The sequence below is a fragment of the Delphinapterus leucas genome, chromosome 11 (assembly GCF_059928025.1).
Source record: "Delphinapterus leucas isolate spDelLeu-1000000601 "Yukka" chromosome 11, BTC_Dleu_Yukka2, whole genome shotgun sequence".
NCBI lineage: Eukaryota > Metazoa > Chordata > Mammalia > Artiodactyla > Monodontidae > Delphinapterus > Delphinapterus leucas.
In genome coordinates this window covers 37,480,605-37,552,693 of record NC_143139.1, presented here as the reverse complement: position 1 = coordinate 37,552,693, position 72,089 = coordinate 37,480,605, and the positions used below count along the sequence as shown (strand labels likewise).

Below are 72,089 nucleotides of genomic sequence, written 5' to 3'. Positions count from 1 at the left end.
AATAAATTTGTAAACATAGAACAGATTTTTGATAAGACTTGCTCTGTATGCCAAGCTCTTACAAAGGGACAAGATAAACTTGTAAATCATTGATCCAAGCACCAAGGATTGCAAGCATCTCCAGGTTCTCATTTTCCAGATCTGAGGGACTTAACTATAGGCTACAGAGAAGCTGCTTAATGCCTTGAGGACAATGTTCATTTTCTAAAAAAGAAGGGCAGACATTGAGAGCAGAGGTTGCCAGGAGAGAGGCACCATCAATCTAGTTTTCTATACTATATACCTTAACTAAAAGATTAAGATGCAAGATGTTTAATGACTTTCTATTACTGAGGACATAAGGAAAGCATTTGTATCTCATACTTAACAAAATATGGTTTGAGCAACTATGATGTAAGTCACAGCCCGACAAAGTGAAATACCAAGTTCTGGAACCAAGTACGCGTGGTTGGCTTTCTGCCCATCTTCAGGGAAACATTATGTTGGCTCCAATTACAAATGAAGCACATTTTCTGTGGTGTAAACACTTAAGTCAGTGGCAAATCGGCCATGGTGCTTTTAAAAAAAAAAAAAAAGTGCTTTAAAAAAAAAAAGGTGCTTTAAAAAAAAAAAAAAAAGTGGCTGAAAAGAGGGCCAGTGTGAATCACTAGATTATACGTCGTCCTCCAATAGGATGCTTATTAGGCCAAGTGATGAATGCCTAATTAAAAATAATAATGATGAGAAACATTTAAACTGATTACTATATGCAAGGTGTACTCATTTTATTATTCCAATTAATTATAACATCAGTGAAGACTGAACTGTAATCATACCCGTTTTACAGATCAAGAAAGGGAAGTTGAGAGCATCTTTTCACAGCTTGTTTTGACAGACCCAAGACAGATGCCTAAGTCCACAGTGCTCTTAACCACCTCTCTATCGCCCCCAATCAGAAGGAACTTCCTGAGGCAGCCTAGCCAACTTATCTAAAATATTCTCTTTGGACATTTAATTAGACTAAATTATTGTATTAGAAATTGTATTAAAACATGTTAAACATGCATTTTTGTACTTGCAGATTAAGTAAAAATTACAAAGGAAGGTTTCTTAAAAAAAATCTCCAAAATTTTGCAGTAATTAAAAAACTCAAATTACTATATGGGCTTCAGCTTTATATATATATATACTTTTTCAGATTCTCTTCCATTGTAGGTTATTATAAGGTATTGAGTATAGTTCCCTGTGCTATACAGTAGGCCCCTGTTGTTTACATATTTTATATTGAATATATAGCAGCGTGCATATGTTAATCCCAAACTCCTAAGTTACCCCAACCCCCGGCCATTTGATGGTGTCCTCTGATGCACAAAAGTTTTTTTTTTTTTTGCGGTACGCGGGCCTCTCACAGTTGTGGCCTCTCCTGTCGCGGAGCACAGGCTCCGTACACGCAGGCTCAGTGACCATGGCTCACGGGCCCAGCCGCTCCGCGGCATGTGGGATCTTCCCGGCCGGGGCACGAACCCACGTCCCCTGCATTGGCAGGCGGACTCTCAACCACTGCACCACCAGGGAAGCCCAAGTTTTTGGTTTTGATGAAGTTCGAGCTAGCTATTTTTTATTTTGTGGCTTGTGCTTTTGGTGCTGTATCTAAGAATCCATTGCCAGATATGAGGTCGTAAAAATTTAACCCTATGTTTTCTTCTAAGAGTTTTATAGTTTTACCTTTTTAATTTATGTCTTTGATCAATTTTGAATTAATTTTTTTGTACATGGTGAGAGGTGAGGGTCCAACTTCATTCTTTTTCATGTGGCTATCCAGGTGTTCCAGTACCATTGGCTGAAAAGATTATTCTTTCTTCTTGAATGGTTTTGGCACACTTGTCAAAAATAAGTTGATGATAGACGCATTGGTTTATTTCTCAACTCTCAATTCTATTCCATTGACCTATATGTCTGTCCTTATGCCAGTGCCAGTACTGTTGTTTTTCAAAGAATGAGGCTTTACAAACATTCATGGTTGACACAGTCCAGGACCTCACAACTCCAATATTTTTAATAAATGATTACCTAGCCTTGAGATTGGCAAATAATTTGGCTCAAATAATCCAATTACCTATTAAAACTTATCAGTAGTGAACTGTTATAAAGTCACCTGCTATCTACTATGTTTAGGATGAAATTTATATGACAAAAATGTCACATTTTCTTATCTGACTGTGCTTTTTGAAAACCAAACTCTCAAAATAAAGTACAGTATACAATTTTGGAATTGAAAAAACTTAGACATCAGCTAGGCCAATCTATTTGTTTTTGTTTTACAGATTAAAAAATAAACCTTGGCGCTTTTCATAATAAAGATGTCACCTCTCCCAAACTGTGACCTAAAAAGCATCTCCTCCATTAAATTCATTTGCAGACTAGAAATAATTCAGGTGTTTTGACAGACTGTGTACTTCTCTATAGGGAACAAACAATTATTGGTGTGCACAGAACTTATCAACACCTCTTTAGTAGTCAAGGCCCATCATACAGAGGTTGTGTCAGTAAATATTTAGATGATAGAATTCTGTATTTGCTGTTTGGACACTTGGCACCATGTAGACCCAAGAAAAAAATCTTATTAGTAAAGATTATTTTAACACAGAAACACACTGAGAAAATAATGTCATATTTTGAAACAAAATGCTAAAGAAATAAACTAATAAATCGTGGCGTGATTGATTCAGAAATATTTTTTGTGTTCTATATATCTTATATATTTAAATTTTTGTTAATCTAATTAATATAGATTTATAGTGTGTTACTTTACAGGAATATGGCTTTACTGATGTTTAACAAAAGCTCAAGCGCTCTGTTATGGGCTGAATTGTGTCTCCCCCAAATTCACATATTGAAGCCCTAAACCCCAATGTGACTATATTTGATGATAGGGCCTGTGAGGAGGCGATAAAGGTTAAATGAGGTGGAGCCCTAATCCAGTAAGGCTGGTGTCCTTATAAGAAAAAGGACAGACGCCAAAGCTCTCTCTTTCCACCACATGAGGACACAGCAAGAGGGCAGCCATCAGCAAGCCAGGAAGAGAGTCCTCACCAGAAACCAAGTCAGCCAGCAACAAGATAGGTACTTCTCTGCCTCCAGATTGGGAGAAATACATTTCTGTTGTTTAAGCCGTTCAGTCTATTGCACTTTTCTATGTCAGTCCAAGCTGACTAACACATGCTTTTACATGCTGAAAACCAATCTATACCATTTCTTAGGATCAGAACCTAGCACAGCATTCACACTGTGTATACAATTGTTTTTCATTGTAGTTGCACATAAAAGGATTATATGAGGATGTAAGAGGTATCAGTCTGAAAGGGGTCCTCCAATCTGCTGTAGATAATCATCACATCACTTAGACAATAAATGCTTGCACATTAGATGAATACCAAACTTGATCTCTAAGATGAATAAGGAGATTCAATCCATACCACATTTTTAACAGCAAAGAAACAGACTATTCCCTAATTGAAATCTTTCTGGAAGAAGGAGAGGAATAAAAATATGACAGAAAAAGAAGAAGAAGAAAAATAAGAATAGGAAGAAGAAGAAGGTGAGGAGACCAAGAAGAGAAAGGAGAGAAAACAAAGAAGGCAAATAACTTTTTTTCTTATTTGTTTGTTTGTAAGCCTCAGATGGCTACACCTTGGAAAAAGTTAAAAAGTGCCTTATAATATTTAAGTAGAAATACAGGAAAGCTGATTCAATAATACAAATGCTATGTATACACTTTGGCTGAGAACTTAAATGTTTCACATGAGCACATGCACGGTTGAAATAAAAGAGCTCCAAGATTGAATATTTTAAAAGAAGTTTAATCAAGACTAAGGAAAAGAATTTTAATCTTAAAAAAGGATGCTATTTCTGGAACTACAACAATGTACTTGAATTAATGCAAACCAAGGAAGAATCTTAATAATCAAAACTCTGGGAGCTAAAAGCCATTTAAAAATTCTTTAAAATATTAAAGATTTAAAATTCCCAGCCAAGTTGTCAAAGGAGTGTAAGACTATGCAGGCCAGATGAATAAAGCCATCCTTTATACCTTCCTTAAATGCTTAATTCATTCACCTGTCAATCCATTCATTTGCCAATTGTTCTGGAAGACTTCAGTTAAATTCCCCGTTATAGACCTGACTCCCCTAATACCCAATGAGTGATTATCTTTCCTTTAATGAGAAACAACCAGGATTAACAAATGGGACCTTGTAATTGCATCAAAGTTTCATTAGCACACTTCCAGAGGACATTAAAATTTTTTTTTTTTTTTTTTTTGACATTAAAATTTAACTGCTGCTTGTGATAGAATGTGTGGTGCCTTTAAAATTCCCATGAAAACTCTTTTAGTGTCCAAGAGAGGGGCTTGCTCACTGAGCTCGTCTCCAGTGAGGTAAGAGAATTCTGACTGGTTGACTTAGAGCTCATCATTCTGCCCAAGAGGAGGTAATCAGTGTTGACAATACCTTCCTTTTTCGAAGCAGTTTCTAGTCGCTCCACATGAGCACAATTATGGCTTTAAGACAAACCCTTCTGTTCGCTCCCTGAAAATTACAAAACGGAAGGTACAAAAAGTCACAGACATTGAAGGGGGGGGCGGTGGCCAGGGTGGTGGAAGAAACCACACCAAAAGAGGCCAGAATCCAGAGCAGATATCACCGGAAGGTGGTTTAATACTGGTTTTGGCAGAGAATAAAGGAGCACTAAAAGGTGATTTTAACTGCTCTCTGATTCTTGTGCCTGAAATTTCCTCCATCATTGTTATACAGCTTCCAAACTGGGCCTAATCCAGAGAAGTTTGCCCCCGTTGGTTTGCACAAGGTCCTAAAACCACCATCCATTTGTTCATTTATACAAACGCATATTGATAACCTATGTGCCAGGCTTTACTATATACCCCTTCAGATACTTAGATAAACTGGTAACATCACATTATATTCAGATCACAGGGATTGAGACTTGAATTGACTTATTTTGCAATATTTCTTCTTTATTATTTTTGAAGAAGATATCAACTTTGGAGTAATTTAAAGTTAGTTAGTTTTTTTTTTTTCTTAAAGAATCAATTTTATTTATTTATTTATTTTTCAGTGTGTTGGGTCTTCGTTGCTGTGCCTTGGCTTTTCTAGTTGTGTTGAGTGGGGCTACTCTTCGTTGTGGTGCACGGGCTTCTCACCATGGCGGCTTCTCTTGTTGCGGAGCACAGGCTCTAGGCGTGTGGGCTTCAGTAGTTGCAGCATGTGGGCTCAGTAGTTGTGGCTCACGGGCTTAGTTGTTCTGTGGCATGTGGGATCTTCCCAGACCAGGGATCGAACCCATGGTCCCTGCATTGGCAGGAGGATTCTTAACCACTGCGCCACCAGGAAAGTCCCCAAAGTTACAGTTTTCACCTGCACATAGTCTAACTTCCCAAACCTTCTTCCCACCTGTATCTCCAGACTAGGCTGTTAAACTTTGCTTAATGAACTTTAGGAAACATGAAAGAAGATTCTCTTAGAAACTTGCTTGTCTTGGAGTAAGATGCTCAAAATGGAAAGTCAGATGCTGGCATGACTGAGCTCTTAAAGGCTTACCCTCAGGCCTGTCACTTGGTGGCAGTCCCTGGTAACAGGAGACTCCATTCCTGCTCTAGCTGGAGGGCTTGGTGGCAGCAACCTTAAGCCTTCTGAGATAAGGACAAGTGCTTTTTCTTGAGAAACTTCTACAGGTCAAGTGACAGCAGGAGTTGCAGAGAGGCAGCCATTGCTAACCTAGGGCAATGTAATTTTGAGCTAGAATCGAGGTGTGTGCATATATCTTATGAGTCTGACACAGATCTGTTCCCGGGGCAATATTCTCTGTCTCTAGACAAACCAGAGTCTGGAGAAAGCTGCATTTCCAGCTTTTCTGGCCACATTGTAATTAGCTGAAAAGCTTCTGCCTAGATCTCTGCTTCTAAGTCAGAGGCCGCATGTGGAGACAGAGGGCCCGAGTGTGAATCTAAGTTCCTCACTTACTATTTATGTGGGCCTCAGTTTTGTCATGTGTCTACTGGAGGAGATTAGCATCCACCTCCCGGATTTGCTATGAAGAAAAATGGTAGAAGACAAGCCTCAACTGTAATGGTGCATGGTGGACGCTCAGGGAGGTGTTCTGAATCTGAATTTTGATAGCTGCTCTCTCTACAGAAGTGTGCCTCTCTCTTTATTATGGCTTTGTGTCTCTTCCTACACCCAACAAATCTTCAGTAAATTACCAAAGACCCAAACTTAGTTTTTTCCCTTGTAATTGGAATCACAGGAGAAGAGAGAATTATGCAAACAGACAAAGGGATTTCTCAGTGTGTTTCTCAATGGTCTCTTCAATAAGTGGTGCTGGGAAAACTGGACAGCCACATGTAAAAGAATGAAGTTAGAACACTCCCTAACACCATACACAAAAATAAACTCCAAATGGATTAAAGACCTAAATGTAAAACTCTTAGAGGAAAACAGGCAGAACACCCTTTGACATAAATCACAGCAAGATCCTTTTTGATTCACCTCCTAGAGTAATGAAAATAAAAACAAAAATAAACAAATGGGATTTAATTAAACTTAAAAGCTTTTGCACAGCAAAGGAAACCGGAAACAAAACAAAAAGACAACCCTCAGAATGGGAGAAAATATTTGCAAATGAAGAAACCGACAAGGGATTAATCTCCAAAATATACGAACAGCTCATGCCGTTCAGTATCAAAAAAACAAATAACCCAATCAAAAAACGGGCAGAAGATCTAAACAGACATTTCTCCAAAGAAGACATACATGTGGCCAAAAATCACATGAAAAGATGCTCAACACCACTAATTTTTAGAGAAATGGAAATCAAAACTACAATGAGGTATCACCTCCCACCAGTCAGAATAGCCATCATCAAAAAATCTATAAACAATAAGTGCTGGAGAAGGTGTGGAGAAAAGGGAACCTTCCTAACACTGTTGGTGGAAATGTAAATTAGTACAACCATTATGGAGAACAGAATGGCGGTTTCTTAAAAAATTAAAAATAGAGCTACCATACGATCCTTTGGTCCCACTCCTGGGCATATATCCAGAGAAAACCATAATTCGAAAAGATACATGCACCCCAATGTTCATGCAGCACTATTTACAACAGCCAGGACATAGACGCAACTTAAATGTCCATTGACAGAGGAATGGATAAATAAGATGTGGTACATATATACAACGGAATATTACTAGGTCATAAAAAGAACAAAATTATGCCATTTGCCACAACATGGATGGACCTAGAGATTGTCATACTGAGTGAAGTAAGTCAGACACAGAAAGACAAATATCATAGGATATCGCTTATATGTGGAATCTAAAAGGATGGTACAAATGAACTTATGTACAAAACAGAAGTAGAGTCACAGATGTAGAAAACAAACTTATGGTTATCAGGGGATAAGATCGGGGGAGGGATAAATTGGGGCATTGGGATTGACATATACACACTACTATATATAAAATAGATAACTAATAAGAACCAGTTGTATAGCACAGGGAACTCTACTCGGTACTCTGTATTGGCCTATAGGGGAAAAGAATCTAAAAAAAAAAGAGCGGATATATGATCATGTATAACTGATTCACTTTGTGGTACACCTGAAACTAACACAACATTGTAAATCAACTATACTCCAATAAAAATTTAGATAAATAAATAAATAAATAAAGCCCTTCTCTATAGACTTATCTTTTAAAACACACTTTAAATAAAGGAAACAAATAGTCCTGTAAAAATAAAGTAATACTTCTTTTCTTAAAAAAAATAAAATATATGACTCTCAAAACCACATTCTTAAAAAAAAATTCCATTTTTGGCACTCCTTTGAGCACACGCATTCCTCTGTCTATATGTCCCACAAATTTCTGATGCCAACGAGAAGGCCATTCAAATCCGATAAAAGTTGACTGTCTGAAGCCTTCCAATATTTCTTCTTCTTTTTTGGGAGTGGGATCAGGGTCAGGGCAGGACATGAAGCAGGAAGTGTCACCAGCATGGATTAGTGTGATGAAAAGTATAAAAGCTGAGCAAACAATCATACTTGGACAAGTCTTGGTGTCCTCACTTCTAAATTGGAGGTAAAAATGCCTAATCATACAAGGGGTGTGCGGATTGAACTAGATAATTTATGGAAGCTGCCTGACACAGTGCCTGCTACATAGTTCAAGTCGGTTATTTTCATTTCTCATCCGTGGATCCTAAATTCAGAGATATTCCCATCTTATGACTTCCCACAGCCTTCTCTTTTCCACGTATTATGTCCTGACTTGCATTATAATAATGGAATAGACATCCTCTCCCCACTCCTTCAGGACAAGGACTCTGTCTGATTCCTCTTAGTACATTCCAGAGACCTAAACCGGTCATAAAAACATTCACTTATGGAATGAATAAGACATCCCATATAATTAGGAGGGGACTGTGTGTGGTTTTAAAGAAAGCTAGTTCTATTTGCCAGTTTTCGGTAAAAGACTGTAAAGACAAACGTACCAAGAGTGGGGGATTATTAGTTAAGAGAAAGAGAAAGGAATTTCCACCTGGTTTTGTACCCAGCAGGGCAGGAGGATGTGCCAGGGGCAGATCAATGACTATCTCTTGCCCAAGAAGCTCACTGAAGATTGAGGTTCTCTACCGTAGAAATGAAACTTTAGTCTCCCAGTTGAAGGGAGCAAGCACTTGAATATTCCAGTACTCCCTGGAGCCCAGAGAATGGGGAATCTTTTAAAGGGCATAAGAGAAAAGCAAGCATTATGCCTGTTCTAAACACTTGCAAATAATGGGACCGCACAAAGTTTTGGCTAAAGGATTACAACATTGGAAGGTATTCTGGTAAAGTAATGTACCCCGGAAGCAGCTCTCCTATGAAGAAAACACAAATTTCTATTTGCTAAAGCCTGATACATAGATTGTGATCAAAATCACAAATAAACCTTCAGCCAAAATGAACTGTTTTGTTAAATAGAAACCACAAGGGATATAGTGGGCAGAAACAGTTGCTGCATTTTCTGTACTAACACCATGGAATATGGAGGGATACATTTTCCTGCAAGACAGAGAGCTAATGAACTATAGTGAAATGTGCCTCGAGACTCTTACTGAAATAGCACTTAAAAAAAATTCTGTTTGGAATTTAAACAATCAAGACTGTATTCGAAAGGCGTTAGGAAATGAGGTTACTATTCAGTGGATTGGAGGAATCGATCCCCTGTAGCAGAAGTGCCCCTTGTATAACAGACAGAGACTATCGAATAAACCCAGGTTTATGCTGGGCTTGGTGCAGTGTTGGCCACCTAACAAGTGTTAAATAAAATAATAGCACCATGTGACATAGGAGCCTGATTCTCTCATTCTTAATGCTAAACCTACATACCAGATGGTTATAACACACCCATAATCAAGCACAGAGCCGTGTGGGCTGGGGTCTGGCTGTGGCAGCTCTGAGTCAGGCGGCTGCCTTCCCCGCCCCGTCTTGTGGAAGAGCTTCACGACCTCCGCAAACAGTTATTAGGGGGCAGTGCTGGGGCTTTTGAGAGCTCACAGAGCCTTGGATGGGTTCAGACAATTCCTGAGTGACGCCGGTTTCCTTCAACTACGCGTGGAATGACACCTTATCAGTTCCCTTTACCGCTGAGAGAAGCAGCTTTCTAATAAGATCTGTAGATACACTGGGGCACCTCAGCTAGAACAAGTACAGTTGAGTGTTTGTGAGACTTGAAAGTATTAGCTCTCTAAAAAAAAAACTCGACCTTGAGGACACCACACTGAGTGAAATAAATCAGTCAGGAAAGGACAAATATTGAGTGATTCCACTAATATGAGGTTCCCAGAGGAGTCAGATTCATAGAGACAGAAAGTAGGATGGTGGCTGCCGGAAGCTGAGGAAGGGGGAGTGGGGAGTTATTGCTGAATGGATGCAGAGTTTCAGTGTTGCACAATGAAAAGAGTTACGTGGATGGATGGTGGTGGTGGCTACACAACAATATGAATGTCCTTAATACCACTAAACTGTACACTGAAAAATGGTTAGAATGATAAATTTTATGTTATGTGTATCTTACCATAATTTAAAAATTTATAAATATGCATATTAATAAAAACAGAAATAGATTCACTGACATAGAAAACAAACTTACAGTTACCAAAAGGGAAAGGGTAGAAGGGAGGGAAAATTAGGAATTTGGGATTAACAGACACACACTACTATGTATAAAGTGGATAAGCAATGAGGACCTACTGTATAGCACAGGGAACTATATTCAATGTCTTGTAATAACCAATAATGAAAAAGAATATATATATGTATAACTGAACCACTTTGCTGTTTAACTGAAATATTGTAAGTCAACTATACTTAAATTTAAAAAATTTGAAAAAAATATATAAATAGACACATAAATAAAAATCTAATAAACACTTATTTCTTCTGAGGGTCAGTGAAAACCCTAATGATGTTCCTCCTATCATAAAAAGAGAGCAGACGCGTGTTGAAGCATTTGAGAGGCGGTCCTCCACAACGCTCTTTCTTGTGGGAGTTGGTTCTCCCTAGAGCATGAGCCCTTCCAGGACAGTGTGATACCATCTTCATCTTTGTGTCCTTGTGGCTCAAAATAGGAGGTCCACAGTGTCCCTGGATTTATATTACTAAGATAACCCAAATGTTAAATGGACTCTTCAGTTTTACCAAAATTTAATTATCAAAAAAACCAAAAAAATCAGACTACTTCTAAAGCAACTGAATTCAGTGGGAAGAAAAACGTATTTCTCTTTGAAATTTGAAGTTATATAAGTCAAACTTCAAAGAACTCCAGCACATTCTTTCATGCTGCATATGTTTTTTGGAGCTGAAGAGCTCAAACCTTTGGTGCTCTGATCCAATGTTTCCCTGAAACTGTAGCCTGGGAAATCAAACTTCACATTGGACCAACCTCTGCTATGTGTTGGTTATTGACTCGGCAGAGAACAACCTGATCAATAATTACCTGAAAGAAAATGCTCGTTTGATCTAAAAATGAAGCTCGTGTTTTCATGATCAAAGCAGCTTCTCAAGGAGAATCATACCCTTGCATTGATTATGCTCCCACATCCTGACGCAGAGGCCTCCTGAAACCTTTCTCACTTGACTTTCAACGTGAGGCTCCTTCTCTTACGTTTATATTCTCTACCAGGCAATAAGAGTGTGATGGAGTATCTTTGTGTCTTAAGGGTCTTGTCTCCCTAGTCATACTCAAAGTTCCTTGTGTAGAGAGATACCATATTTTGTTAGTAAAGTTGGGTCAGATCCTATGCCGGACACGTTGTCCTTGTCAACTACAAACTGTTACCCAATACTTCCTGAGTGAAATGTGCTTGCAATTCATAATTAAGTGATTGGTTGAATGTCTATTGACTGAATGAAAAATTGTTCATTGAAGTCAGTCTCAACGCAACCACTGGACTTCCCTCTTCACTGACAACCATGCCTGCAAAACTCGCATTACACACTCTAAACTCAACCAAGTGGGGACAGAAGTGATTGTTGGCTGTCCTCTGAATCAGTAATTTACATGACAGATTGTTCATTCTTTTCTCTCTCTTTGTTCATCTACTTAAAAAATGTTTTTTATTGTGGTAAAATACACATGTACATAACAGTTACCATCTTAAGCATTTTTAAGTGTGCAGTTGAGAGGCGTTAAACACATCCATCATGTTGTGCAACCAACAGTACCATCCACCCACAGAACTCTTTTCATCTTGCAAAACTGAAACTCTGTACCCATTAAACAGTATGTCCTCCCGCCCCCAACACCACTAGCCCCTGGCAACCACGATGTTACTTTCTGCCTCTATGATTTTAATTATTCTAAGTACTTCATATCAGTGGAATCATACAGTACTTTTCTTTTCATGACTGACATTTCATACGGTGTATGTCAAGGTTCATCCATACTGTAACATATGTCAGAATTTCCTTCCTTTGGGGCTTCCCTGGTGGCGCAGTGGTTGAGAGTCTGCCTGCCAATGTAGGGGACACGGGTTCGAGCCCTGGTCTGGGAGGATCGCACATGCCGCGGAGTGACTGGGCTCGTGAGCCACAACTTCTGAGCCTGCGCGTCTGGAGCCTGTGCCCCGCAACGGGAGAGGCCGCGACAGTGAGGGGCCCGTACACTGCGATGAAGAGTGGCCCCTGCTTGCCACAACTAGAGAAAGCCCTTGCAGAGAAACGAGGACCCAACACAGCCAAAAATAAATAAATTAATAAATTAAAAAAAATAGGACAGGAAAGGAGGATAGATGGGAAATATATATAAAAAAGAATTTCCTTCAATTATAAGGCTGAATAATATTCCATTATATGTATATTCCACATTTTGCTTATCCATTCATCTCTTGATGGACATTTGGGTTGCTTCCATGTTTTAGCCATCATGAATAACATTGCTATGAACATGACTGCATGTTTACCTACTTTTTAGCTCAACAGAAGTCCAGAGTAATAATTCATTTAGAGACACGAACACCATAAGAGGACTGGGAAAAGAAAGAGGATTCATGAACAATTTCAGCCACTAGCAAATATCCTTCAAGCCATCTGTTTAAGCCAGTTCTAAACTCCATTGCATTATGTGGAAGAATAATGTAGAATCTCCATTTTACTAGGTTAAAAGTCACTCAAGGTGAAAAAAAAAAATCACTCAAGGGTTCCATACACTGATCAAATCTCAATATGTTTTAGGATCAGAGAAATGTTTGCTAGAAGGGATATGCGAGACCATCAAGTTTAGTGATTCCCATTCTTGGCTGCACATCAAAATCACCTGGGGCTCTTAATAAAAATACTGGTGCAAAGATCCCATTCCCAGAGATTCGATTTAACTGGCCTGGGGGTAGGCATCAATATTGTTCAAAGTTTTTCAGGTAACTAATGTATAGCCAGAGTTGAGAATCACTGATATAGCTCAACCCCTTCCTTGCCCCCATTTAGAGAGAGAAACGGAAATGATATGCTGAAAGTAACACAGAAATTGGTAGAATGATGCAAACAGGAATTTTAAAATCCCAAATCTAGTACTCTAAACCTTTTGAAACTTCTTTTTACAGTACTCTGCCTCCAATTCTGTTCTGTAGAAAGTGCAAAAATATAAAGTACTATCAAGTAGGTGATTTTTATTCAACCTAGAATAATTTAAATTGTCATTAAAGGCAAACTGGAGAGTTTATTTTAGTTGTTTTCATTTCAATGTCTGAATGGCAATGGATCCAAAAAATGAAAGAATTCCACCTATTATCAGAAATCTGCCCAAGGAAGAAAAAGTCTGTGTGTGCCTTGAAATATTATACACTACTAAAATTAAATAGATTAATCGGAGGCACAAAGTTTAAAGAAGAGAAGAAAACAGAGATGAAGTAACAGGACTGATTCTAAAGATGATTCCATTCTGTTGTAAAAGTCAAGTAATGGAAACCTAAGAGGAAACACAAATGGCCGATAAACATATGAAAAGAGCCTCAGTCTCACCAGTGGTGAGGAAAATGGAAATTAAACTACAGCTTGATTTACCAGATTAGGAAAAAGTAAAACATGGATAACATCCAGGCCTGGCGAAGACATGGGGAAAAGGGGAATCCAAGGCACATTTGGAACATGTGTCGCTTCCAAACAGTCTCTGAACAGGAATGTACAGAGTACCAAAGACCTTGGGAAAGATCTGCTGTTCTTCATTAACCCCGTTATTTTGCCTTCCACTCAGATTCTTGACAAAGAGAGTCCCAAAGTGGGAGTTTCTAGCTTTGGACCAGTCTTCTGCGGCTTTTTCCGTGGTTCAGATACAGGAGACTTTAAATTCCTACTTTCAGCTTGAGTGAGTTTGAGTCCATTTTGCCTCTTGCTATTGATAAGTCAACCTTACTACAGAAAGTAGGCACTTCATGCAAAAGTTTCTTAGGGTGGCCTGGCTGCTGGGGCATATGTTCCAATGAACCCACTGAAGTTCTGATTTTCTTCCTTAATCTCCTTGAAGCAAAATTTCTGTATGCAAAGGACCCTAATTCTTTGTCTTAGGTCCTTGTGTAGTGTGTATGGATCAGCTCCTGAGAAGCTCAGCAGTGTTTGGGCTACTCCCCCTCTCATGGGCCCTTGCTCCCATCCAGAGCCCACTCCAGCAGTGGATCTCAGTGTTCTCGACTGGAGAAAGCAATGCTCACCCACTCCTCCATCCCGGATTCCTCATCACCGTGCAAGTCCACGAGTTCTATACTCCTGGGTGGTAACCTTCTCAATAGCTCAGTTGCTGGCAGTGCATCTCCCACCATTTCCTGAGTGTTTGCTGGTATCAGGACAGTACTTCATTCTGCCATATTCTCATTTTGTCCTCCAACAATCCTATAAGGTAGTTATTATTTTTATTTCTATTTACGTATGAGAAAGCTGAGGTTTAGAGAGTTTAAGTGGTAGTGATTATTTTTATTTCTATTTACATATGAGAAAGCTGAAGTTTAGAGAGTTTCAATGCCTTTCATGAGGACGCCTAGCTTGTAATTGGCCCTCTTTTGCTGATCCAGGAGTGTCACCTGCATGTAAAATAGTTTTGAGGAGTGAAAATATACTCTTCCACCAATTTCCTCTTTTAGGGGACACTGTATCTGAACACAGCCCTGAGGAACCAGTTAATGCGTGGGATGCTAACCCCAGGCTGGTGACTCCAATGACTAATCCCTGAGCCACCTCCACTGAAGGAAGAAGCCTCTGCTACCATTGCTGCCACCTGCTGGAAACTGGTCTCTCTGCCCAAGCTGATGTCAGGGCCATGCCATGGCCCTCCCAGGTGCTTCAACTTCCATCCATTGCACCCTCTCCTTCTTCTGGGACAATGGTCAAAACCTCAACAAGTTTTCCCCCATATATCTTCTTAAATTGGGGCCCCAAGGGCTGCCACCTATCTGTTCCCACCTTTTCCTATTGGGAGAAGAGAGAACAGCCTCCTTCCTCCTAGAGCAGAGCATTTGCTATCCTGTCTCATAGAGCTGGCCGGGAAAAGCAGGACAGTGTTCTGTGGAGATGGGTGAGACTCTGATCCCAGCGAGATCCCCAGCCTCTTCATGTAATGCAATACGGTAACTCCTTTGACTTATGACACTTGGCACAGAGTTGTCCAGTCAGAACTTCAGGAATCTCTCATGAATATGAATCAACAATGAAGACTTGATTATCAAAACTGATGTCACCCCCTTCCTCCCACTGACTTCAAACAAAGAGTTTGGGTACTTTGTGTACAGGAAATTTGCTTCAAGGAGATTAAGGAAGAAAATCAGAACTTCAGTGGATTCATTGGAAGATGTGCCCCGGCAGTCCAACCACCCTAAGAAACTTTTACAACATGAAGTGCTTGCTTTCTGTATTAATGTGGACTCGTCATTAGCAAGTGGCAAAAATGGACTCAAATTCACTTAAGCTAGAAATAGGAGTTTTTATGTCTCCTGCATCCTAACCATGGAAAAAGCCACAGAAGATTGGTCCAAAGCCAGGAACCCCTCTCTGGGATTCTCTTTGTCTCTAATCTCTGCCTCTCTCCACAGGCTGGCTTCACTCTGTCTGAGTTCAGAGGTGCTAGTGGAGAGTTTGAAGGGAGAAGAGGATGGGCATGGAGAACAGCATCCCAAGCTCACATCCCCTCCCCTCCACAACCAAGGGGAAACCCTTCCCAGTGGCTCCACTTAGAAAAATCCTGGAGAAGGATTCAAATAGTCCTCTTTGGGATCATGTGACCATCTCTGAGAACTGGAATGGTCTTTGTTACCATAAGAAAGAGGAAGGAATACTGGGCAGAAAATGAAAAATGGCCATTACCGTTCTACATAATGAATAAGTGTTTGTAAGATTTACATTTATTTTAATTTTCATCATCAATTTTGTTTTTTAAAAAAAAGCAGTTGAAATAGATTTCCATGGAGAGAATCCCAAAGGATAAAATTATAACCAGTGGAAATTAGGTCTTAACTTATTATCCATATTTTTCCTTTATCCCATTTGTCACTATTTTAATTATATGCGTATTGTATGATCATTTGATCATTTGATAATTGCTTGTCTGCTCGACTGGAATGTAAACTCCATGAGGGCAGGGATATCTTTATTCACCATGATTTCCTCAGCACCTAGAACATTCCTGGCATACAGCTGGCATCCAACACATTCTGTGAATGACTGAATGAAGAATCAACTCAACCTTTTCTAGACAATGTAAGGCAGCACCAGGTGACTCCAAAGTTAGAGAATCATAAGAAACAGCAACAGAAAGAAAGAGGAAACGAGATGAGTGCCTGGAATTAGAAGATCCAACTAGAATTTCCCTGGTGGTGCAATGGTTAAGAATCCACCTGCCAATGCAGGGGACACGGGTTTGATCCCTGGTCTGGGAAGATCCCACATGCCGTGGAGCAACTAAGCCCGTGTGACACAACTACTGAACCTGCACTCTAGGGCCTGCGAGCCACAACTACTGAAGCCCGTGTGCCACAACTACTGAAGCCCGCGCGCCTGGAGCCTGTGCTCCACAACCAAGAGTAGCCCCCGCTCCATACAACTTGAGAAAGCCCGCACGCAGCAACAAAGACCCAACGTAGCCAAAAATAAATAAATAAATAAATTTACATAAAAAAAGAAGACCCAACTAGCCTCACCATTCATGGCCAGGAAATCCACAGAACAGAAATGGTAACACCAAAGAATAAGGGTCTAATGAGCTAAACGTCAAAAATTTAAGATGGACGTAAAAGAAAAAGGTTCAAAGTCCTAGCTAATTCTGAAAATTTTAAAGTTTACAGAAAAAGTTGACATTTATATTATGTGAAAAACAGAATTTGTTTAAAAAACCTACCACCTATCCCTATATTTCTATTTGACCCAGTTTTCAGATGGAAATCTCATCAAGCCAGACATCCAGAGAGATCTCCTCATCGGCCTGTGTTTAATGGAACTACACACTCATGAAAACACACTGCTTGGGTACTTCACTGGGTTGTGCTAAAAATTATGGCCTGCAAAGACTCTCGATTGCACATGCTTTTGCCCTATGCACACTTTAATAAAACACGACTCTTTGAGCTTCTGTTAATTAAGCTCGCAGTTTCCGGTGACCTGGACTTCCTGTGCCTGAGGCCAGGCCATGACACTGGCTCCCCAGCTTGGTTCTTAACACACAGAGAGAAGCAGATCTGGGGGAGAGGGTGCCATGCAGAGGAGGCTGTGGGCCTTGAAGTGCATTTGCCACGGTGGGGAAATGCCATTCCACCTGGATGAGGGCCAGGTCCCGAGACACAAAGAAAAGGGTTGGAGGAAGAAGAAAAAGAGCATGCTCTGACAGGAGGAATTTACTTTTTCTTTAAATTTCTTCTAAGAAAGGTGGACAATGAGAAATTTTGAGGCTGATGGGTGCCCTGTAGGAAACCAAGACTTCTGTGAGATCAGGGGAGGGGCCCTGTCATATTGCGATTTATAATAAGAAATATATGTTTGATCCCATACCTGACACAGGGATCCTCAAACCCTTGTAAATTCCTAAGTGAGTGACATGAGCTCTAGGAGTATCTTTATTTCTAATGTGGTGACTCTGGGTGGGCTCCTGGATGGCTCCTGGATGGGGGCTGGTCACCAGAAAGACCAAGCCATGAGCAGAAGCTTGGAATTTTTAGCCTGGCCCCCAGTTCTCTAGAGAGGGGAGAGGGGCTAGAAGTGGAGTTAATAATTGATCATGCTACATGAGGAAGCCTCCATAACATAAAAGCCTACTTATATAAAAATAGTAGTCGGGGGGTGGGGGGGGGAAGAGATGCCAGGTGGGTAAACATGCGGAGATTAGGGGAGAGTGGCAGCCTCGGGGAGGGCACGGAAAGTCTGTGCTCTTTCCCCACACCTTGCCCTATGCATCTCTTCCAGCTGGCTGTTCGTGAGGCTGGCTCTTCATGAGTTATATCCTTTTATAATAAACTGGTAATCTAGTAAGTAAAATGTTTCTCTGAGTTCCGTAAGCCACTTTAGCAAATTAATCGAACCCAAGGAGGGGGTAGTTGGAATCTCCAATCTACAGCCGGTGTGTCAGAAGCCCAGCTGACAACCTGGACCTGTGACTGGTGTCTGAAGAAGAGGAGGCAGTGGTGCGGGGAAGTCTTGTAGGATTGAACCCTTAGCCTGTGGGATCTGATGCTATCTCCAGGCAAATAGGGTCCGAAGTCAGAACTGAGATGAGTTGTAGGACCCCTAGATGGTGGCTGAGAATTGCTTGGTGCTGTGGGAAACCCCACCCCACGTTGGAATTGGTACTAGAATCATCTTATCCCCCTACCCCTCATGGAGAATGGTAATGAGATTCACACAGAGGGGAGGGGCAGCGAGTGACCCCTGTGACCCCACCAGCAGGAGGTTTCATGCCTCCCCTCAAGGAACTGGGATGACAGTCAGCATGGGCACAGGTGAGTACAGAGCCAGCGGTTTGCTGATGCTTTGTCTTTCCTCAAACACCCGTCGAGTGGACTGGCCAGAGCAGTTACCCATACGAACCCACTTTCCTTCCCACTATGCAACTCTCCCCCATAAGTTAAGGTATTTTCAACACAAGGAGTACCTAGCAGTTAGATGTAACTCCAAAAACAGGAAAAAATTGTGCAGTAAGGAGAAATGTGAGGAATTTATGCAATGAAACGGTTCTTGACTTTAGAAAGAGAAAATGGAAAGCACCAACTCTTCTACATCGGCAATAAAATGGTCTTTGGGGATTCATGCAGCAAAGCAGAAAGAGCTCATACCAGGCATCAAAGGAGTTACCTTGAGCAATGGGTCTGGCACACGCAGCTGGGTGGCTTTCTGTGGTAGGTTACCCTCTGGTCCTGTTTCCCCTTCTGTAAAAGGATACCTAAGTTCTCTTCCAGATTTAATTTTCTAACTTTCATAGAAGTTTTTCAATTAAAAATGATAAAACTTGCTAACTGCATCATTGTTAGGATATTTATCTACTCTTTATGGGAAGATATAGGGCGTATGTTCCAACATTGATGAGGGCATGAAATGGCTACGAGATTGTACTTGTCACGTTAAAGCATCAACTCAGGGCAAGTTCTTTCAAAAGACACCAGTACTTTGTCACTCTTTCAATCACCCATGCTCCACTCACTTTCCCCTTGTGACCTTTATTCTTCCAGAAGCAGTTTTAAAGCTGCTTCTTACTCGAACCTTTTTTAAAGGACCAAAATATTTTTCCTACAAAAATCCGAACAAGATTTGCTGAATGACAATTTTGGGTGAAGCATTGACAAAATAAAATTTTAAATTCAGTGTTGAGCAATGGTTTCCACCCCCTTTACAAATAATCATATAAGCATCCCAGGGCATCTTAACTTTCCTTTTTCATTCCCAGGTCTCCCTTACCTCAGGCCCTAGGCTCCTCCCACCGAGTCGAGCCCCACCCATTGCACATGCGCAGCTCGACACACTTTGCTTCCGCCCTCCCGTGTCTGTACTGACTGCAGGATAAAGTCTAAAGCCTTGACTCAGCCCAGGGACACTTCCTCACTGGTTCACGTCTATCTGAGCAGCCCAGCTATGGTTACTCCCTTAGATAGTCCATGGTCCTGTCTCTGGAAAGATTCCCAGTTCTTTTTTTTGTTTTTTGTTTTTTTGCGGTACGCGGGCCTCTCACTGTTGTGGCCTCTCCCGTTGCGGAGCACAGGCTCCGGCTGCGCAGGCTCAGCGGCCATGGCTCACGGGCCCAGCCACTCTGCGGCATGTGGGATCTTCCCGGGGCACGAAGCCGTGTCCCCTGCATCGGCAGGTGGACTGTCAACCACTGCGCCACCAGGGAAGCCCTCCCAATCTTTTTAGAGTAATTAGGGGATGAGTAAGAGTTGAATTCCTTAAGACCTCGTTTTTTTCTCCAGAGCCTAACACAATTTAACCTTAATCCTTGCCCCAGTGGGTCAAAGTTAATTTTTGATGTTTGGTGGAGGCCTGGTAACCAAAACATTCAGAAAGATGACTTGCCCAGGGTGATAATGAAAGTGATAACATAATTCATTTACACTGACTGAGCTCACTGACCATGTGCCAGGCCCTCTTGTTTGTACCTTTCATTCATGCATTTAATGCTCACAACAGTTCTCTAAGTTGGGTATTATTCTCTCCACTTTACAATGAGAAAATCTTTCATTTCCAAAGGTGAGTTGCCTTTTCCCCAAGTTATACAGCTAGTGAGTGGCAAAGCTGTTTTTGTGTAGGGGAAGAACCTTTGCTGAACCTGCTTTACCTTGAAACCAGAGGAGAGAAACTCACATGCTTGCTGGAAGTAGAGTCCTCAACACGTTCCAGACTTCTCATATGGTACATCTGGGATCTTAGGGCATCTCATTACCTGAAATATGAAAATGGTATAAGTTTAATTATTCATTTTCCATCACCCTTAATGAGGGGATTAACTGCCGTGTGAAACAAAAGGAAGTAGTCTGACCTTCAGGCTGTCAGGAAGTGATAATTAACTAAAACCTCCAGTCAGTGGAAATGGACAAATGAAAGTGTTTCACTGCTCTTGATGCAAATGAGCTGTCAGGGTCACAGATGGAAGTCACATAATGGAGCGGTGACAATGAAAAAATAAACATATGCCAAAAATAGACATCTTCTAAATTACAGTTTGTTTACAGATGCTCTTCAGGGGTTTCCAAAGCTCCCCTGACTCACTGCTGTCTTAGGGTTTTGAGTGTGTGGATTTTTTTTTTTTTTTTTTTTTTGCCGTATGCGGGCCTCTCATTGTTGTGGCCTCTCCCGTTGCGGAGCACAGGCTCCGGACGCACAGGCTCAGCGGCCATGGCTCACGGGCCCAGCCGCTCCGCGGCATGTGGGATCTTCCCGGATCGGGGCACGAACCCGTGTCCCCTGCATTGGCAGGTGGACTCTCAACCACTGCACCACCCGGGAAGCCCTGTGTGGGGTTTTGAGTGTGTGTGTGGGTACAGGTTGCAGCGCCCTGGCTTGCTAGGAGGACAGGGGAGGGGAGGCTGTGTGCATGAGGGTGGGAACTGTCAACAAAAATAATCAATACATAATCAGTGATAAGAACAGAAAGGAGTTTTATTTGAGCCAAACTGAGGACTAGCCCGGAAGCCCACTTCCCAGATTACTCTGAGAAACTGCTCTGGAGAAGGAGGGTTTTCAGCACAGGTTTATATCTTGTCAGCAAAAAGAACATTAAACAAGTCAGGATTACATTTCTACAGTGTTTCAAAAACAAAACAAAACAAAACCAGAACGTACACAGTGAGTCAGTATGGCCTTGGCACCTGGGAAAGGAGTCTTATCATCAAAGGAGTACCAGCATTGCATCCCAGGGAGAGGGGCGTTTAATCTTAAGTTTTAGCATGGACATTCTTTACTCCTGGTCAGTGTGCCGTTTTCTTTGGTAATTAAAGCAGATGTGCAATGTATGTTTGATAGGCCACAAACAGGCTGTTTTGGTTTAAAGTTTAAATTAAATGATGTATAAGCCAGAATGACTTCCCCATACCTCAATATGTGACCATTTCTTTTATCAGGGTCCATTCAGTCTCAGATTCGAGGAGCATCAGGCAAGTGGAGACCTGTTCATCTCAGCCCCAGGACCAACCGATTGGTTTTTCATTACTTGGTTGATTGGTTTGACCAAAAGTTACTGTGGGAATGATTCATGGAAGCATTCTGCTGTACAGCATGTAAACACAGCCTTCTAATCTAGACCTTCGCTATTAAAATGGTCACAGATAGCTGCGAATTACTACTGTTGTGAAACTCATGAGTTCATCACGGCTTCTGGCCTAGCAGATGGAGCCGCGTTCCACGCAGTGCTGCAGCGCCCGGCTTGTCCTCAGGCTTTAATGAGCACAGCCTGGTAGGTGCGACGCAGATGACAACATGGCATCCTCCTTGCCCCACTCTGTTCCAGAGTAACACATTTTTCAAAAGACCATCGAGCCTTGAAAGCCTCACACACGCAGCATGATATATAAATATATAACTGCCCCGAATATAGCAAAATGAGTCGCTATTAATAACTCAAAGAGTCATGGAGATTCAGGCAGTCCAGTTCCTCTGCCAAAAGTTAAGAATGTTTGCTCAGTGCTTTGATTTTTTTCTTTTTTTAAACTCTGTTCTCGATTTGCTACAGTACATTTCCTATTTAGATACTCCACTGCGTGTATGTCAGACTTTATCTGTGACCTTACTAGGACATACCAGAGCATACAGGACGGGAATGAAAAGCCTTTTAAAGCTACTGGGGCTTTCAATATCGTGCCTAACAAACATTTTCCATTTCTCTCTACCATAGCAACCGTCACCTTTGCCTTATATGCAGAAATTGCTAAGGGGCAAGTGAAAAAACTCCCTAAGTTACTTACTTGATTATAATATTGTACTATTAACTGTTTCTTGAACGTTTACTGTCTCCAGACACAGTGTTTCTATACACTGCTAAGCTTTGCATCAACCCTACAAAGTAGGTGTTATTCCTACTTCACAAACCAAGGCTCAGAAATTAATTAACTGCCCTGAGCTGACATGCAAGTGAGTCTCAGGGCTGGAATTCAAATTCAAGGCTCCTTGGCTTGAGCCATATGAAACTGCCCGTTGTCAATCATTTCTGCCCAACAATGGTGATTTTATGGTTCAACCTACTACTACAGGGTGTTGGCCCTGAAAGGAAACCTAGAATCTCCTTCTGACATCACCATTCATTTTATCAGAACATTTTCCAATGCAGTACTGGGGGGAAGAGGAGGGGAATTGGTCAAATGATCTGGTTTTTTTTTTTTCCACCAACTATTATTACCATCACAAATGAGACATAATATAAAACTGCACCCAAATAAAATGGCAAAGCCTGTCAAAATCTCTCTATTCTACTCACATTCCCTGATACATTCTATCTGAAAATCTCCACATGTAATCCTGCTCATCAGACTTTTCCAAGCACTGAAATGATTTCTAGTATTTAAAAGCTAATTATGTTGAGATATAATTTTGATGGACCACACGTTTTAGTGAGCAGGTAGGCTATGAGCCTATAACACATATACATCACAAAGATAACTTGGCAAGAGGAATTTAGTTTCTTGGGAATTACCTGAAAGTCAATAGCATAGTGGCTTAGATAGGAGCTATTGTCTATGACAAATTATGTCTCTGCATTCTCTTAAAAATGGTGCAAAACAAACCCAACTCTTCTTTTTAATTCACAGTTTTCTCCATTGATAGAGTTAGAATGGGAAATATTAAGGTGGCTAATAGTAATTATTGCACTTAATATGTGATGGCTACTGAAGAGTAAACTGTTAAATGCATAATTGGGACGGTTTAGTGTCACAAGTTTGGCTCAAAAGGTAAATAATAAGAAAAGGGTCAATGAGTCTTAGACTGAGATTTCAGTCAGGAGAAGAATCTCATTTTACTGAAGGGGAGACTGAGACAGAAGAAAGCCAAATAAATGACAGAGCCATTCAACTCATTGGTGACACGTCAATGACTAGCATTCAGTTCCCTTGACGTCTGAGTTAATGTGTTCCCTCCCTAAAATCATAGTCTGGCTCCACGTAATATTTCATTTCTCCTTATCTACATTTCTTTTCTCCTTATCTACATTTCTTTTCCTTGAAGACATCTGGAATGAAGAATAAGAGGTGTGCCTAACAAATTAATACATTAAAATGATCTCAATATCCTGGGTGATTATATTTTAAGATGGGATAAACTAGATGCTTTAGATTTGTTGAAACAAGATGATCAAATAACTTTAAGAGTAAATTCCTACGGATCTATTACCAGAATCCAAAGTCTGATTGGCCTTTCTCAGGGTCAGAAAAGATTTCCTTTCTATCTGACCCTTTCCGGACTCTCTGTTCACCTCTTGTATGGGAGGCATCCGATTTGAGATACTGGAGGATTTCACATGACTCAAGTTTCTGACTCAATATTATGAATAGAAATCTGAACCATTACAAAGTTTACGATAGCTTTACCATATTACTTGTGAACCAAATGACACAACCAAAGGGGAGAAGTACTCTAAATAAGAGAATACCTAATATCCTTTTAGTATAATGATAAACATACAGAGAAAAAAAGGAGAATAAGTATATTCATAGACGGATGGATGATTCAGCTGGTTTCTACATTAACAATGACTCATTCTGTAAAAATTGGCATGTTTATAAAATAAATCATATTATTGTACCAGAAAAGACAAGCACATAATATGCTAGAGAACCAAACATGCTTGCAAAATAGTTTTCTTTTATTTCTATATATGACTTTCTTGAGTGTTCTGAATATTACTCTGGCCTTTAATGACATAGAAAAGGGGAATAAAATGTTAATGATTGTTAGAAAAAGCAGTCTTTTATGCATGCAAATAATTTTTCTAAAAGAGTATTTATGAATAGTACTGGATTCAAGTGTTTCTATTAATAATCCTTCATTGGCCTTAGGTCAAGTCTGTGAGAATGGCCCCTTTTCCAAGGAAGGAGTGGAACATTGCACAGTGTAGCCCTTCCTTTGGAGCCCCTGGGTTTATGCACTGACACCTGCATTGATGAAAATGTGCTGAATGTCCGCAGGAAAGTCAGCTTTAAGACTGGCAGGTAATGGATGTGGGCTTGTGGATTTACAGGCCGATGTTAGGATTGCTCAGATGGAACAGGAGGTTGTGCTGGCTAAGAAAATCCCTTTCAAATGCCTAAATTGGCTCCTTTAATCACAACCTTGTAGGGCTTCCCTGATGGCGCAGTGGTTGAGAGTCTGCCTGACGATGCAGGGGACACGGGTTCGTTCCCTGGTCCGGGAAGATCCCACATGCCGCGGAGCGGCTGGGCCCGTGAGCCATGGCTGCTGAAGTGAGAGGCCCGCATACCGCAAAAAAAAAAAAAAAAAAAAAAAAAAAAAATCACGACCTTGTGACTATGACTGGGCCACCTCTAAGTTTTCTTTTCCTGGGCTAAGTAAAGGCTAATACTGCTTTCCTGTCTTTCTCATGCTCTTCAAATCTTTCTAGTAGGGCTCACAGAAGTCTAAGGACATGTGGAAATCCGGATGGAGTAGCAGAAGGGAAAAGCAAAGTTTCTGAAAGGGTAATATCTGAATATTAGTTCCAACATTCTAAAAACATTCGAGAGAGGTGGAGAAAGAATATTCGTTCAATTTATGTATATGACATGTATCCATCCAAATGAACGCTATAGTTGTCAGCCGGTGTCCTTAGGTGCTAAGTATGCAGATATGGTGGGGACGTAAGCCCTATTCTCAGGCACTTACAATTTGATAGAAGAGTTTTACGTGTGTGGGCGCGCGGCGCAGAGTGTGGGAGGATAGGGAAAGTTTTCTGTGTAATGATAAGTAGCCCTTTTAGGCAGACAGAATGGTTGGCTACTGAGATAATAGAAGGTGCTCTGGGAAGACTCCTAAAATATATTCCAACCAATGCCCAAAATGATATTGGGAATTGTTATTCCTTAGTGCCTACTGTTGCCTTCTCACTGCACTGCTCTTCTAAAATATTACTGGAAAAGTCAGACAATTGGATAGTGGGAAAGTTTTTCAGATCATGTTCTTTCCTCACAGGAGAGAGAGGGGCCACACCAAAGCAGGGTGCCTGGGGAGAAGGGATCCGTCAAGAGATTGCTGGTTGCTAGGAGTCCAATCTCACTCGAATTACTCAAATTAAAAAGAGGAGTTAACTGTAAAGATAAAACCAGCAACCTTACAGACATCTAGAGGCAGGAAACAAAGTCCAGCTGCACTTCATAGTGACCTAAGCTGGGAACTAGAATTTCACTGGGTCTCTATTCTCTGTCTCTCTCTGTCTCTCTCTCTCTCTCTCTTTTTTTTAAACTCTTTCTCTTTTGACTCTTCTCCTTGATTTTAAGCATATCTAATGTCTTCCCTCTAAAGACTTGGCTTCCTCTGATTATTCATAATTTGGCTTTCAAGCAACTTTGGTTGTACTTGACTCTGGCGTGCACTGGCGCCAACCTCAGCCCAGACTGGACGTGAGCTCTGAGCGGGAGTCCACAACCATCGACTGTCGATTCTGTCATTTGGCTCAAATTCTTGAGAGAGTCTGATCATGCTTGTCCATGAGTCTGTTCCTGGTCTATTCAGACGGGGCAAGGTGGACGTGGGGTGGGGTCAGGGCCACTTAGGCTTGTCCTTTATAGCACAGGCTATGAACAGCAGGAATCCTCAGGGACAGGAACTGGGGAGGAGACACAAGTGTCCCAAAGCATGTCAACCACTACTCCAGACCAAACGTTTTCTCCTCACAGTATGGCAGTGGGCAAGCCTCACTTGCAGAGGGGCAGGACCTTATCTGCTATGGCACAAAACCGAGTAGCACTGTGTTTGGAGCATGGATGAAAATGTGGTTTCTGAGTCTCCATCCCTTTTCTCCCTCTACTACAAATTTAACAGAAAGTAAACTGCTGCTTCAACGGTGGCACTGCCATCCCTGTGAATGGGGCCAAGAGAACCTTTGGGAAAACAGAGGAGACAGAGCTAGATACTGAGGTTCTTTTCATCCCTTCTTTCATTCAGTTAGTTAACCTTAGTAATCACCTGTTCTGTTCTGCCTTCTGCTAGAAGAGTAGGAGACCCTTATATACTCCAAGAGTTTATTTTATTAATGGCTCTTTAGGGTATGTGTTTGTTGACTTTCCACTGAATACAAGCTAGATATCACCAGTGAGAAGTTCCCAAAATACTCTTGGAATCTATTGTACCTAAAAATTTCTAAAAGCAGAGTATTAATAAATACAGATACATAAACAATGCTTATTTCTGGTTCTGAAAACTGAGTTCAGTCCAGTGCCTGGAAAGAAAAACTAAGCAGACAGACTAAAATAAACATAATATAATCCATCTCACTTCCCCTTCCTCACTCCTGCATGGCTGTAATGTGAGCTTCCAGCTGGGAGGAAACTTACCATGTTTGCTACAGACAGATATTTATCTCTGTTTTGAGTTTTAAAAATCTAGATTAAGAGCTATAAAAAAGAAGGAAGAGGGTGATCATTGAAGAAGTTGTAATTAAATCGTGCATTTTGAGGGATGTATTTTCCATGCCCACACTTATCTTTATAGACAGATGAGTTATTTTAGGTATTTCTAGTTGATACAGAAAGTTAAAGACCTGAACTAGGCATCAGGGGACTTGGGTTCAGTGTAAGGTGTGTAAATGTGGGCAAGTCTCTTTCCTCCCATGATCCCCGCTTCTTTATCTTTTTGGCTTATCCATCAAGTTATTAACAGTATCAACTGAGAGCTGAACGTTCATGCTCTTTGAAAACTGGAGAATACCATTCAGTAAGTGTTTGAATTTGACTGTGTAAATTCAGGGCTTTATTGAAAAATCAGTATTACTGTTTGACCTTGATACTAAAGTTGTCTTATCCAAACTTACAGTCTATTTTTGGTGATTATTTAATCAAAATTCTATCTCGAATATATTTAAACCAGCATACTTAACTCACATAGTGGCTGCGTTGCAAGTTTATTTTTGAAAAAATATGCAGGAAGGAATAAAAAACACTGAAAAGGGTAAGTATATGGGTATTTATAAACTACTGACTGTACAAAACAATAAATGTAATATTTTTCGTAGAGTAAAATCTATGTAGAACTAAAATGCAAAACAGGAAGAACAGAAAAGTCAGGAAGGGTGAACAGTTTAAAAGTTTTAAGGGTCTGATAATATCAGAGGAGTGGTAAAATAATAATTTGTATAATTCTGTAATCAATCAAGGATATGTGTTGTATTCTCTAGGATAACTACCCTCAGAACAAGAAACTAATGTATTATTTGTAAGTTATTAGAATAAAAACATTAAATAATGTTAAATTTTTGAATAATCTAAAAGAGGCAAAAAAAGGGGAAAAGGAATATAAAACAAAAAGATAAAAGGAATATAAAAGGGAAGAGCCTAATGAAAAATGAAAAATAAAATTTTATCTAGAAAGCTAGTTATGTCAGAGATTATACTGAATGTAAATGAATTAAATTTGAAGTAAAAGACTATGATTGTCACACTAGATTGAAAAAAAAACCATATGCTTTAAATATAATAATAATGTTTAATGTAAAATAAAAGACAAATAACACCAAGCAAAAACTAACAACAACAAAAAAATCTTGTGTAACTCTACCAATATCAGGCAATGTGAACTTTAAGATAAGAAACATTATTAAAGATAAAGACAGACAGTTTATAATTGTAAATGGGGCTATCCAATAGGAAGATATTACACCTTCTCTATGCACTCAGTAGCATTGCTTCAAAATAAATCAAACCAAGATGGACAGAACAAAAAGTGAAAATGTTCAAATGAACATCACAGTGGGAGGCATTAACATATCTTTCTCAATAGCCGGTAGGACAAGCCAAAAATAAAAAATCAGTAAGGATATAGAAGATATTAACAGTACAATTAGCAAGCCTGATCTAGTTGCCATGCATATAACATTGCACCTATTAATGACCAATTCATATGCATTTCAAATGTACATGGAACATTTATTAAAATCAATGTATTGTAATATAAAGTCTCAACAATTTCAAAATGTTGACATATTTAAGAATATCTTCAGTGACCACCATGGAATTGAACTAGAGATCAATAACAAAAATAAAAAAAAAAACCAACTGCTAAAAATTAAACAATACACTCTAAATAATCCATGGGATGAAGAAGAAAATAGAAAATATTTTAAACTGAATAATTAAAAATACATTTCAAAGCTTAAGGGAAGAATTAAACTGATGCTTAGAAGGAAATATATAGCCTTAAAAGCATATAGTAGAAAAGAAAAAAGTCTTAAAATCCATGATTTAAGTATTAATCTCAAGAAACTAGAAAAAGAGCAGCAATCAAACCTAAGGAAATAAATGATAGAGACAAAAACTGAAATCAAGGAAATAATAATCCAACATATAATAGAAAACAATCAACAAATCCAAAAACTGGCTTTGAAAAGATTAACAAAATTAATAAAACCAAAACTGATGAAGAAAAGTAGAAAACCCACAAATCAGCAACAATAGCAATAAAAGGGAGGATATCACTATTGATTGCACAATAAAAGTATTCCAGGGCTTCCCTGGTGGCGCAGTGGTTGGGAGTCCGCCTGCCGATGCAGGGGACACGGGGTTCGTGCCCCGGTCCGGGAGGATCCCACATGCCGCGGAGCGGCTGGGCCCGTGAGCTATGGCCGCTGGGCCTGCGCATCCGGAGCCTGTGCTCCGCAACGGGAGAGGCCACGGCAGTGAGAGGCCCGCATACCGCCAAAACAAAAAAAACCAAAAAAACAAACAAAAAAAAGTATTCCAAAAACAACTTTATGCAGATAAACTTGACAATTTGCATGAAATAGACAAATTTGTTGAAAAACACACCTTACCAAAGCTGATAGAAGAAGAAATAGAAAATATGAATAGTTCTGTGTATGTTTTAAAAATTTGAACCGATTATTTAAAATCCATTCCCCAAAGAAAAGTCTAGGCCCAGACAGCTTATCAATGAATTTTCCAAAAATTTAAGGAAAAATAACACATGTAATTCTTCATGAAGACAGAAACAGAAGCAGAACTTCCAGACTTTTAAAAAATGAAAACAGCATGAACTTGATTTTAAAACTCTGACAAGCATTCTGAGAAAATTGCAAACCCATCTTTCTCATAAACATTATTTAAAAATTCTTAACAGAATACTAGGAAATCAAATCCAGTGATATAGTAAACTGAGGACAGTTTAGTCTAGGTGGGCAAGCAGGTTTAACATTCAAATATCATAAACTCAGTTAACCACATCCATAAAAAGGAGTAAAATCACACGATCATATCAAATGCAGAAAAAGTATTTGATAAATTCAACATTTACTTGTGATGAAAACGTTTAGTCAAGTAAGAATAGAACTGCCTTAATGTGATAAAGAATATTTACAAATTACCCACAGCAAACATCATTTTCACTGAAAATGAAACTTTCACTGAAACCTTCTCCCTAATATTGGGACTGGGTCAAGAATGGCCACATTGTAACTGGAGGTCTAACCAGGGCAAAAGGCAAGAGGAAGAAATAAAAGTCATGGAGATTGAAGAGGAAGAAATAAAACTGTCATTTCCAGACAGTATGATCATGCACATAGAAAATTTCTAAAAAATCTACAGACAAATTCTTAGAATTAATAAGAGAATTAAGAAGGACACTGGATATAAAGTCAATATACAAAAATTAGTTGCTATAGACTGAATGTTTGTGTTCCCTCCAAAATTCATATTTTGAAATCCTAACCCCAAAGGTGAGGGTATTAGGAGATGGGGCCTTTGGGCTCTGCCCTCATGAATGGGATTAGTGCTCTTACAACAGAGTCTCCAGAGGGATCCCTAACCCCTTCCACAATGTGAGAGCACAGGGAAAAGCCACTGTATATGTATGAAGAAGATGGCCCTCACCAGACACCAGATCTGCTGGCACCTTGATTTTGGACTTTGCAGCTTCCAGAATTGTGAGATATAAATTTATGTTGTCTATAAGCCACCGAGTTTATGGTATTTTGTTATAGCAGTCTGAGCTGATTATGACATGAGTCACAGTTGTATATACTGGCAATAAACAAATAGAAAATAAAACATTTATAATAGCATCCCCAAACTCAAACACTTAGAAATAAATCTCAATAAAGATGTACAGGGCCTCTAAAGTAAAAATTACAAAATATTATTGAGAAAAAATAAAGGAGAGCCAAATAAATGGACTTGTCATGGATTGGATGACTCAATATTGTAAAGATATAAGTTCTCTCCAAATTATTACGTACTTCTATGAACTCTCAACCAAAATCCAAACCGTGGGATATTTTTCCCAGAAATGTACAAATCAATTCTAAAATTCATATGGAAATGCAAAAGGCCCAAAATAGCCAAGGTATTCTTGAAGAAGAACAAATGTGAAGGACGTATACTATATCAGGAACTATTAATATAAAGCTAAACTGTGTGATACTAGTACATGACCAGATAACTGTCCAATGGAACAGACCCACACATATATGATCACATGATTTATGACAAAATGACCATGCAATGCAGTAAAGGAAGAAGGTGGTCTTTTCAAAAAATTGTGCTGGGTCAATTGGATATCCATATGGGGAAAAAATGTCTATTGGCTTCTACATCACTTTACACACAAGAATCAACTCCAGATGTGTCAGTCCGTTTGGGCTGCTATAACAAAAATACCATAAACTTTGGCGTCTGGTGAGGGCCTGCTTCCTCATTCATGGATGGTGTCTTGTTGCTATGACCTCACATTGCAAAGAGGATAGGGATCTCTCTGGAGCCTAAGCATCTCCCAGTGCCCCACCTCTTAATACCATTACCTTGGGGGTTAAGATTTCAACATATGAGTTTGGGGCAGAACACAGGTATTCAGACCATAGCAAGATGGACTGGAGAAATAAACTGAAAGATAAAACAATAAAGCTTTTAGAGGGAAGCATCTTCATGACCTTGGACTAGGCAATGCTTTTTAAAATAAGAAATAAAAAAGAAGGAAAATAAAAGAAAAAAATTGTGATAAACTTGACCATATTAAAACTAAGAACTTATGTTCACCCAAAGTGGGTAAAACAGCAACCTACAGGGTGGGGAAAAAATGTTAAACATACATATTTATACATACTTAGGTAATATATATGATAAAAAACACAGATCCAGAATTCTTAGAAAGCTCCTACTAACCAATAAGAAAAAGATGGACACTTCAACAGCAAAATGGGCAAAAGACTTATGAAAGAGGATATGTAAATGGCCGATAAACATATGAAAAATTGCCCCCGAGTTTATTGGTCATCAGGGAAATGCAGATTCAAGGCACAATGAAATATTAAGACTACCCACCCAAATGGTTAAGATGAAAAAGATGGAGAATAGTAAGTGCTGATAAAGATGTGGATGAATAGGAACTCTCCTAAACCGCCTGTGGGAGAATACTCTGGTACAATCACTTTGGAAAACTCGCAGTTACCGCTAAAGTTGCCTATGTGCATAACCTGTGATCCAGTGAATACATTTCCAGGTTATACCCAATAGAATTTTGTGCAGATGTTCATCCAAAGACATGCATTAGAATGTTCATGGCAACAGTACTCATAATAGGCAAACACTGGAAACTACCCACAGATCCATCAAAAATAAAATGGTTAAATAGTGATACAGTCACACAGTGGGATACCACATAGCTGTGAGAATAATCTACTACTACATGCAAAAATACGGATGAAACTCTCAAGCATAGAGTTGAACAACAGAAGCCAGACAAGAAGAGTACATATTTCATGTATACAATGTATCAGAACAGGCAGAACTAACCCAGCAGTCATGAGAGTGCTTATCGTTGGGCATTTAGAGACTGGAAGGCAACATGGGACCTAGTGGGTGCTGGTAGATGTTCTGTTCCTTGATTTGGGGGACTTTGCCTTTGTTTTGTTAATCCTCTTCTGTACGTGCTACATGATTCTTATCTCATGACTGTCTTTGCCGGAACTTTTGTTTTCTTTCAAAATGGTTGGACAGAACTCAATTTCTGCTTAGGTAATTATTCAGTTTACTCTCAATATGCATATTTACCATTATGTTTTATTGAGGTTCTGCAAAATGCCTGCTTATCAGGATTATTTCTGGAGACGTTTTTTCTCCAGGTAGCTCCGCAGCTTTCTGAGAACTCTTTCTAATGACTTCTGTGTTTTGTCCATCTGCCTCTCTTCTGATCACCATTCTGCCTTATTTATTGTTGTTCTGCCTTTGCTACTCTGTTACCGTACTGATGAAGAAAGAGGGGGAGATTATCTTTAATAGGAAGAGTAATTTTCTGATTGGGGCAGAGACATGATGTCATTGTATTTCTTGTGTAATTTAAGATTTCACTGATCAACTGCTTGGCATATTCTGCCCAGGGATGACAGTGCTGTGTCCAGCCAACCTGAATATGTGGACTTGTTGGCAGACATACCTCTCCTGTGGCAATGGATTTGTCATGCTTGATACCACTAAACATTAAACTCATCTAACTAACTACTCTTCTCTTCTATTTCGCACTCAGTAAATTTGTTTGTGATTTTAAACTTGGCTTCCCAAAGCTTCTTATAGGCAGAAACTACGATTAGGACCATATCAAGGTCTGATCCACTTGATTTTTGCTTTAAATTCACAGGTAGGTATTCTTTTGGTTTATATTATAAATCTTTCTCCACCCAACAAATTAACTCTGGGACATCAAAAATATCAAGCTTGGACCTGCCAACCTGGGCTATGTTGATGCGTTCAAGGTTGTCCATCTGGAGAGCCCACCATCCAGCTTTCCCCCCCCAGACACACCCTACAAACAAGCAAACAAACACATTTGATACTCATTGTGTCAATGTTATTCTGCTTATGAAAATAGAACTAAGGTGCCCAGTGCCTTTCCAGCAAAGGAGATTTAGGAAAGAGGAGTTCAGATGTCCAACAGTTCTAATAAATATAATTGAGTAAATAAAAAATTCCACTTTGAGAGAAATGTGGACAGCTGCCACAATAGCATGTTTTCCCAGCATCCTGCTGTTTCTGTAAAGTAGGAAATGTCAGTGAGCAGACTCATCCTCCAGCAACTTGTTCAGATTTGCACCTGACCTCTTCTACATAACAGCTTCCAAGGAATGCTTCCTTAGTTTCCTACCATGCATTTCTATCACGATGCAAGAGGCAAGCAGCAGCATGTCAAAACTGCTCTCCAGAGAGAGTGATTATTATTTTTTTTATTTTGTTTTTCCCTGTAGTTCAAAACCCCTTTGGGTATCCTCCAGTGTGTATTGACATTGCCAGTCATCTCTGCTAACTAAAGGTCTTCAGCCAGGATGTTCCCCCACAACCTGCCAGCTTCAATTCCCCTGGGGCTCTGGGCAGCCCAGGCATGCAGACTGGTGGCTCATTCCCGTCTGCAGTGGCTGAGAGTACCATGGAGAGTAAGGCGGGGCTGAGCGAACAGGTTCTCCAAACGAGGACCAAATGAAGACCTGTTGTGCTCTGGTACAGCCCAGCTCAGGGGAGCCATATAATTAGTACAAACATCACTGTGGTGAGACACCTCTCCAGATCTGTTTATTCTGTACACAAACCTAGCTTCGGTTCCATTAGGTTCAACAAATATTTGTTAAACATCTGTGCTGTGTCAGATCACATCCAAGGCACAAGGGCAATAAGGATGAACAACACATGAACAGGACTCACTGTGACACTCTTTTACAGTTTTATAGTTCCCAAAGCACTTTTCACATGTCTCATCTCTATCGGCCTCGTGAACTCACATAGAGCCTACATGGGTACTGCATTTCCATTTCACAATAGGGAGACTTCAGAGTCTGAAAGACCAGGTCAACTTCCCTAAGGTCACACAGTTAGTAAATGTAAGTTCTGGCACCAGAACCCAGAGATATGATTCTTTATTCAATGCTCAATTTTATCACATTGCCCTATTTTTTTTTATACATTGCCATTTGGCATACAATGAGAGGATGTTTCAGACCCTTTGCACATGTCAGGAGAGAGATGCTACTTTCCTTGCTTGTTATTCTCCATTGTGAATGCCATGGATAAAATGAGCCAGAAGGATTCATATTATTGTTGCTTAATTCTGAGAGTTCATTTTCATCTCTGACTATTCAAATAGTTTCTCCTGAATTATGGTTTTATTTGCATCCAACTCGCTCTGTTGAATCAGCTACTTGGTCAACCAAGAAATGGTTGACCTAAAATTAGAAAAAGTAAGACCTAAAATTCTGCTTGTATTGGAATTTTCAGTGCCCAAAGTACATATTTTCTGTTGCAAATATTTTAGCTCTTGGTAATATCCAATTTGAAATTGAATTATATACTGTCTTATATCCTGTAATTATTCTAATAACACTACAAATTCCTAGAGTAGAGCAACCATATCATGGGTCTGGGAGTGTGGCCAGAGCTAACAATATTTGCTGAATGGAACTTAAATTATGGCTGAACCTTCTACTCCCTAATGGGAAGCATTAGAGTTAATGGTTGAGCATGAGATCAGAGAGAGGCAGACTTGGGTGACAGATATGGTTCTACCACTAATCTTGGGCAAGTTATATAGATCAACTAAGCCCCACTGCCCTCATTAGAAGATGGGGATGTTAATGGCCATCTCTTGGGACACTTGTAAGAATTAAATGAGAAGCCTGGTAGATGCTGAGAATGAACGTTGGGTCTTATTATCAAGTCCACTTCCTTGGATCTTTCCAGAGGTCCTTCTGCCCTTCCCCATTTGAATACAATGTTTCCTTCCACGAGCACAGACTGAAAGGTCAGAGTTCCAGAGCCAATTACTCACGGAGCATTCACCAGAGAGGGCCTTGGATTTGCTGAAAATAATTGAATTAGTATTTGCAACAGTGCTGGTTATATAATAGAGTGTTTATTATTTTCTCTCTCAATTTTATGTTACTCTATTTTGTGTAAATTGTTGACTAGCAAATAATGATTGCTTCCAATCAGGTAGTTCCATGAATAATCAAGTATCACCTTAACAAAGGTACGATAATTCCTGTTACAGGAAATCATATTTTTTAAAGGACATAAAACTGGAGTCTGAACGCTTCATCTAGCTCTCTAAACTGGGTTTGTTAAAAATTATCCATGTTTTTCAGATAGAGAAAATTAGCCCCAGTTTTGAGAGATATATCAGCATTTAAGAATTCAAATAGACGATCCCTTCAGGCTAATAATAAGCAAAGTGAAAATTAGAGCACCTACCATTTATGACCAGTCATAAAAGGAACCATAATGCTGGATGCATGGCTTTAAGACTGAATTTTATAAAGCAAATTTTCATCTGCTTATTTTATTCCTAAGGCTGAGAATTCAGAGTATTAAAAAAAAGAAAGAAAGAAAAGAAAGGTCTGCTTATTTCTCTTGTTACATAATTATGACAAAGAGAAAAACATCCTTCTGCAACATTCTCAGGCTCCTCACAACAATGGATTTATTCTTTCAGCAAAAATAAATTGACCAGTAAGATTATAAATGGCATTCTCTGATTCTTTACAGTTTTTCTGTATCTTCCACTTCTCCTACAAGGAATGCATAGTACCTTTAGGATCAGGAAAAAAGGTTTTTAGTTGCTACTTTTTCTTTGCTTCTCATTGAAAACCCAATGGTGGTATGGGGTAGGGGACCATGCTCCTTACAAAGGCTGGTCTAAAAATGTTTTGTGAGAGGGAAGGATTCACAACTGCTGGGAGTTGATCCCAACCAAGGATGTTGAGTTGCAAACCTGGGAATATGGACAGTTGGCCAACAAGAAATATGTGAGTGACTATATGTGCCTCATTCTAGTGAGACTTGTGAGCTACAGTAGCACTTGTGTATTGCTAAAATTCTCAGGCTAAAGAATAGTGCCCGGAACATAGCAGATGCTCAGGAAATATTTGCCAAATAAATGACAGTTGTGCTAAGAGGGGACAGCAATTATTATCTCAAACCAGGGGAAATCAGAGTCACTTCCTGCCTGAGAAGCCAGAAGAGGGTTTGTTCTCTAAAACTAGAGTTGCTGAATATTAAGTAGTAATCACAGTAAAGAAGAAACATTGATGCACATGACTTAGTCATTGGTAACTTTAAACAATGATAAGTTGTCTCTGAGTTTTCTTATCACAGAAGCATTGCAGAAAAATAGAAAATGCAGATAAGAGAAGAAAAATTTTAAAACCACTGTTAGGATAGGTATATATTCTTTCAGATTATCTTTGATGCATACATATGATTAATATACATATGTATTTTCTTTTACAAAAATTGGAAGAGCAATTTTGGTAATTTTTTGTTATGTCACCAGATATTTCTCTGCCACATTGTTTTTAATGACAATATAGCACAATGACGGATGCATGCACAGTCATTTATTCACCCACATCCCTGTTGCACATTAAGGATACACTTTTGTTTTTCCTCTGAGAAATGATGCTGCCCCTTCATGATCGAATACGTAATAAATTAAAGTGATGTCTCAACTATAGACAACTTGCCCTCAGTTGCTTTTCCTGAAGCAGCCATGAGACTGACATCATTGGGGAGAAAGGAGGAGTTTATGTCTGCCCGGTGCAGCGATAACTGACCCAGAGGAAAGGACTAAACCCAGATCGGCTCTAACTGGTTAGTACCTGTGTTCTAATTGTCTATCTTCCTGGGGCCTGGGCAACAGGAGACAGGTTGTGATCAGAAAATCAGATTCATTTTTTGAAGTTAAAAGGAATTTAAGAAACCATGAACTGTCATATCCTTAATTGATTCTTGGGTTTTATGGAGAGCTGAAAGCAGTTTTGCCCAAGACTAGAACTTAGATGTCTTTAGCTCAGAAGACTGCTAGGTTTCTATAATCACATAGGGGCTTGATACTTTCATAATTGAAGACTCTGGACAAATGGCACTTCCGGCCTCGAGGCTGACAACGGCAGGGGCAGATGCCCCACGTCTAAGCTCAAGTGCAACTAACCCAACTATGCAAGACTTTCAAAGGGATGATCCCAACTGGTTCTACAAACTTTAGCCAAAAAAACCCATCCAAACCTTGAAAACATTATGCTAAGTGAAAGAAGCTAGGCACAAAAGGCCACATCTTGTATGATTCCATTTATATGAAATGTTCAGAATAAGCAAATCCATAGGGACAGAAGGTAAATTAGTGGTTGCCAGGGGCTGGGAGGAGGGGAACTGGGAGTGACTGCTTAATGGGTCCAGGGCTTCTTTCGGGAAGTCATGAAATTATTCTGGAGTTAGATCGTGGTGATGGTTGCACGACATTAACCACTGAATAGTATACTTTCAAATGGTCAGAACAGTGAATTTTGTTTATGTGAATTTTATTTCAGCTAAATTAAAAAGAACAACAACAAAGATCCTATCCAGTCCATGTCCGTGAAGACAGGAGATAGAAAGAGCAGGTGGGTGAATGGTGATTACTTGAAGAGTTGCCCCCCTGTGGGCTCTCCCTGGGGAGGGTATGTGGGTACTTCTTGCACGTTCCATCTCCACTCCCTGCCCCATTTCTAGCCTATGGAGCTTCCAAAGAATCCAGCCACAAGGTGACACATGCCACCTGGAGTTAAGAGAGCACAGGGGCTGGAGCTCAAGTCTTTAAGAGAGCACAGGGGCTGGAGCTCAAGTTTCCATACAGCCAGAGACATAGTACTGGGTTCGAGATCTGGTTCTACCTTAAATCTTGGGCAATTTACAAAAACCAACTGGAACAGGTCAAAAGGCTGTTGCAGGAGTGGGGTGCACTTCCAGAGCTAGTGAGCAACGTTATGTTTCCTGCGGGCCTAGGCTGCAGTCACATTGCAAAAACCCTACCAAGAGTGCTGCCCCCAGAGTGGGCTCTCAGCAGAAAGCTTCTGCATGCAACAACCAGGCTCCCACAGAGCTAGATACTCCTGTGAGCTGTCCCTGAAGAACACCTGATGTGTTCCAAGGTTAAAAAAAGAGGCAACTTACATGAAAAGATGCTCAACATCACTAATTATTAGAGAAATGAAAATCAAAACTACAGGGAGGAACCACCTCACACTGTTCAGAATGGCCATCATCAAAAAGACTACAAATAATAAATGCTGAAGATGGTGTGGAGAAAAGGAAATCCTTCTACACTGTTGGTTGGAATGTAAATTGGTGCACCCACTATGGAAAATAGTATGAAGATTCCTTAAAAAACTAAAAATAGAGTTGCCATATGATCCAGCAATTCCACTCTTGGGCATATATCTGGAGAAAAATATAATTCAAAAAGATACATGCAGGCTTCCCTGGTGGCGCAGTGGTTAAGAATCCGCCTGCCAATGCAGGGTACACGGGTTCGAGCCCTGGTCCTGGAAGATCCCACATGCCACAGAGCAACTAAGCCCGTGCGCCACAACTACTGAGTCTGTGCTCTAGAGCCCGCATGCCACAACTACTGAGCCCATGTGCCACAACTACTGAAGACTGCATGCCTAGAGTCCGTGCTCCGCAACAAGAGAAGCTACCACAATGAGAAGCCCATGCACCACAACGAAGAGTAGCCCCCGCTCGCCACAAGTAGAGAAAGCCCGCACGCAGCAACAAAGACCCAACACGGCCAAAGATAAATAAATAAAATTATATTAAAAAAAAAGATACATGCACCCCAGTGTTCATAGGAGCACTATTTACAATAGCCAAGATATGGAAGCAACCCAAGTGCCCATCAACAAATGATTGGCTTAAGAAGATATGGCATACATATATATATATATACACACACACACACATACACAATGGAATATTACTCAGCCATAAAAAAGAGTGAAATAATGCTATTTGCAGAAACATGGATGGACCTAGATATTATCATACTAAGTGAAGTAAGACAAAGAGAAAGACAAACACCATATGATATCACTTATACGTGGAATCTAAAATATGACACAAATGAACTTATCTATGAAACAGAAACAGACTCACAGACATAGAGAACAGATTTATGGTTGCTAAAGGGGAGGGAGGTGGGGAGGGATGGACTGGGAGTTTGGAGTTAGCAGATGCAAACTATGAATATTATATATAGAATGGATACACAACAAGGTCCTACTGTATAGCACAGGGAACCATATTCAATATCCTGTGATAGACCATAATGGAAAAGAATGAAAAAGAATATATATGTGTATAACTGAATCACTTTTCTGTACAGAAGAAATTAACACAACATTGTAAATCAACTATACTTGAATAAAACAAATTTTTTTAAAAAAAAGACAACTTTAGATTGGTGTCCCAACTACACCTGATTACAGGAGGCATGCTAGAATCAAATGAGACACAGAATGTGAAAGCCCCTCACAGCATATAAAGTGCTATTAAAGTGTTCATTATTAGGAAAAATTACTCCAAATCATCAAACTAGTGCTGTAACAATTTCTTGTCTCATATACCTAATTCCTTACATCTTTGATTACAACCTGAGAAATTCTGGAAATCATAGGGCTAGAAAATGCCCTGGGATTTCATCTACTCAAATCCCTGACCCAGTCAGGAGTTACTTCCAATCCCAGCCAGACACTCAAAGGACCACACATGCCTGAGCACACTAGATTCAGAATCACATCGAGTGTCAATTCACTTTCTCCTATCCGTTGGAGTCATCACTGAATGGTCAAAAAAACCAATAGATTATGCCATGTGGAAAAGACCAGAAAAATATCTATGTGTCCTATTTTAAACTCCTGAGAAGGCAACTCAACCATCTGTCTTGGCAACCCATTGCAGGCTGGAACTACCCTGTCAAAAACGTCTCTCCTCTGTTTAATCTAAATCCTTCAAGTGGAGCTTCAAGCTAATTTTGTCCCATTCCATTTTCAGATAATTTGGAACACAGTTGTTTACCATCTGCGTTATAGGATTATACAATGTCACAGGGTTTTGGTGAGCCGTAAACAAAATAATGCATGTAAAACACAGAGCTCAGATCTGAAACATAATAGCCCAATACATATTTATTTATTATTACCATCATTATACATATTAGGACTCTTTCAGTCACAAGTGACACCAACACAACTCAAAATAATTTAAGCAAAGGAGGAGGAGGGGGGTGGGAGAAGAAAAAGAAAAAGAAAAAGGATGCGGGGTGGAGAATGTAATTAGAAAGGAAGTAAAATTGTGCAGTGGCCTTCAGGCACTGCGGGATCCAGGACTCAAATAATGTTCGCAGGGCTCATCTTTTCCTCTCTTCTGTTTTTCAGAAAAGCTTTTGGAAGTATAAAGAGCAGGAGGGCTATGAGCAGATTCAGGTCATGTAAGCCTAGAATAGGTTCTCCATTCAGGAGTTGATTCATCAAAAATTCCTTCAGTGACCAGCAAGTGTCAAGCAGGGTTCTAGAAGCTAAGAAAAGAGCAGTGCCCAAGACATAACATTTCACCCTTGTGGAATATACCTTCGAGTGGGAAGAGTGGATCTGGTAGAAGAAGGGGAAGGGATGCCAGAAAGATATAAAGTTATCCTCCACAAAGTAAGGTCTCACCTTATTCCATTATTACAGTCAACTCTTAGCTTTCTCTTCACCAAGCCAAGTAAACCCATCCCTTTCAAAACTCTTTTCCCCTTGGCAAATTTGCAGAATCCCAAAAATCAGGTCTCTAAATAGATAAATAAACTTGCCTGTGGATTTGAGTGCATGTAGTTTATTTAGGCTGTGTAATCTTTGCATAATATTTCTAAGATGTGCCTTCAGCCCTAATAATATAACATTACCATTCTGTTTCCATTTTTGAAAGTCACTTTTTAAAAATAATTAATTTTATTTTTGGCTGTGTTGGGTCCTCTATGCTGCGCGAGGGCTTTCTTTTAGTTGTGGCGAGCGGGGGCTACTCTCTGTTGCGGTGCGTGGGCTTCTCATTCCAGTGACTTCTCTTGTTGCCGAGCACGGGCTCAAGGCGCGCGGGCTTCAGTAGTTGTGGCGCACGGGCTTAGTTGCTCCGGGGCATGTGGGATCTTTCCAGACCAGGGCTCAAACCCGTGACCCCTGCATTGGCAGGCAGATTCTTTAATCATTGCACCACCAGGGAAGCCCCTGAAGTCACTTTTCTTTTTAGACTATTTTCCTTTTAAATACAGGTCTTTCTCCCACTTTCATGTTTTCCTTTGAATAGGATGTTAGTTACTCAGTAAAATACTGCAAACACCTGGTCATTTATGAGTCGTTTAAAAAGTATACCTCTGAGTAATTTTAATCTATTTCTCTGTGTTAATCATTCTAACTGTAAAAATGGCCTGGAGACCAAGTTTTTTTGAGAACCCAAGGACGTGTGGCGTAAACTTCAGAAAATCTCAACCTCTTCCTCTCCCCTGGGAGCTCGCAGTAAGGAATGCATTCCTGAAGCATTTCAGGCTGTAGTCTTATGATAAACTTCAACTTTTCATAAAACTGAAACTAATCTGAATCAAGCTGCTCTCACCTGAAAAATCGTAATTTACCAGTGCTATTTCAGATTCATCCCACAAAAAGCCTAACTAAATTAATGATGCACACAATTCTAGTTAAATTTGGCACCAGCCTAGCAGATCTGTGCTACCACATGAATCCATTCATGGACAATGTAGAGAACAACTCTCACTAAATTCACGGTACCGCAAGTGTGTGTGTGTGTGTGTGGGGGGCAGTTGATTGTCTACGTCATCCCTTCTATTTTTTAAGTAATATTACAAGTTATGTGCCCTGCCCCCAACTGTTGTTCTCAATTTGGTCCTCTTTTCAATGTCCCCCTCCCTTCTGCTTTGGTTAATATGTCTTGTCAGCGCAGTAATTTAGTTCTTGTTAATCCGGATAAAACGGCTAAATGGGTCAGTTGGCTCAGTCACATCCCATCGTTAAAACTGATCTCGGAAACAACCAAAAATGGAGTTTTAATCGAAAAGCTCATCAGCTCCACTCCCCTTCCCCCACCTCATTTTGCCTGATCTTGTCACCTGGCCTTGTCCACCCTGCTTGCAACTTTCCTAGCCTGCCTCTCGCGAAGGGATGAAGAACCTCCGCGCAAGACACCCCTTCTGTCTGGGATCAGCCCTTGTCCGGCGCGAACACATTTTGAAAGAAAAAAAAAAGCATGGATCTGGGATTTTTTTTCTTTTTTCCTTTTTCTTTCAAGCTGAATACTGTTATCTTTGCCTTCCAGGCGGAAGGTCGGTTCCAACCCTTCTTTCCTGAGCTTCTCCTTCGCGAACGGGGGACCATCGCTGATGCTTCCTCCTGAGTTGGGAAAGGGATAGAACTTTCCCAGGGAGGTGCGGAGTGTCCCCGCTGCGCTTTCCCGGTTCCTTTCCCCCAGAAGAGATCCTGTTGCACCGGAGGGAACGTGCCCCATTTCTCTGCGCCCCACCCACCCCCAAATGACGGCGGAGACGGAAGGCAGCTTCTGTGTTTGTTTTGTAAACCTTTAAAACCCACTGCACTTAGCGCTTTGCGAGCCCCCTTGGCCTTCGCCCAAAGCAAGCCGTAAAGAGGTCGGGGAGCTCAGCGGACTGGGTGGGAGAGGGAGGCGACCTGCGCTGCCGCGACGAAGTGGGTCTTGAAGGGTGCGACCTCTCCCTCCGGGACTGGGCGTGTCCCTTAACCTCTCCCAACCCTATCACCCTGCTGACCCCGGCTGGGCTCGCGGACGCGACTGGCAGGAGTGCGAGACCGCGTCCTCACGCCGGGGGACGCCGGCCACGGCCTCAGGTGTCGACCCCCCACCCGCCCAGCCCGCGCGGCCGCTCTCCCGGGACCCGGGAGTGGGGGGAGGGTGGTGGAGTTGGCGGCGGGGCTGCCGGGTGGGGTCGAAGGGGGCGCCGGCCGCTGCCCCGATTGGCTGCGCCGCCGCCCCCTCCCCGCGCCGCGCGCCCCCGGCCCGCAGCCCGGGAGCTGGTTCCTGCTGGAGGGAGAACGTGCGGGGGCGGGACCGGTCTCCCCGCCCCGCACCCGACCCCGGGCGCGCGGGGATAAAACCCGGCCGGCGCCGCCCGGGAACCCGGGCCCTGCAGCCTCCGGTGCGCGGAGAGGCGGGGCCGGGTCCGACCCGCTCCCCGCGCCTCCGCCCCTTGGACCAGGCTCCGGGAGCAAGGCGCCCCGCGCGCGGGCACGCGACGGCCAGAGCGCCCAGGCGGTACCTTCAGCAGAGCAATGAAGAGAGCCGGGGAGAAGCAACCGCAGCCGGCCGAGACGTTCCCTGCGCCCGGGGTTGCTGCCGCCGCTGTGGCTGCCTGAAACTCCCCAAAGTTGCGAGCCAGCGAGAGGCTGCCGCCCGCCGGGAGCTAAAGGGAAAGGAACGCGTAAGATGCCGGAGTGACAGACAGACAGACGCACAGACCTGCAGAAGACACCACCGTCGGCGGCCTATCCCCGGAGCCCGTGAGGCTTCCCAGCTCCGTGAGTTGCTTTCTGGACGGGTGGCTTGCTAAGTATTTCCGTGTAATTGTTTATAAGATGCGTTTGTATATTTTTGTGACTCTTGGAGAGAGTTAAAAAAAACAACGCAGGATGCACCTTAAAAAACAATTGAGTTTCTGATATTGAGACGGTTGTGTTGATAGAATGGGACTGTAAATGTCTGTAAGCAGGAGTAACCCAGGAAAAATTGCATCCAACAGTAAAAAGGACACGTAGGCTCCCCAGTGTGAAAAAAACAACAACCTCCATTTCAAAAGTTATTGGAAAGAAAGCCAGATATTACTCTTAAGGGCTAACTAGTGCTAGTTAACTTTGCTTTTTTACCCCTCTTTAAATATTGATTGTTTACCAGGTTCACTGGTGGGAGGCTGAGCTGGTGGAAAAGGCGCCTGGAAGAGCCTTAGAGGCGACCATAATGTCTTTACGTTTACACGCACTGCCCACCCTGCCTGGAGTTGTCAGACCGGGCTGCAGGGAACTGCTGTGTTTGTTGGTGATCACGGTGACTGCGAGCCGTGGGGCCTCCGGGGTGTGCCCCACCGCTTGCATCTGTGCCACTGACATCGTCAGCTGCACCAACAAAAACCTGTCCAAGGTGCCTGGGAACCTTTTCAGACTGATCAAGAGACTGGATCTGAGTTATAACAGAATCGGGCTCCTGGATTCTGAGTGGATTCCCGTGTCGTTTGTAAAGCTGAACACCCTCATTATTCGGCATAACAACATCACGAGCATTTCTACGGACAGTTTTTCCAGCACTCCAAATCTGAAGTGTCTTGACTTATCATCCAACAAGCTGAAGACTGTGAAAAGTGCAGTGTTCCAGGAGTTGAAGGCTCTGGAAGTGCTCCTGCTTTACAACAATCACATTTCCTATCTCGACCCTTCAGCGTTTGGAGGGCTCTCCCAACTGCAGAAACTCTACTTAAGTGGAAACTTTCTCACGCAGTTTCCCATGGATTTGTACGTTGGAAGGTTCAAGCTGGCAGAACTGATGTTTCTAGATGTTTCTTATAACCGGATCCCCTCCCTGCCGATGCATCATATAAATTTAGTGCCAGGAAGGCAGCTGAGAGGCATCTACCTTCATGGAAACCCATTTGTCTGTGACTGTTCCCTTTACTCGTTGCTGACCTTTTGGTATCGTAGGCACTTCAGCTCAGTGATGGATTTTAAGAATGATTATACCTGTCGCTTGTGGTCTGACGCTAGGCACTTCCATCAGGTGCTCCTGCTCCAGGATAGCTTTATGAACTGCTCTGACAGTATCATCAATGGTTCCTTCCGTGCCCTTGGCTTTATTCATGAGGCTCAAGTGGGGGAAAGGCTGATTGTCCACTGTGATAGCAAGACTGGTAACGTGAATACCGATTTCATGTGGGTCGGTCCAGATAACAGAGTGCTGGAGCCCGATAAAGAGATAGAAAACTTTCACATATTTCCCAATGGAAGTCTGGTTATAGAAAGTCCTCGTTTTGAGGATGCTGGAGTGTATTCCTGTGTTGCAATGAATCGGCAACGTCTGTTAAATGAAACTGTGGATATCACAATAAACGTGAGCAATTTCACCGTAAACAGATCCCATGCTCACGAGGCATTTAACACGGCTTTTACCACTCTTGCAGCCTGTGTGGCCAGCATTGTTTTGGTACTTCTGTACCTCTATCTGACACCGTGTCCCTGCAAATGTAAACCCAAGAGACGAAAAAATATGCTAAACCAAAGCAATGCCCATGCATCTATTCTCAGTTCTGGCCCTGAAAGCGATGCCCCCGCCGATGAACGGAAGGCAGGGGCCGGGAAAAGAGTGGTGTTTTTGGAACCCCTGAAGGATACTGCAACAGGGCAGAATGGGAAAGTCAGGCTCTTTCCCAGTGAAACGGTCATAGCTGAGGGCATCTTAAAGTCCACGAGGGTGAAATCTGACTCAGATTCAGTCAATTCAGTGTTTTCAGACACACCCTTTGTGGCGTCCACTTAATTTTGTGCCTGTATTTTTATGATGTAGTGATCGAATCTCTTCATATTCAGCTTTGTGTGTGGTCTGCAGAAATAAACAGAAGGACAGAAATGGGGTTGTTTTGTTTTTCTGAAATACAACCAAAGGGTCTCTTTCCCTGGTTAATAGGAAATGTGCTGAAGCACTTAGGTTTGTGCTAAAGCACTTAGGTTCGTGCCAGAGAAAGATGGGGTTGTTTTTCAGAGTTTAACTTCTAGATAATATCTTAGTCTTTAGCACCACTGATCATTTCAAAGCTGGCCTGGAGGTGATATCACTGACACTGTCCTTTCACTCAGGATTCTTAAAAGAAAAAGTAAGTTCCAAGTATTAGTATTCTTAAAAAAGGGATTTTACTAACTTATTGGCACCAAAGTTGAGTTATGTTAAAGAAAAGTGTTGTGTTCATTTTTAAAAGATGTAGAAGGAAGAACCAAGCAGCAATTATTTATAAAGCGCAAAGTAAAGTTAGATTTGGGAATAATTCGGTTCATGTCATCATTGCAGACCAGAGTAAATAGACTATCCTGATCAAATTTCCTGAGCAGTGCCGCATCCCATGTGGTGTTAGATAAATAGTACAGTAAAGGTACATTTGTTTGACTGTCTTCTTCCCATTCTGTACATTTCCTATCTTTGTGCAAAAGATCTGACTGAAAGTTTAAAGCCATCATTATTTGTTGCCATAAATATGTAGGTGTCAGTGCCAAAACGTCTGAGTAGCTTCTTCAGCCTTTGGTCTAGGAGACTAGTATTTGTTCATATGCTTGTGTGAATGTATGTCTTAAATTATACGAACTGTTAAAGAGATACCACTGTATTGTGCTTTGGACATTCGAATTATTGTAAATATATGTGTTCTGCGGCTTGATGTTCTGTTTTATTTGCCTATTTTAAAATATACATCTAAGATGTTTCATGTGATCTGATTTTGCTACTTTTGTGTTAAGCACCCTCTATAGCAAATGCCTCTCCAAATTTCTTAGAGCTACAGTACAGAGTTTATTTTTTTTTAAAGAGGGAAAAAGGCTCTAAAGTGCCCTACCCAGTTTATACCTTCTATGTCACATTTTACTCTGATACCATTATACATTTCAACCAGGTTTGGAAGATATTTAAGCTCTGATACTGGAACATGTGAGAGCCCCGGAGACCTCCTCCTCATTCCTATCCCTGCTGTGACGTAATCGCGTACCCACTCTTTTTTTTTTCCTTCGGTACGCGGGCCTCTCACTGTTGTGGCCTCTCCCGTTGCGGAGCACAGGCTCCGGACGCGCAGGCTCAGCAGCCATGGCTCACGGGCCCAGCCGCTCCGCGGCATGTGGGATCCTCCCGGACCGGGGTACGAACCCGCATCCCCTGCATCGGCAGGCGGACTCTCAATCACTGTGCCACCAGGGAAGCCCCGAGTACCCACTCTTGACCTAAGTTTCCTCAGCTATGAAATGAAAATTTCAGACTAGGTGACGTCTAAGGTTTCTTCTACCCTGGAATTGATGACTTCCTGGTGGCCTTAGCTCCATTACAGACTTGGACTGGCTTTCTGAAAATGTACCATATGCTGATGGAGGACAGGAATGGGATTAGGACAGACTAGTGTAGCACTGCCAAGCTCCGAGGGACTATGATTTTGGATCATCAAGTCCAGCTCCTTTCCTTTCTCAGGGATAAAGGAAACCCAGAGAGGGTTGTGGGTTGTCTGAGGCCACACAGTAAGTTAGTGACAGGGTTTCGAGGAGAGCTCAGTTTTGGGATTCTTCCTGGCGAAGATAAGAGGGTCAAAAAGTGGTTATTTTTAACTATGGGGACGGAGAAGGAGCCAAAGAATGAGACAAAAGAGAGGTCAGAAAATGGCAAAGGAGAATGAATCAGGGATGTGTTGTCCCTGGGGCCAAGAGAAGAGAATTTTTAAAAGATGGAATTAGGCGACAGTAACAAATATTTGGAGAACTGGAGAACCAGAGGAGGAGGGAAGACTGACTTTGGCAATGGAGGTTTTGGGGGAACTGGGTACTTGGTGACAGCTTGATAAGTGCCAAGCCAGGCTCCCAGTGGCAGATGCTGGTCAGCTGGGGGTTAAGGAGTGGGTGATGTGTGACGAGGGAATAGGATGTTAGCCACTGCTCGGTCGCATTGACAATTCTTTATTGCCCGGTGTTATTTTTTTTTTTTTTATGTTTTGAGGTGGACCATTTTTAAAGTCTTTATTGAATTTGTTACAATATTGCTTCTGTTTTATGTTTTGGTGTTTGGCCCCAAGGCATGTGGGATCTTAGCTCCCTGACCAAGGATCGAACCCGCAGCCCTTGCATTGGAAGGTGAAATCTTAACCACTGGACTGCCAGGGAAGTCCCTGCTTCTGCCTTTTAAACACAGACCTCACCGGTTAGATAAGATCCTTCAGCCCCAAAGATAATTACAGGAAAACATTTTTTTTTTTTTTTTTTGCCATACTGTGCGGTCTGCGAGATCATAGTAGTTCCCTGACCAGGGATCAAACCCATGCTCCATGCATTGGGAGCCTGGGGTCTTCACCACTGCACCACCAGGGAAGTCCCTATAGGAAAACATTTTATTCCAGTTCCTGCCATTTAAGTAATTAGGAAGAATTCTGTGATCTGTGTAACCTTTGAAATCATCACTCCTTTCATCATTCATATTTGGAGAATCTCAGACTCAGAGATGCTGTGATTTGTTCAAGGTCACAAGGGAGTCTGGACACAAGGGAAAACTCTTTCGAACCACTGACACTCTCCAGCAAGGGGAGGGGCTGCCTCCAGGGGCCGTGATGACCCCAATGCTGAGTGTGAAAGAGTCTGGCTGGCAGGGAGTTTGCAGAGGATCTCTGAATTCAACCTTTTCTCTAGGGTCCTTCAGCCCTCAAACCCTTGCTCCTAGGAAACGCATGCTGCCTTTGGCAAGGGGACATGGACAGTGCTAGAGTGGGGAGTTTGGAGAGCCTGATCTTGGCTGGTCCTAATCCAGATGCTTGGTTAAAGGATGGGCTGAGCTGAGATAAGAACTAACATACTGGGCTTCCCTGGTGGCGCAGTGGTTGAGAGTCTGCCTGCCGATGCAGGGGACACGGGTTCGTGCCCCGGTCCAGGAAGATCCCACATGCCGTGGAGTGGCTGGGCTCGTGAGCCATGGCCGCTGAGCCTGCGCGTCTGGAGCCTGTGCTCCGCAACGGGAGAGGCCACAACAGAGAGGCCCACGTACCGCAAAAAAAAAAAAAAAGAAAGAACGAAAGAAAAAAAACTAACATACTTACAACCAAAACAAAACATATATATATATATATATATAAAACGGAATCACTTTGCTGTACGTGTGAAACTAACACAACATTGTAAATCAACTATATTTCAATAAAAATAAAAATAATAAAAAAGAAAACAAACAAAAATCCTGAATGCTGCAAAGCAAAGCTTTGTTTTGGACAGGAATAGGAAGGCGCGGTGATGTAAAGCATAGAACTGACTGTTATGATGTGGAATTTTAAGTTCTTACATGTACCTGTTTTTTTTTTTTTTTGGTAGTAGTCTGATCACATATATTTTAAATATAGGAACAGAACTAATTTGTACTTTGTAATTTCCACTCAAAACTTTTATATAATTTTCCTTCTAAGCAATAATCTGGATTTATGTAACTGGGTTATTCCTTTAAGGTACTTAGTATTTTTTATTACACAGTTGTGAGAGAGGGGGATACTCATTGGAAAAATCAAGCAAAGATCATTGATGTGAAATTTTCCTGGGCTTACAATATTTTTTCACTATAATTAGAAGATATTAGGTTCATGATAACAGACTGTCTAGTTAATCATGAGTTACATTTTTGAAATACACTTTTAAGAGTTATAATCTGAACTGATGGCCTAAAACATTAATTTATAGTTAACTTCTTCATGAATCCTCACCGTTTGGCCTAGAGAGATTTAAATATTAAAAAAAAATTTTTAGCTCTGCTTGAATTATTTGCCCAGAAAACATGTTGTTTTTTCATTTTTCTAAATAAACATTTTTCTGAAATGTTAATCAGAAGGGACATAGGTGAAACTTATGGGGGTGGAAACATAAGAGGGACAAGAAGACGCACAGTCCAGATTCTAAAAAGACGTCTGATTTGGATCAACCTGCTAAGCACTGTTAAAAGAGGATATAGCCTGAACACCCTGCAATATTGCTGGCTTTTCTTTGCCGTGACTGCTGCTTTATGATTGTCACCTTTTAGTGTCATCTGGTTTACCAAGTGGTCTAACAATAGGTCTAAACCCAGGCTTCTCCATGGGATCACAGGGGAAAGTTAGATAAACAAGCGTTTCTAGCAGGTACCCTCTATACATTGCCCAACCAGAGGTTCTGGTTCAGGCCACCTGAGGTAAGGCCTGAATATCATATATTTTTTTGAAATTTCCAAATAATTATGCTTCTGCTTATTTTGTTGAAACACAGCCAAAAAAAATGGGGCTGTAGCAAATTTTGTGTTTGGGGCTCTGTCAAAATACATTATTATTACTTGCTAATGGAGTTATTAATAAAAAGAATTTTGGCGCTCACTTAAAAAAATTATAATATGTTGGGAAAATGAAAGAGTGATCCTCTGATACTAAATAAACTCTAGAGTAAATTGTTGGTTATAATTTGTGATTTCTATTTTTCTAAATTATGAAATACAGAATAACTACTTTGAGATGACTAGATCTCTGATTCTTTCATTTATTAAAACTATTTTTGGCTTGAAAGCAGCAACAGCAGATCTGATTCCTAACAATGAGCTTTGGGGCTTTCAAATTTGATTAGATCATAGTAAAGTGAAGGCATATTCCAAAGATACGAGTGCAGATTTCAGCTACAGAGAACAAACTTCTTTGTTTTTTCAATATATTAGAATAATATTTTTAAAAGAGAGCAGTGAAATTCTTTTCACGGTTTTCTCATCCCTCTTTGCCCAAGAGCCAGCCCCCAATCCATAGTTTTTATTTTTTATAATATGAAAATTAGTGTGGAAATATGATGGTAGTTCGCCCTTGCAAGTATTATTTGTTAGTAACATATAAAATGTAGAACCAAAAACTCTTATAATAACCTCTTGACTAATTAAGAGGACTGCTTACAGGACCATTGTTATTTGTGAATAGATTCCAGAAGGGGAATCCTTTTACAGTGAGGATCAGAGTAAACAGAGTATGGAAACACAGATCCTTTTATAAATTGTAAGAGGTGATATATATATATATAGATATAGATATAGAGATATATAGATATCTATATCTATAGATATCTATATATCTGTATACAGATATAGATAAAGATATGTATGTGTGTGTATATATCATATATACATACATATATACATATATATGGAATTTATACTGGCTTTAATTTATTAAGTGTGAGAATTGGGGTTTATTATTCCTCATTACAGAAGCCCTGAAATGGGAAATATTAACCCCCCCCTACTGTTTGATAGGAAAAAGAGGCTTAAAAGGGATAAATAATTTTCCCAGGTGACTCAGCTAATAAGTCATTTTTATCATGAGAATCATTTAAAAAATATCTCTGCACAGAACCCTTAGGGATGTTCTACCAACAGAATAACTATGTAAAGCACGGGCCATAAGTAAACTCATAAATGTAATTAGTGCTCACAGCAAATCTGGGAGAAGAGGAATGAAGGGTCGGGGGATCATAAGTCATTCAAACATAATAAAGATGGAAATTATTATTATTTTTTCCCTTAAAACACAATGAGTCACGAGTAGCAAAATTAGAAATCTACCGAAGAAGATTTGGTTTAATAGACGAAGCCTCCTTAGTCTGCGGGTTCTTTTCAGTCTGGTTGCCCTTCACACATGAAACTGCTTAATATGCAAAGCGAATGTCTGCTTTATCATCGTAAGCGACATATTTAAGATTTTTAAATGAATAAGTGATTGAGTTCAATTTTTTAAAATTAAAAGTGACCCCAATTTACAGGAAAAAATAATCCTATTGGAGGGGGCATCTGAAAATGTGCTTTAAATGTCTAGAAGAATGGAGGAGGCAGTTCAGAGCCAGTGGGGGATTTTTTCAGCTAATTTTCAAATTAGATTTCTCAAAATAATAAAAAAAATTATTGCCTGATGTAGCATCATCAGCTTACCTGATTAAACTTCTCTATTAGGTAATGTATCAGCGAAGTATCAAACGTCATACTCAGAGTATGCGTATATATTAAGTGCCTATAGGACGGAGGGAACGAAAAGCGCCCACGAACTGAGACTGAAAAATGAGGCAGGCGGCTGCGTATAATCAATGGATCAGTCAATTATAGGGTAACTTACAGGGTGGGATTGGGATCCGGCAGGTAACCATCCAGAAGCATTTGCAGCCATACTCCGTACCACTGAGGGGCCATTGAGGCAATTTTGTAGTTAACCTAGGGTAAGGGGTAGGTGCTTGGAAAACAGGACGTGCATTCCTAAGTCAAGATCCATGAATGGGTAACTAGTCTCCTGGGCGCCAGGAATACGTCAGTGAAGGTTTCCATCATTGTTTGGGGCCTAACAGAGCATAGAGGCCACCTGGTCCTAATGATTATTTAAACAATATCTTTTAACTACAAAGCCCTTGATGACAGAGAAGTGATTTACCGCACAGTACGGTCCTGGGTAGGGTCAGCGGAAGGACAGAAGAAACTGTAAGGGCCCGAGATGGTGTCAGATACACTAACAGCTATGCGCTAGGATCTTGGCGTCGTGGAGTGGAGTATCATAAGATCAAGGGCCAAACCCTTGGTGATGAGTGGCCAGTGGTAGCCAGGAGAAGATTATTAAGCATTTCTATATAGTGTGGAGGCCGTAAATGATGTATAATAACTATTCTCTCCCCTTAAAGGAGATTACAGTACAACTGAGAGATGAAACGAAAAACCTGAAACAATTCAAGAGTAAGAGTTGATTTGTCTGCTAGTGACTAAACTGGCAAATAAGAGATGAGAAAAGGCAGATAATTAGCAGAGACCTTGCTTTACCCTGTTGGGCTAATGTGACACAGGCTTGAACACTGAATAGCCAACCCATAGATGCTCTGAATGTTACATTAGCTGGGATCCTTACCTCAGAAAGACAATATTGTAAGGAGGTGGTGCAAACTTAGTTAATAGTGCTCTAAAATGAATGTCAGGGACTCTATTTAAAATTTGACTGCTCATTTATTATCATTTGTGATCAAATCTAGAGGAGAAAGAGACCTTAATATTTCACACTGGTCCTTTATCTACACTCACAGCCCCAAACTTCACATCCATCACAGTTAGAATGAAGACTTCTGAATGTCCTAGCCATGTCCCGAGGAATGAGAATAATAACAATTACAGCAGGGAACTCTTCTCGATACGCTGTAATGACCTCCACGGGAAAAGAATCTAAAAGGGAGTAGATATTTGTATATGTATAACTGACTCACTTTACAGCAGAAACTAACACAACATTTTAAATTAACTACACTCCAATAACATTATAAAAACAGAAAAAAATAACATTTTTATATGTAAGCTCCATGATAAGGGCTTTACATATTTTGTCCCATACCTATGCGGAAGGTATTTTTACGTCCATTTGGATCCGGTTTTGTCTGGATCCATCCAGAACCCAGCCTCTTAATGTCTGTACTGTAATATACTAAACTGTAATACTTTCCAGCTCCATAAGAGGGCTTTGCTCATCATGTCCCCTTTGCCCTCTGCTTATCTGGCTTCGGGAGGACCTTTCCTCCAGTGGTCTGGCTCTTCTTTCAAGACTCTGTACCCTGTCCCGCTGTGATTCCCCCTCCCCTTGGCAGCTCCCTGCTTTGGCCCTTAAGCGATGCTGGCTTTTATCGTTCTGTCTCTATTCACATTCCTCATCTTCCTGACCAGATCCTCAGCTACTTGAGGAGATGTCTTCTATCCCTTTATCCAGCACCTAGCCCATAGTAGGTGTTTACATGTCAACTTTTCAATTATATTCATTCATTAATTCAACACACAGTATTGAATACCTAATATGTGTCTGTCCCTGAGCTCGACCCAGAGATCAACGACGATCCAGCTGCTCCCAGTGTTTGAAGAGAGGCAGAAACACAGCTTTAATGAGGCAAGTGCGCTGCTAGAGAAGTGCCCAAAGACAGGGAGGTCAGGGAAGTTTTCCTGAAGAAAGGATGCCTGAGCGGAGGCTCCAAGGAGGCCTCTGTGTTTGGAGAGGTCTGGTTTGTTTTCCACAGCTGGACATGCAGACAGGATGGAAGGCAGGATTGTGAACGTACTCTAGGGCCCTGGGGATTCAACCAGAGCGGCTGTAGGACACACAGCATTGGTGCGCTCGGAACTACCTTGCAGTGGGCCCCCTTCGGTAGTTTGATCACTTGGTGTCTGGATGTGGCCCAGCGTGAACCCTTCTCATTCCACATTCCATCCTCGCTGAAAATGTAGCTGCCGTGTGGTCCTGTTTCGTAGCTCTTCAAGGAGGATGCATAGCAAATTGGCTCATGTAAAGGCTTATAGCACATTTGGCCAAGCTAAAAAGAGTTAGAAATATTAGCTTCTCTTGTGTAACAGTGTGGGCTTCGTATGGTAATGATGAAATAATGCTACTTAATTCAGTTATCACTCTATGGACCAAGAAATACCTCAGAGCTAATGTTTACCCAAGCCTCACTGTAACTAAATTTACATTGCTAGCCTAGATATTGATTTGACTAAGGCAGTTTTATAAGAGTAAATGATTTGGGTGGGAAGAGACAGAAAGATGTGACCAACCTGCAGGATTGAATTACAACAGTTCAGGCTGCTTATTGAGTGTTTGTGTGCATTTTTGCCTCAGCTCTGTCCGCTTAAATACTTCTCCAAAGTGTTCATGCTTGAGTGAATCTTTCTAGAAGTCTAGACTTCCAGAGCTATGGCACAGGGGTTTTTGTTTGTTTTGGTTTTCTTTAATCTCTCTTTTTTTTTAACTGTATTCTTTTTTCCAAAGAAAAGGATCTTGCCTGAGGTACAAACTTAATGAAAGGCCTGTGATGTGAATGCCTAAGAAGGCTGTTTATTTTTTATTTGTTTTCAGTTTTGTAATATTCATACTTAATTACAACCTTAGGGAAGCCTTGAGCTCTCAATCTGACCTACTTCAAATAACTGGAGAAAATAACCATATCTCCCCTAAGCAACCATTTATAATAACTTTGACTCTTTCCTAAAACCCAGAGGAAATGTCGTTCTTGATCCTGGGCCAAGTTTGTCAGGAAATATTTGTGTTAATAAATCTTATTCACATAAGGATTCAATTTAAAAAATTATATCATTAATCATAATATACAATGTGAATAAGGACCTTAAATAGGACTTAATTAGTCCTAAATGAAGTGATTTGAATGACAAATCAAATCACATGTTGATTGTTATTGATTGCTAAAAGAATGTTATTACATTTTTTTTTCTCATTGAATTGGTCAACGTTAAGCATCTTAGACATTTGACAGGGTTTTGGAAAATGAGATTATATGCAGCCCTGTAAAGGGTCTGAGACTTCCCTGAGGAACTGGACTCAGGCATCGCCCTTTAAGGACTGCCTGCTTATCACCATAAGGTGGCTGACTAACTCCCCTGCTATTTGTCACTCAGAGTACTCTCTAATTCTGTTCAGTTTTCAGTACCGCACACTTGGGGAGAAGGGAGAGGCAGCAAGCATCCCTTACATCTCTTGAATTTAGGGCCATGGCCAGGATTCCTGCAAGGCAACAAAGCCTTTTCCCACAGGGTCCTAAAGATTTAGAGGAGATGGCGGCAGAGGCATTTATGGGAAATTTTTCCTGGCTATGTCTTTATCTCCTCAGTTTATTTTTGGAAAATGCTTGGAACACGTGTTTATTATTTGCTATCAAACTACCTTAACCATACTTGGCTATAGAAACTTGCCCTCCAGCCCCACCCCACCCCGTCCCTCTTAAAGGCATTCTTGACCCCTGGAAAGTGCCAGGCGCAGAGTACGTCACTATCTATGGGCATTTCCATGCAACGTGTTTAAACTGGACCTAGAAATGCCTTCTGGGTTGTTGAATAAACGTGGTTCTTCCCATGGTCTTTCTCATCTCAGTCAAATGGCAACCCCATCCTTCCAACTGCTCAGCCCCCAAGCTTGGTGTCAAGTCTGACTCCTTTTTGCTCTCATACCCTATAGCCATTCCATCAGTGGGGAAGTCCCCGTGGCTTTACCTTCAAAATTAGCTGGAGGCATCTGACCTCTTCTCACCAGCTCCTTTCCATCCCCATCCAAGCCCCCAGCATCCCTCACTGAATTATTGCTGTAGCCTTGCTGGTCTCCCTGCTTCCACCCTTGTCCTCCTACAGCCTGTTCTTAAAACTACAGCCACCATGATCCTTCTGAAGCGTAAGCTAGCTCATGTCCTTCCTCTGGACTCAGTGTGTCTCAACCCTTGACTACTCCCGGGAGGCACCAGTGGAGACTTCAAAAACACTCCTAGGCCTCGGCTCCATCCAACCATCACTTGGTATTTGTTTGTTTGTTTGTTTGTTTTTTTGCTGTACGCGGGCCTCTCACTTCTGTGGCCTCTCCCGTTGCGGAGCACAGGCTCCGGACGCGCAGGCTCAGCGGCCATGGCTCACGGGCCCAGCCGCTCCGCGGCATGTGGGATCTTCCCGGACTGGGGCACGAACCTGCGTCCCATGCATCGGCAGGTGGACTCTCAACCACTGCACCACGAGGGAAGCCCCATCACTTGGTTTTAAAAGTTCCACAGGTGACTGTAAAGCCACGGTTGGGTCCTCATGATGGTCTTCAACCCTTCCCTGCCCCCTGCCAGTTCTCTGGCCTCATTGCCACGGCCCCATCCCCCCTCATTCTGCGCCCACCCGTCGGCCTCTGTGCTCACCAGGCACGCTACCACTTTGTGCTTGGAATTCTTTTCCCGATTCCTGCCTGACTGGCTTTGCCTCCTTCGGGTCTTTGCTCAAGTGTTGCCTCAGCGAGGCCTCCGACCAATTTATTTAAAATTGGATGTCCCACCCCAAGCCCACTTTCCCTCTCCCCTTTTCCTGTTTTATCTTTCTGCATCAAATTCATCGCCAACTGACGTCCCATGTATTTTGAATGTTACTGTGGAGTTCCACGAGGGCAAGAAGTTTTAGCAGGTTGTGTGTGTGTGTGTGTGTGTGTGTGTGTGTGGTGTTCCCAGCGCCAAGAACAGTAGAAATAAATACCTGCAAATAAATATTTATCCAATGAGTGAAACACACTCAGGAAGGAGCTGTGAGGCTGCGCACTGAGGTGAGGAAAGGCCACAGCAGGCAAATAGCGCTGACAACAGTTGGTTGCCACGTGTCCCATTTTCTACTTTGTCCCACAGTTTGTGACACTCTTCTTCACCCCCCAGAAGAGCGCAAGAAGGTCTTGGCCATACTCAGTGATGAATAAACGGTCTAAATACATCTAAGTCCCATTTCACATATTTTCTCATTATTTAAGGCATTCCGTTTGGTGTTTACAGAAAGATGTCCTGCTGGGTACAGGAGAAGCAGGAAGCGAGCCAGTCTCCTCTCAGCGTCTGCTGAGTGAGTGATGCCAATTAGCATGTGTCAAGGGCCTGAAAAGAATCAGACTGGGCTTAAAAGGTATGTCAGTAAGCCTGACACAGCTTTAATACGCTGTCTCCTATCTTTGGAGCAGGTGTTTTTTGGGGTTGTTTTTGAATCTAGTTCCGTCAAGAGGCGTCCTGCCTGCTTTAGAGGCCACACAGCAGAGATGCTGTGTTTACTCAGTGACTCCTGAGTGTAGTTAAAGATGAGCTCTGGGGAGGTGGTGTGGTGCGACAGGTCAATTAACTCTTTTCTTTGTCAATATGTGGAAACTTCCAGAAACTTCCATGGCAACACATTTTCTGAATTAGTTCCTGGTATGAGGAAAAAGTTACATTACCACAGAGAACACCAGGCAAAAGGAAAAACCTGAAAGGGGTGGGGTGTGTAACATGAGGGTTGGCCACTCAGAATATCCACCTACTCCAGGTGAGGGTCAAGTGTGTGATGGGAGGTGCTTGGTGAACAGTGAAATGCAAGATGATGGTGATACTCAAAGATGGCAGTGGGGCTTCCCTGGTGGCGCAGTGGTTGATAGTCCACCTGCCAATGCAGGGGACACGGGTTCGTGCCCTGGTCCGGGAAGATCCCACATGCCGCAGAGCAGCTAAGCCAGTGTGCCACAACTACTGAGCCTGTGCTCTAGAGCCCGCGAGCCACAACTACTGAGCCCATGTGCCACAGCTACTGAAGCCCGCACGCCTAGAGCCCGTGCTCCACAATAAGAGAAGCCACCGCAATGAGAAGCCCACACACCACAACACAGGGTAGCCCCCGCTCGCCTAGAGAAAGCCCATGTGCAGCAATGAAGACCCAACGCAGCCAAAAATAGATAAAATAAATAAATTTATTAAAAAAAAAGAAGTGACGATGAAAAAATGAATGGCTAACATTTAGTGAGTACTCACCATGTGGCAGCCCCTGTTTTAATTGTTTTCCACGTAATCCTCTGAACCACCTCTGAATTAGGGATGACTGAAAGCCTCTGACCTGCGCGCAAACTGAAGCACAGAGATTTAGAAACTTGCCCAAGGTCATCCAGCTAGTCAATGGCAGAGCCAGCGCGCTCATACACATCGTTTCATTTAATCTAGGCAACGCCATACTGAAGTAAGTACCATGAAGCCATCTTACGTAGGAGAAAATTGACAGAAATGGATTACTTACCCAAGGCCACATGGCTATTAAGAAGTTAAGATCCGAACCCAAGTTTGTCTGGTTTCAAAGCCCTTGGCTGTACTTTAATTGGTTTCTGGGGTAAAGCCCACTCTTTCTGATTCATTATTAATAGTCTGAATTTGGTATTAGTGTAACTTTTGTTGGAGGCAGGCAGCCAGATATCCCTAGGTGTTAGGTAAAGATTCTATCATTTTTAGCTTCATTTTAAAAAACAACCAATTATCAAAGTCTGAGCTGCGGCACCTCAGAGTCTCCAAGAATGACGGCTCTAGGCACCGTGACTGGTCTGTGCGCTTGGCACACAGATTCTTGCTGACATAATTGCACAGAAGTGCGCCATCCCTGGGAGGCAGGCATCAGTTAGACCCACTCTCAGATGGGCAAGTTTGCCTGAGGTTACTTAACAGAGCCAGCAGGTAGCTGAGATGGGATGTGATTCCACAAACCTTGGCCAAACTCCTGCCTGGCTCACGGTCCTCCCTCCGCCTGGGGTTGGTACAAAAGCCACGTGCTGCTGGGTAACCAAGCATCTTAGCCACGCCATTATTTTTTCTTTGTAACAGAAGAACCAAGAATGCTCATCATTGCATTGGGGAACTTCTGAGTCTGAACTCAAGGGCCAAATCCCTACCTGAGCTTGTCTGAATCCATCTAGCACAGGCAGCAGACGTTCTCCGGTCCCAGGCAGCCATCTCAGGAAAAGATGCTACTATTGGCCACCAGGAAGACCTTTTAAGACTGAAGATATTCATCATAAACCTAGCTTTTCCATTGGAAAAACAATTCTGAAAGCACATCCTACACAAACCAGGTCTAGGAACACCTCGATACCTGTGCCAAAAAGCAGATATGGAAGCCATTTGGCCCACAGGCCCTTTTTTTTTTTTTTTTTTTTCGGTATGCGGGCCTCTCACTGTTGTGGCCTCTCCCGTTGTGGAGCACAGGCTTCAGACGCGCAGGCTCAGCGGCCATGGCTCACGGGCCCAGCCGCTCTGCAACATGTGGGATCTTCCCAGACCAGGGCACGAACCCGTGTCCCCTGCATCGGCAGGCAGACTCTCAACCACTGCACCACCAGGGAAGCCCCACAGGCCCTTCTTTATGCTCATGGATGGATTAAGATTATTTACTCATTGTTTTAAATGTTCACATTCAATTCACTTTCTGGCAACTTCCAGAAAGTATTCACTGACAGCTGGATAAAATCAACTGAGTGTGTCCAATAAAAATATTTCTGAAAATAGAAGCAGCATTATCATTTTGGCAGCGCTTACAAAATTTGTGTCCATACATATTATGCATGTTTATTGTCTTATGTTTGGTTTTATTCTCATGGGAAAAAAATCCCACTGAATTTGGCACCAAGTATTAAGTCAGTTCCTTTAAATTTTCTCTTCTTTTCCCATGTCCCTCCCTTCCTTCCTTCCATCCTTCCTTCTTTCCTTCCTTCCTTCCTTCCTCCCTTGCGCCCTCCCTCCCTCCCTTCCTTTTTCTCACTCTTTTTTGTCTTTTTCTTTCTTTCTTTTTTTTTATTAAATCACAACTTGTTTAATAATTATTTTAATTTTAGTCTAGAAAAGCTTTAGTACTACTCTCCTAGACTAATACATTCTTTAGAATCTCATAGTTTAGACTCTGCTAATATATGCCTTTATAGTCTGAAAACACTTTATGTTTTATCATTCAGCTCAGTTTCTAACATTAAATTCAACTCATTGAATCACCAGTCTTTTTTTTAAAATTTATTTTATTGAACTATAGTTGATTTACAATGTTGTGTTAGTTTCTGCTGTACAGCAAAGTGATTCAGTTACACACACATACACACACACACATATATATATATATTCTTTTTCATATTCTTTTCCATTATAGTTTATTACAGGATATTTAATGTAGTTCCCTATGCTATACAGTAGGAACTTATTGTTTATCCTTTCTATATATACTAGTTTGCATCTGCTAATCCCAAACTCTCTCAATCCATCCCTCCCCCAACCCCCTCCCCTTGGCAACCACCAGTCTGCTCTCTATGTCTGCGAGTCTGTTTCTGTTTTGTGGATAAGTTCATTTATGTCATACTTTAGATTCCACGTATAAGTGATATCAAATGGTATTTGTTTTTCTCTGTCTGACTTAATTCACTTAGTATGATAATCTCTAGGTCCATCTATGTTGCTGCGAATGGCATTATGTATTTCATTCTTTTTTATGGCTGACCACCACCAGTCTTTCTTAAATGGTATGTAACCAGTAGAGATCACCTTTCATGTTGTTCCTAAGGCTGCTGTCTTATCAGTAAATGTCCTTCTAATAGCGGGCAGGAGGAAGATACTTACATTCAATTCAACAGACCTCCCTTTCACTAGCCTTAAATATTCCTTTAAGTGTCGTAAAATATCCCACAATATTGTCACAACCCGCATTCAAAATCATGATAGCTAATATTTAATATGTTCCTGAGAAATAATTATATGACTTAAACTCGGTTTACAAAACATGTAGCCCATCAGCACATTGTACTCATTTGTTTGTTTGTTTTTAGCAGCAAGATGTATTTGTTGACTAACTGACATAATGCAGTGGAAGTTCTTCAATCACTGTAGGCCTGGAAATCTAATCCAGGCATTGCTATTCTCAATTCATTGTTTTAAAAGCATTTAAGAATAATAACAGAATCTACATTAATTCAAACTTTCCCTGTCTCAAAGTAGTTTTAAAAATTAAAAATCACTGGCTTAATTATTAGCCAGTCAAAGATGATTCAGACCATTGAGGGGAACCTTGCCCTAATGCAAACTATTTATTTTGTGGTACAAAAGAAGAGTCCTTCCCTGAAGCATCTGAATTTGATAACCAAGCTTTTACACTGGAGCATCCTCTTAAATAGCCTATCATATTCTCTGAAGACAAAATTTTTGTAGCATATTATTTTCTTTTTAAATAATGGCATATTCCCCCCTAATTTCTCCTATCCTTATTGGTTAGATTCTCTTATAAGAATATGATTATCTTATAATTGATACACATTTTAAAAATTAAGCATTGAAACAGGCACTGGTTTTGGCTAAATATGACAGTAATTGATAGTTTTCTTTTAAACAATGTTTCCTAGGTCAGTCTATATCTCAGTAATTTTCATAGCAGAACATTAAAATTGCAGCTCTTAAAATGATTTCGATCTGCCCCCTCAGCTCTTTCCCTCCCAACACATCTCTTGGCTTCTTTTCTGGCAGAGAGTGGGGTGGCATTGCCATGACATTGAGATTTCCGTCAGTCTTTTGGGATCAATAATATGATCTGTCACCTAATAATGATAATGAAAAATAATTCCTTTCACTTCCCATTTAAGTTTCCTAAACTGTATCAGTCTGAAGCAGGGAAATTAGATGCAGAACCCAATTTTGTCTTGCATAAAACACATTTAATGGTGCAACCCTTTCGGATTGCACTCAAAATTCTCCTTAGATTGTCTCCAGGCAATTTTTCCAGTATTCATTCCCAGAATTCTTCTCTCTCAACAATGCATTCAAATCTAGCCTATTCAGGGTCCTTAAAGAGGTATCTAAAATATTCTCCCTGGTATTTTCCACTGATGGATAGTCTTTTAATCCTAAAATGTTTTAGCAAAATCCCACTTCTATGAAGCCATCTTTGACTTCATTCATTCATATGTGAAAGTAACATTTTCTGAACCATTTCTGATTTAAGCCCTCCTTGAAAGACCCCTTTGAAGCAGAGAAGGCATATTAATTCAATCTGCATCTGAAAAAGATGCTTCTGGTAATGATGCTGAGATGGGTTGGGTGTGGAGAAGGGAGGAATGGAAAGAGGGAAACCAATAGAGGACTTTACAGTGGCCCAGTAGCAAAAGTAGGACAGGTTTTTAGAGAGATTAAAGAGGCACAATTTTTAGGATTCCATTGATTGAAATTAGACAGACAAGTCATTTCCAGCTCACACAAGGGTAATAATAAAGATATGCACAAAGCACTATAGGAGAATAAAGAAGGGTGGTAGTAGTACTGAGTGACCAGAACAGTTTTCCTCAGGCTATAATACCCCACAACAATCCTTGGAGAATGAGTTGTAAGGTGAAGTAGAGTCGGAGGGAGGGGATTCCAGTCCAGTTGGAGGGAGTAGCATGCGTGAACGCTGAGAGATTATAGAGAATGTGATACATTCAGTACCAGTAGTTTGGTTTTGCCAGAACTATAGTTGAGGATGGGTAGAGGTAGGAACCCCGCAAAGGGGAAGCTAGAAAGGTAAGGCAGAAGTCAGATCATGAAGGGTCCTATGTGCCACCCCAAGTCATTTCAACCTTATTCTGAAAGCCATGAGGTCAATCTGTGAATTTCAGCAACTGCAGTGATATGAACAGATGTGTAACTGAAGGGTAGCAGAATATGCCACCCCCAAAATGCCACTTTGGCTTAAGGATTATTTTGTGCTGAAGCCAATTGAGAAGAAGCAGATATCAGAAAAGCTCTCTACTTTGCTTCTATTTACCTAAAGCAGAACGTAAATTTATAAAGGTGTTCCCCCCTCCCCTCTTTACCAGGAAGGACAGAAGTAGATCACTGGAGACAACTCTAACTCTTATTAGCCCAGAGACAGCACCAGAGGAATCTATATAACAAACTTTATTAACTAGCCCTTGTCTTCTATTAGTTCTCCCATATATTTACCTTCCCACAAGTTGCTGCCTTAGAAACCTGAAGTCCTTCACCTTTGTCTTGTGACTTCTCTAAAAACGTATTGTTCTTTCGTTAAGAAGCTATATAAGCCCAAGTTCTAACCACCCCTTTGAGTTACTCATCACTGAGAACTCCCATGTGTATGCATGATGCCCATGTTGATACACTTCTGTTTGTTTTTCTCTTATTAATCTGCTTTTGTTAGTCGAATTTGCAGTATATGAACCTCAGATGGGTAGAGGGAAAACAATTTTTCTTCCCCTGCATAATTTAGAAAGAGATTTCTGACTGCAGTGAGGAGGGAGTAACAGATTAGTTAGGAGACTATAAGAATGATCCAAGGAAGAGATGATAAAGGCCTGAACTGAGATATGGTGATGGAGGTGGAGGAGGGGCTATAGTTGGGAGATGTTAAGATGTTAGGATTGACAAGACTGCTGCCTGATTAGATGGAGGGAGGTTGAAGAGAGCATCAGATTTACTTTCTGATTTATAGCTTGGGTGGTACAGTAAAGGATGGTGCCAATCTCCAAGATGGGAGATATATTTGAGGAAGAAGAAAATGAGTTTTGTTTTGGACAGGTTGAGTTTGAGTAGCCTGTAGGGCTACAGAAGAAATGTCTAGTACAAAGATGAATGAAGATGCCTAAAGCTCAGAAGAAAGAGCTGAGACAGAGATTTAGATTTTGGTGTTGAGTCCACATTTAGTTAGCAGTTCAAGCCATGGGAGTAGATGAAACATATCAGAGAATATTTAGCAAGAGGAGAGAAGAGGATGGAACAGAGGAGAAAATATCTGAGTAGTTGGAAGAATAGGAGCCAGAAAAGGAGGACCCAAAGAAGCAAGAGCCAAAGCAGAGAAGGATGGTATCAGTGATGCCAAGTGAGGAAAAGGAGGTGTTTCTAGCAGGGCCAAATACATTAGAGAAATCAAGGAAGAGGAAGCCTGTGAATGTTCACTGGATTTAGAAACAGGTGACCTTGGCAGAAGTAAAGTGGAGGAGGAAGGCATATGGCAGTGGGTTGAGGAATGCATAAGGAATAAAGAAGTGCAGACATCTCTTTCAAGAAGTTTGTATGTGAGGGAAGGAGAACAAAAGATAGAGCCTGAGCTATGCAGGGGGATTGGGGAATCAAGAGAGGGCTGGAATCAAGAAATTCAGAAGGCATGGGCATATTTAAATGCTGGAGTAGAAAAGCCAGTAGAGGAGAGACTGAAGATCTAGCTAAGATAGGGCATAAAGACAGCAAAGCAAAGGCATAAGACAGCAGGAAGCAAGAAAGGGAGGGAGGGAGGCAATGAATGCGTGGGGGGGACAGAAGGGACATCAATTCAATTCAATGAACAGGGAAGGGGAAAAATGAGATTTGGAGGACTGGGTAGGAAGTTGAGGAGACATTTGCCTGAAGATCTCAATTTCTATGTGAAATAGGAAAGGAGGTCATTTGATGAGGGTGAGGGGAAGTGACAGATTGGGGAGGAACTTAAAGAAAGTAGAGAAGATTTGAAATAGTCATTGTGGGTACCAGGGAGGAAAAACTTCCTCTACCCTCTTAGTTTCATTCATGGAGTCCTGTGAATTAAGCTGACAAGAGACAGAGAAAACACAGATTTTTATTCACATACATACAAAGAAGTTCCCAGAAAAAAATGTGACTTAGGGAGGTGGTTAGAATTTGGGGCTTATATACCATCTTGATAAGGGAAGGGGAGAAGGAGAAAGGAAAACAAATAATTTTAGGGAAAATAAATGGGTCCTTAGGAGGCTAAATGGCAGATATGATAGTTTTATGACAATACCTGCTTAGGCGTTCTCTTATCCTGGTGCCAATTTCTCTTCTTCAGTGCTAGGAGTCAATCTTGTCTGACTGTGAAACTCCTGGGAAAGGGATTGATGACAATTGAGTTCTTTTGGGAGGCTCTGCTTTCAGGCAGATAAGGGGAGTTCAGAAAAAAAATCTCTTCCTGCATCTGCTGATTCTCAAATGCCTTCAGCTCAAAATAATTTTTATGTCCCAGTGGCATACTCTGGACCCCTTCATGGAAAATAAGATAGAGATATAACTAGGGAAATGTAGAGGGTTTTCAAGTTGAAGACAACAACATGTCTACACTTCTGTGTGATTTTTTTTTCCCTAGCAGGGTAGGTGTAGGAGCAGAGAAAGTGGGCCCTGGGATTGATCTATGTTTAGTTTCTCCAAACTGGTGGGTTGGAAGGACAAGTGGTCAAGGGAATTCAGGGTGGTAGTTAGCTTGGGAGTAACTGAGCTTATGGATTACTGATAACAAGGTGGTGTTATGACCTGAATGTTTGTGCCCCCTCCCTCCAAACTCATATGTTGAAGCTGTAATGCCCATGTGGCTGTATTTGGAGACAGAGCCTCTGATAAAGTAATTAAGGTGTGGTGAAGTCATAAGTGTGGGGCCCTTATCTGATAGGATTAGTGTCCTTATTGAAAGAGACACCAGCAGACTCCCCTGGTGGCTCAGTGGTTAAGAATCCGCTTGCCAATGCAGGGAACACGGGTTCGAGCCCTGGTCCGGGAAGATCCCACATGCTGAGGAGCAGCTAAGCCCATGCACCACAACTACTGAGCCTGCACTCTAGAGCCTGAGAGCCACAACTACTGAGCCCGTGTGCCACAACTGCTTAAGCCTACGCGCCTAGAGCCCATGCTCTGCAACAAGAGAGGCCACCACAATGAGAAGCCCGTGCACCGCAACAAAGAGTAACCCCGCTCGCCACAACTAGAGAAAGCCTGCGTGCAGCAATGAAGACCCAATGCAGCCAAAAATAAAACTAAATAAAAAAAAAAACAAAAACAACACACCAGAGAGCTGTCTCTCCATGCACACACATCAAGGAAAGGCCATGTGAGGACACATGAGAAGGCGGCCGTCCACAAGCCAGAAGGAGAGCTCTCACCACCAGAAACTGAATCAGCCAAAACCTTGATCTTGGACTTCCAGCCCTCAGAACTGTGAGAAAATAAATTTCTGTTGTTTAAGCCACCTGGCCTACAGCTTTTGTTATGGCTGCCCTAGTAGACTAATACATGTGGTCAGGGAAGGAAGGTGAAGGCAGGAAGGGCAGAAAAGTGGAGAAGAGCTCTTGAGGGTATTGAAGAGCAAGGCAGCGGCTGTAGTGCAAGGAAAGGAAGTTGTGGAAGGGAGTGTCTGTTAGAATTTGTAATTGTTGAGGAATAGCAGCTCTAGGGGATAACAAGCTCAGGACTGTAGCTAAATGGCAGTAGAGGAAATGAGGTCATGAAGGCTAGTGAGGTTAGGAAGAACTGTGAGGCTAAGGCTTGGAGGTCATCCATGTGGCCATAGAAGTCACCTAGGGTGTTGGCAGGACCTGAGATGAGAAGGATGTATGAGTTGGGAAAAGCAATGCTTGCTGCTATAACAAAAAGTCCCCACATTTCTGTGGCTTCCCAGTATAAAATTTGGGTTTGGCGGCCCCCCTGACAGCTGCCCTCCAATCAGAGACTCAGAGATGGGGACTCCTGTGCAGGGCTCTGCTATATGGGATCATTCATTTCCAACGAGTATAATCCTGAAACAAAACATAGAAAAGATAGCACACAAAAAAAGGAAACCTCCATCTTACTTATGAGTATCGATGCACACATTCAAATAAAATGCCAGCAGCGATAAAAGAAAAATACAGCATATGACCCAACAGAGTTTATTTTAGTAGTGAAAGAGAGAGGGTCTATCTACGTGGGCCTGGCTGAACTGCATGGAATGAAAACATTTGCTTTGCTCAACCTTCTGCAACGTATCCAAACATTTGTATACCCTAAAGTCAGAAATAGTGGTCCTCCATTTCAGCAATCCACAATGCCATAAATCTGTGAAGATACCTTGTAAATTGAAATGCACTAAGTAGGAGTAAGGAATTTCTGAGCACACAGGGCCCCATGCTGGGTGTGATTTAGTATAAGAATTTTAAGCCATGATTTCTCTTCTGGATCTTACCACCTGGTTGGAAAAGATAAGCTAAGAGAGATGCAAACAACATCGAGTGTAAAGGCCCAATAGCCAGACAGACCATGTTTAGCGTTGACAGGGAGAGAAGAGAAACTCCAGGCCTTGTCTGTTGCAGAGAAACCAAATCATTGCATTTTCTGCCTGGGGCCAGGAAGACTGCCTTTCCCAGCCCCGACTGCTTTTGGAAGGAGTCAAATAACAGCTCTGGTCCCTAGAATATGGGCAGGAGTGATATTTGCCACCATTAGTCTTGGCACTTAAATATTCTGCTGGGTCCCACTCTCTGTCTCTCCTCTACTTGTGCAAAGAAAATGTCAATAGTATATAGAAACACACCCCCAAAAAAGCTGAATTGTTTTCCAGTCTCCTATTTTCTTAACCTTTTCATTCTTTTTTTTTTTGCGGTACGCGGGCCTCTCACTGTTGTGGCCTCTCCCGTTGCGGAGCACAGGCTCCGGACGCGCAGGCTCAGCGGCCATGGCTCACGGACCCAGCCGCTCCGCGGCATGTGGGATCTTCCCAGACCGGGGCACGAACCCGTGTCCCCTGCATCGGCAGGCGGACTCTCAACCACTGTGCCACCAAGGAAGCCCCGTTATGCTATTTTTAAAGTGCCAGAGGTAGCTGAATTCCTTGATAATCAAACATCAATTTCATATTGTTTCAGTAAACCCTTGCAGCAAGAAAGCTGATTTTTGACCCACTCCAGCAAAAACAACTCAGTACTAATGAGAGCATCCTGATAATTTTAAAAATTATTTTTCTAAGTATTTCATTCTTCCAAAGAAAGAAAAAAAATATTCTCTTTAACACACAGTGCACATGAGATATTGTCTTGTTTGGGAAGTGACACGGAGGAGGAAGGGCCAGTGATAACCTGATTTCTCAGTACCCATATCAGCAGCACATACTTTCATGTATAGCACATCAGCAGGGTGGGGCTGCCACAGTGATATGTGCAAATAACTCCCATGTTACGGTAATCACTTATGTTAATACAGTTCCTCTTTATGATAAAAGATATGCTCATAAGTATTAAAAGCTTATACATCTTATGTAAATAGTTTTAATTGATGATTAGAATTTTTGCCATTTATGCAACAATTTCTTTTCTCTTTCCTAGTTTTTAATACCAGCTACCATTTGTCATGCATCTAATATTCAGGTAATTTGCATATTTAATCTCATATGAATTTTAATGACTGTATATGAAGGAATGGAGACACACCCACCTACAAGATTCAGATCTACCTGCCTGGAAAGCTGGTATATTTCTATTCCATTACTCTGCCTTATGGTTGCCTGGCCCACCTCTTGGCCTGGGGTATGGATTTCCAAGAAGCTCTCGGAGCATTTCCCTCCAGGTTTCTAAGTCAGTTGCCTCACTTTCTTCACTTGGGCCTGCTGGCCTCCTAGCAGTGTTCACTTCGCCATAGCTCAAGCACATCATGGAACCTTAGAGATGGAAGGGATCCCAAGAGTCTCCATACTATAGCATCCCCATGGGTGCCCATCTGCTTTCTGCCTCAGTGCTTCCTTGACTGGAAGTGCTTGTAGTAATTCGAAGTTTTAAAAATGTTGCTCTATGCTGTCACTTTGTAATTTGTACACATTGTTCCATGCCTGCTGTTAATCTACTTCCTCTTCTAGAAGCACTTCTCATAAAATCCAAGAAAATTTTTTCCAAAGAAGCATGCTGAACAAAGGGCAATAACCTAGGAGGTTTGTATAGTTATATCTTTAAGTATATTATTAAATATTAAAATATAGCTACTTGCTTCTCAAGCACTGATTAGGGTTAAATCATGCCAATAAATTACTCTAAATCATTTGCCACTGGAAGGATTGGAGGCTGACCTAGTGAAATACTTATTGGTACCAGTCCATTTTCTATTATGCATCTAACACAGTTGTTAACACAATAATAATAATAAATGTTGGGTAAGCATTTTTAAATGCTTCAGAGACACTGTCATTCTTATTTACATTTTCACATTAAACTATAAAGCAGGCTTGGTGGGTGATCCAATACGTAATTGTCCCCCCAGAAGCCACCACCTATAGTGGTTAACATTTTCTTTTCTGTGACCTTTAGCCTCTGACCCATCTACTTTTTCCAACTGAGTGCTTTTTAAAGCAATTCCACCTCAAATACATTTCATTTCCTCAGATCCAGGATAAAGTACCAAGAAATTCAAAAGTCTCATTTAGAAAAGTTTTTTCCCTTATACTTTAGAATTACATCTCTCTCTCTCTCTTTCCTTTTTTTTTTTTTTTTTTGTATTTTAGGCAAGTGCAGTGGATTGAATAGTGTCTCCTAAAAATTCATCTGGAACCTCAGAATGTGACCTTTTGGGAAATTTGTAGATGTAATTAGTTAAAGATCTCAAGATGTAATCATCCTGGATTTAGGCTGGGCCTTGAATCCTATGACTGGAGTCCTTTTAAGTAGAGGAAAGGACACAGGAGACCCATAGAGAAGAAGGAGTTGTGAAGACAGAGGCAGAGACTGGAGATATGTACAAGCAAAGGAACACCAGGGACTGTCTGCAATCACCAGAAGCTAGCAGAGAAGCGTGGAGTGATCTTTCCCTCATAGGCTCCGAGGAACCACCCCGACTGACACCTTGATTGCGGACTCCAGCCCCCAGAATGATAAGAGAATAAATTTCTGTTATTTTCAACCCCCGAGTTTGCACTAGTTTGTTATGACCATGCTAGGAACCTAATACAGTGATGCAACAACAATCTAAAACAGATAAAGCATAAATGTTTATCAATATGTGGTGTCTGAATCGAACAAGATGCTTTGAGAAAAGGAAAAAGGATTGGGTGGAAGATATTACTAAGTCTGAAAATAGGCTGCCGCCTTAATTAAAAACCATCCTTCTTCATAAATAGCCTGTGAAGACAAAAGGACTGCCTGGCTTGTTCTCTCTGTTATTCTCCATAGCCCTGATCGCATTGTATTGAGGTGATTTGTCTTCCACAAGGGCCCTTTCTTATTCTCAGATGAGGCTCTGTGTCCTAGCAGAGGGACTGACACATAAGTCACAGCAAGTGCTCAACAGATAGGAGGACATGTATCCAGCTTTACCTATGAATAGCGGTCCTTGTGTGCACCTGTTTTCCTGGCATAATTATTAATAGTGCCCTCTTTCCAGATATAGAGAACAGATTTGTGGTTGCCAAGGAGAAGGGGCATGGGGGAGGGATGGACTGGGAGTTTGGGGTTGGCAGATGCAAACTGTTATATATGGGATGGATACACAACAAGGTCCTACTGTATAGCACAGGGAACCATATTCAGTATCCTGTGATAGACCACAATGGAAAAGAATATGAAAACGAATGTATATATGTATATGTATAACTGAATCCCTTTGCTGTACAGCAGAAATTAACACAACATTGTAAATCAACTGTACATCAATAAAATAAATTAAAAAAATAAAATGTGTCCGCTTTCATATTAAGAAGTATTCTATTTGGATGAAAAGCTATCCTATCAATTTATGCTTATGCACATATGGAACAGATGATTTTGGAAATACTGTTATGAGTCTGCTTGAAAACTGGCAGAGCCAAGGTTTTCCCTATCTGTATTCATTTTTATTGTAAAATCCACATATGTAATTAATACATCCAGAATGATCCTATTAAAGTGAGTCAGATCACATCTTTTCACTGCTCAAAATCCTTTTCATCTCACTCTGAATAACAACAGCCAAAGTCCTTACAGTGGTCCCCAAGTCCCCACACTATGTGACCCATTTCCTCCCTGATCCCACAGCCCGGTGTCTTGTCCAACTGCCCTCCTTGCTGACACTCAAACACACACGTAGACTGCTGAGTCAGGGGATTTGCATTTGTTACTGATAAACACATGTCAGAATTTGTGGAATGTAGCCAAAGCAGTATTTGGGTATTAATAGACTTAAAATATCTATAATAGAATAAGAAAATAGAAAATTAATGGCCTAAAGTTAAAACTCAATTAACCAGAAGAAAACCCCCAATAATCCCAAAGGCAATAAAATAAATAATAATGATAAGTTTACAAATTAATAACATTTAAAAAACCTATAGAGATGATCAACACAAAAGTGTTTATTTGAAAAGAAAAATTCTGGCCATTTTCATCAAGGCAGAAGATATAAGCAAACAATATTAGACATGAAGAAGTGTAAGCTCCATTAGAGATTTTAAATCATAGGAGAATAAAATAAGCAAGTTATGACCATAATTTTGAAAACATAGATGAAATAGGTATTTTTAAGAAAAATATAAATCACCAACACATGACTCAAGAAAGGTATTTTTAAAATGCCAAAATACCACTATCCATTAATGATAGATCGGTAATCAAACTTATTCCTCCCAAAAAGGGATCACTTACAGGAAGTTTTATAAACCAATTGTACCAATCCTTTAAGGAATAGATCTTTTCTATTTTATACAAACTGTTATAGAAAAATAGGGAAATTTATTTTATACATTTAGTATAATCTTGATAATAAC

General features: G+C 41.2%; 1 protein-coding gene across 1 annotated transcript; it reads left to right on the top strand.

Moving 5' to 3' along the window:
* The first annotated feature begins 43,514 nt into the window (after positions 1-43,514).
* AMIGO2 (adhesion molecule with Ig like domain 2) lies at positions 43,515-50,800 on the top strand. The gene is made up of 2 exons (XM_022572376.2): positions 43,515-44,065; positions 44,439-50,800. Exon 2 carries the CDS (start codon positions 44,502-44,504, stop codon positions 46,065-46,067), a length of 1,566 nt encoding a protein of 521 aa, XP_022428084.1. The 5' UTR covers positions 43,515-44,065; positions 44,439-44,501; the 3' UTR covers positions 46,068-50,800.
* The last annotated feature ends 21,289 nt before the right edge of the window (positions 50,801-72,089 follow it).

Bases quoted from the DNA above. Each gene is read 5' to 3' on its own strand.
- AMIGO2 (XM_022572376.2), top strand. From the start codon at position 44,502: ATGTCTTTACGTTTACACGCACTGCCCACCCTGCCTGGAGTTGTCAGA.